This window comes from Lytechinus pictus, chromosome 2, assembly GCF_037042905.1.
Source record: "Lytechinus pictus isolate F3 Inbred chromosome 2, Lp3.0, whole genome shotgun sequence".
NCBI lineage: Eukaryota > Metazoa > Echinodermata > Echinoidea > Temnopleuroida > Toxopneustidae > Lytechinus > Lytechinus pictus.
Window position 1 is genome coordinate 23,671,196 of NC_087246.1, and position 72,089 is coordinate 23,743,284.

At 37.4% G+C, this 72,089-nt stretch overlaps 4 protein-coding genes across 4 annotated transcripts; 2 read left to right on the forward strand and 2 right to left on the reverse strand.

Annotated features, from left to right (window-relative positions):
* Positions 1-14,969: 14,969 nt before the first annotated feature.
* Positions 14,970-28,887, forward strand: LOC129282724 (uncharacterized). The gene is made up of 6 exons (XM_064113684.1): positions 14,970-15,202; positions 17,166-17,441; positions 17,990-18,058; positions 19,582-19,854; positions 20,721-20,777; positions 24,684-28,887. Exons 1-6 carry the CDS (start codon positions 15,025-15,027, stop codon positions 26,147-26,149), a joined length of 2,319 nt encoding a protein of 772 aa, XP_063969754.1. The 5' UTR covers positions 14,970-15,024; the 3' UTR covers positions 26,150-28,887.
* Positions 28,888-31,120: 2,233 nt separating this feature from the next.
* On the forward strand, positions 31,121-34,296 carry LOC135153284 (uncharacterized). Its single transcript, XM_064095803.1, has 2 exons — positions 31,121-32,094; positions 32,950-34,296. Exons 1-2 carry the CDS (start codon positions 32,016-32,018, stop codon positions 34,098-34,100), a joined length of 1,230 nt encoding a protein of 409 aa, XP_063951873.1. The 5' UTR covers positions 31,121-32,015; the 3' UTR covers positions 34,101-34,296.
* Positions 34,297-38,234: 3,938 nt separating this feature from the next.
* LOC129273502 (beta-1 adrenergic receptor-like) lies at positions 38,235-39,840 on the reverse strand. Its single transcript, XM_054910545.2, has one exon. The coding sequence runs from the start codon at positions 39,597-39,599 to the stop codon at positions 38,253-38,255; it is 1,347 nt and encodes a 448-aa protein (XP_054766520.2). The 5' UTR covers positions 39,600-39,840; the 3' UTR covers positions 38,235-38,252.
* Positions 39,841-64,667: 24,827 nt separating this feature from the next.
* On the reverse strand, positions 64,668-65,930 carry LOC129282681 (muscarinic acetylcholine receptor M3-like). The gene has a single exon (XM_054918556.2). It carries the CDS (start codon positions 65,913-65,915, stop codon positions 64,668-64,670), a length of 1,248 nt encoding a protein of 415 aa, XP_054774531.2. The 5' UTR covers positions 65,916-65,930.
* Positions 65,931-72,089: the final 6,159 nt, after the last annotated feature.

Below are 72,089 nucleotides of genomic sequence, written 5' to 3' on the forward strand. Positions count from 1 at the left end.
TATTATTAATATTATAATTGTTATCATTATCATTATTACTATTATTATCATCATTATGACTTATTAAGTAACCAAATATCATTCCCCAAAACATGGGGGGATGATTGTACATGCCATCCCCCCCCCCCACCTTGTGAGGTGGGGGGGATGCATCCCCCTCATCCCCCCCCCCCCCCCGTTGTCTACGCCCCTGTTCATCTAGAATACCTTGATATCGATACTATCGGTAAAAAGAGCAGACGAGACGTAGCCTTAGTCACAAAATAGCATAATTTTCTAAATGAAAAGTTATGACAAAATTGCAAATATTGTGATAAATTGGGAAATAAATCTTTTCAAAATAATAGCACAGGTGAATTATGTATCATACATACTTAGACCATGAAGATTGGAGCATTCAATTGCAGAGAAAATTAAATTATGAATAATTAATTTCATGACTAAAAAATCACTTGTGGACGTTGAGATGGGTACCCCCGGGATATCCAATTTTAATAGTTTACGAAAGTAAACCATATCAGTTTTCTTTGTAAAATGATGATAATTATACGGTCTTTTACAATTCCAAACGTCATCAAAATATAGTTTAACGAAACATTTTTAATCATTGAAACCGAAACATACGATATTTTACAAATTATATGCATAAATTAGAGATAGAATTTATCCAACTGTTAATAGGGGTCTGAAAACAACAAATACGAGTTCAGTTATGGATGGCCTGACGTGGTAGAATCTCTATCGATTACATCACTTTACTATTTCAATATGAATGGTTTTGTGGCGTTTTACCAACAGTATATAGTTTCTTTGTATTACAATCGTCATTGAATGCATTATACCACTTGTTTTGTGATGTAATTTCAACCTCTATGATTGATTACGTAAGATTATAATTTCAAAATTTCTAGGCACTTTTGCATGTCATAGTCTACCCACGTGATGCCACTACGTCATTAAGAAAGAAGTTATGACAGGTTCGGAGGTGTCATAAATATTTAGTAAGGTTGTTGTACCCGATCTTGGTAATAAGAGGGCTTCGTGAAACGGTTAGCGGACAAGTAGCTCACTATCTCCGATTTAGTCAAGAAGTTATAGACTTATGACGGTGTTGAGAAACGGGCCCCTGATTGCCGACAAGAAAAATGGAAAAACAAGAAAGTGGAAAGAGGGAGGGTCTTTAATTGGTCGAATCGGGATTCCAATACTTGGAGAGGGGCCGCGACCCGCGTAATCACCCCCCCCCCAACGTCCTAATAATGTGTTGTTATGGTTATCGGATTTGTATAGTATGTGCGTCTATCAAGACCTTACGTGACACTGGTTTGAATTTTTTTTTTGAGAGATGACAAAACGTGAGAAGCACGTTTAATAAGTGAAAAAAAAAAGAATCTTAAGAAAGTGGAACGAAGAGAAAAAGGAATATCGAGATGAAGAGATTTCTGTTTTAATTGAGCGTCATTTTCATGTCAAGCAAGCGACACTCATTTTCAACTGAGCTACAGCAATTGCTGATTCAAGATGAAGTGAGATGTATTCAGAGGGGAAAGAGACGGTGTGTGAGAGAATTAAAGGACAAGTCCACCCTAACACATTGTTGATTTGAATAAAAGAAGAAAAATCCAACAAGCATAACCCTGAAAATTTTATCAAAATCGGATGTAAAATAAGAAAGTTATGACATTTTAAAGTTTCGCTTAATTTCACAAAATAGTTATATGCACATCCTGGTCAGTATGCAAACGAGGAGACTGATGACGTCATCCACTCACTATCTCTTTTGTATTTTATTATATGAGGTATGAAACATTCTAATTTTCTCCTCATTGTCAAGTGAAACAACGATTAATTTCTTCCGAATATGTGGAATTAGCATTGTTTAATACTATATGGTTAAGTCAGGTTGGTCCTTATTGTCAAATCTGTAAAAAATGAAATATTGTATAATTCAAACAATAAAAAACAAAAGAAATAGTGGGTAAGGGACATCATCGACTGTCTCATTTGCATGTCACTGAGTTGTGCATATCACTGTTTTGTGGAAAATAAGCGAAATTTTGAAATGCCATCATTTTCTTATTCTACATCCGATTTTAAGAAATTTTCAGCATTATGCTAATTAGATTTTTCTCTATTTATTCAAATCAACGTTTTCTAGGGTGGACTTGACCTCTAAGAGTGAGGGTGAATGGTAGCAGGAGAGAGAGAGGAGTGGTAATGGTGAGCTTTTTCAAAGCAGAGACAGGTTGGGAAGGGGTAGAAAGGAATGTGTGTCGAAAGGGGTACTTTTTCGTAAGAATTGCATAGTCTGCAGGCACAAACCCTGATTAAAATTTTGAGTAAAGCATGTGGGTTTTCACACAATACTAGTACATATAATTATAATAATATATATCATTCATGAGGCGGAAATTTATCTAGTTGCCTATATTCAATGGCGCACTATAATTACTCCGGATGTAGCACCTGGGTTGAGTTCAGCAATGCACAATGCGGGTAAATTTCTTGCTGATATGATGGGAAACACGCCATATAAAATTTGCCGTTTCAGTTTATCTCTACCCAAGGCATCTTATGCTGCACATTCAGACCACCACTTATCTCGAGTGAAGGGTTTGCACAACAGTCTACGAATTTTGTCCCATTACCTTCTGCTTACCCCCCCCCCCTCTAAGAAATAATGATAAATGAATTAAAAAATAAATAGATAGATAAATAATCATAATAATAAATAATAGGAAAAAAATCGAACTTTCATTAGTTTGTTGGATTTACAAATTGATTTTTAAAAACAGCTTGTAAAATGTCAGTTTTATGGTTTGAATATCAACATCTTCTGCTCGCTTCGCGCTCGCATTACGTAGGAAGATCCCTAATTACTCATCATTTTCATGATTTACAAAACATAGAGTGTCCTGTTTGATTTGATTTGCCAGGTAGGCCTACCTATTATTTCCGTGTATTCCATAAAGTTCTCAAAATATCCCTATTTAGGTCTGATTGTTAAAACGTATCAGCTAGCGATGGACAATTGCATTTTGATCGGTGAGTAATGAATATCTCAATATATCAATTCTTTAACAAACTACTTAAAATCCCAACTTTCATGACAGTTTATCAAAAACCTCGGCTCGCGTTTGGCGCTCGCATTATTATATTAACTCATGCAATAAATAAGATTTTAATTTCACAATCAAATTGTCCCTTTTTTTCAGAATGGAATATGGACAAGTTTCATCTCGCGCTTATGGAGAGAAATAGGAAGATAGTCATCATTTATAGGATGACAAAATTTTCTCAGAATGTCCCGGTCCTAAGTACGTCAAAAAGTCAAGGTAATAATAATGAAAAACATCAGCTCTTTATTAAGTGCGATCCATAATTATCCACCTCACAATTTTCCTACAAAGTGCTTAAAATATAGACAATTGACCCTTTTTTAGATCGGAATATCAGATATTTTAAGCTCGCGCTTCTCGCTCGTTTTATTGACAAAAAAATGCATTTATAATGCCAATATTCTAGGTGTAAATTTGAAACACGCACACGCAGCTTATTCTTTATTTATATCATTATCCAGCTTCTGATAAGAATATCTAAAAATTATGCTCGTGCTTTGCGCTCCAAAATCTCCAAGTAATCACCATTTTCATTATTCACAAAACATGAATAGAGTGTCCCCGTTTTTAGGTCTAAATATCGAATTTTTCCGCTCGCTCTTCGTGCTCGCATCAATTGTTTATTTATATACCTATCCTGTTCACGATTAAAAAAGAGCTTAGAATTTCAATTCTTTAGGAAGAAATGTCAAAAATTTTCAGCTCGCGCTTCGCGCTCGCATTTTTTGATTTTTGAAATATGTAACGTCTTCATGGCTAATTGCAAATAGTCCTTAACAGGTTCCCTTTCGATCAGATCAAAACGTATACTGAAAATTTAGTTGCATACACGTCTTGTTCAGGATCAAAAACATTGCCCAGAATATTTAATTTTTAGAACAAAATAGGGCCTACATAAAATTGAAAAAAAAAATAGCTCGCTCTTCGCGCTCGCACGATTTAAATAAGGCTTATTAGATTAGCCTATATTACATATTGAAATGTCGATTTATGAGAATAAAGCAAAGAAGTGACTATTAGGACTACCCCTTCGAACAAATCAACTTCGAGCGGCCGATCGGGAAAAATATGGCTGGAAAAAAAATTCCGCCCCCCCCCCATTGGCGAAGGCTGGATCCGCCCCTGTGTTAGTAATGCATTGTTGTAACGTTTGACATTGCTGCCACATTACGGGTTGTAACAGGGCCTCTGTTAGCGCATTGTTAGCTCTAACGACGTTTCTGTGCGGTCAGTACTGATTGTCAACGAGAAACGAAAGATATCGGTGTTGGGAGTGATAAATCGCACAGTCCTGACAGATTGAAAAAAACAAATCCCCGCCAATTTGGCGCTTTCGGCAATCCTCTTTGCAGCGAGATTTAGAATGATAAAAGAAAGGCTCAGACAAATATGAAACTATTTTTTTTCTTTCGTTAAACCGAATCCTTAAAATTGTCAACGAGATCCAATAAAAATAGGATACATGCATGATAAGATGCCCTTCTTATCAAATATCTTGATTGTCAACGAGAAACAAATATCGATGATGGGAAGTGGTCAATCGTATATAGTTTGAAAAGACCACGCCCTTTTAGGCAACGGGGTCATTTCAAAAGAATCACATAACGGCTTAAAAAAAAGTCGGATCCTTTATTGCTAGATTTGACCTAATTCTTAGGTCATTATAATCGCAGTTTACTGTTGAAATCTTCTCGGAAACTAGTTAGTCTGCATGCACAGACTCACATTTGACACTTCAAGAACCAGCCACAGTACATAGTGAATCTAGTCTCACTAATTCATACCCCGCATTATGAACTATGCGAATTGCGAACCTAAGGGTCTGTGCCTGCAGACCAGAAAGAAGTCACCTGACATGAAGGAATCAGGGGCCGCGGAACGATTTTTAAAGTGGGGGGCTGACCATGCAAAAATCACAACCATTTGGTCATTTTTGTACACGATTTTGGAAAAAAGTGGGGGGGGGGGCTGAAGCCCCCCACCTCCGCTTCCGCGCCCCCTGGAATCATTCACCGAATCGCCCCTATACCCAAAATGACCAATTCGCTCGCTCTAAAGGGGCGATGACACATATCGCCTGTTTAAAGGCCAAAGTGATATACTCCAGGCTAAAATGATATAATTTGAACAGATAAACTAAAATTAAAAAAACACAAACACTGAAACTGGATCAAAATCGGACAAAGGATAACAAAGTTATGAGATTTTTTTGAATTTGATTTCGGTGAAACAGTTCTAATCATATCTTCATGAATATTCAATGAGTAAACTGACGGCGTCATATTCCCCTTATACTTTTGTATTTGATTAATATATGAAATTATGTTTATTCAAATTTTGTCCTCAAGGAATTGAGAAAATTGGTTTGACAACTGACTTAATGTAATAGATATTCATTGCTGAATATGTTTTATTATAATGGAGACATACTTTACCCTCCTTGTACATGTTGTATGAATATGTAAAATAATTATGATTTCATCTAAAAATATAGATGACAGCATTGGCCCGCTATAATGAATATTCATGACGACGTGCCTGTAACTGCATATTTTCACAAAAAGCTAAAATTTAAATTCAACTTTGTTATTCCAACGAAAAAATCAATTTGCATTTAACGTAATACATAAATTGACAGCTTAATTTCATTTTATAAATCATAATCATCATTTTTGCACTAACAAAATCACAAGTACGTCATTGGTATTTAGGAAGAACTTAGTTGAATGTTCGGCTTTCACACCCTGCCACAAAACGCCCTCGTAAACATTTGTTATCATCCTAGATAGGCCTATACCCGAACACAAAACATGTAATATTTTTATTTAAAGCATTCTGACATCTCTATGCACATTTTCCACCCATTTTCTCATATTCTCTTTGTCGCGATTTCCATGTTTACAATCCCCCTCTCCCCTCTTCCTACCTTTCTCTCACACTCCCCCCCCCCCCCTCTCTCTCTCTCTCATGCTCCCGGTCTCTTCTATTTTTCCTGTCCATTTTTGTCCACATTTCTTTCCTTCTATCTTTTTTTAAATCAAACTTTTAGCATGTTTAGCCTCCAAATGATTGTCCATTACCACGCATTATCCTATATACATATGTAACAAATGAAAAGTCAAAGAACTATTCAAATATAGTATAGTTATTTATTGTTTCCTCATGAATTTAACAAATCATTTACGCGATACCACACGAGGCGTTTTCAGTTTACAAGTAAGAATATCAGACCTGCCACCACTTTCCACTAAACATGCAAGGCGTTTTGCAGTTTATAAGTAAGAATATCAGAACTGCTACCACTTTCCCCTAAACATGCATGGCGTTTTCAGTTTACAAATATATCAGAACTGCTACCATTTTCCACTAAACATGCACGGCGTTTTCAGTTTACAAGTATGAATATCAGACCTGCCACCACTTTCCACTAAACATGCATGGCGTTTTCAGTTTTCAAGTAAGAGTATCAGACCTGCTACCACTTTTCACTAAACATGCATGGCGTTTTCAGTTTACAAGTATGAATATCAGAACTGCTACCACTTTCCACTAACATGCAAGGCGTTTTCAGTTTACAAGTATGAATATCAGACTTGCTACCACTTTCCACTAACATGCACGGCGTTTTCAGTTTACAAGTATGAATATCAGACTTGCTACCACTTTCCACTAAACATGCACGGCGTTTAAGTTTACAAGTATGAATATCAGAACTGCTACCACTTTCCACTGAACATGCATGGCGTTACCAGTTTACAAGTAAGAATATCAGGCCTGCTACCACTTTCCACTTTTTTTTTTTTGGGGGGGGGGGCGCATTGGATTTTTTACTGCCAGTTAGTAAGACAGATATTTCATAGACAGAGTTTCATTAGGTACATAATAAAAATCAAGACCTATACTTCATAAAACATTGATAACGTTGATGAGCCTATAGTAACCGCATGTCTACCATGTGCCCTACGTCAAATGTAATTAATAGAAGATTTATTAAAAAAAAACATGAACCCGTTCGGTAAAGCTATCCGTAAATTTGAATATAACGACAGTGATCCCAGGTCTCCTGGCAGTCAATTTAAGTGTGACTATAAGTATGCCATATAAACTTTGACAAATTATTTTCTTTTTTTTTCACTATAACGTTCACGCATTCAATCTTGACACATGACATAGACAATTGAATTGGTTCGTAAAAATTATTACAGAATTCGCGAAGCCAGCATATTGTAATTTTAGGAGCTTTATGATACAGCCAGTAAACTAATCCAGAATATATAGGTCCCGATGAATATAAAAATAAAGCAAAGTAACACAAGCGTTGAAGGGAATTCATCGTGTTTAAGTAGTGCGCTGGAAATCGACTGTTGGTAGATAAAATATTGGTATTCCTGAGGGATGAAGGCTAACCGCATTGAAACTTGGCTTTGTTGTACTCGAGCTGCTACTACTGGAGAGAAAGTCAACAGACATCAGCGTGTCAGATGGTGCTCGCTTCTGAACATGGTGACTGGCGCCGTTGGGGATGTCACGTGATGCGTGATGCTGAAAGGCGCCATATCCAGTTGGTGGCGCCGTCATCAGCGGACATGGAGGTAGGCAATGATAAGACATCGGTGGAGGGATGGTGGCCGATTTCTTCCAGGGAGGGGAGTTCCCGGGGGAAGTCCCATCATTGTCGTGGAGGTCATATGGCGATTTTCGTTTTCTTGTTGGTCGATCCTGGATGGACATCGACGATTGTCCGGTGAACTCATTTGTCCCCGTCTGGCATGCAGATTGTTGACCTGGGCGGTTGCGAAGTTTTGATCGGCGGGTCTGGAACCAAACCTAGAGAGTTTGTAGCGCATATCAACAAGATACAAAAGTAAAACTTTATTGAGCTGTAGGTATAGTCAGAATGTTATTACCCAAACTGCTTAAAATATCTTGTGTCATCTTAATAAGAAAGAATTATCATATTCCGCCCCCCCCCCCCCCTCAATAAAAAAACCCACCGGAGACCGGAATAAAGAAAGTACCAACGAACCTCGCATTAGTGTAATTGGTGAATCCATGAATATTAGGCTACAATTTTGTCCGTGCATTTCTTTCACAATCTTTGTTGGCTTAATTAGTCCATAAAACTGAAATTGACATTAAAAACATGTAAAAACTTACGTGAATATGGAGATTACTAAGTTGAAGTAAGTGTGCAAGTCGATCTCTTGTATAGATATCGGGCTGTACGTTTATGAGGAATTCCGCTTCGAGAATCTGAGTTTGTGCCTTCGTCAGTTCTGGGCAAATGGAAGACGGCAGCCTTGTTGCGAAGGTGATGTACTTGTTCATCCTTTTTTCTTGAAATAAAGTTGGGGGTATAATACTTTGGCGGAGAAATCAGAAGAAAAAAAAACAGACTCGAAAAATGACGATACAGACTTGATGTGATGAAGACCGTAGATCTGCAGAGAGAAAATTGGTTGGGATTGATTGATGCAGGCTCGTCGATGGAATGACAAGTTCGCTGGAAAGCATCGGAAAGAGGTCAGGGATCCCGCTGGTAAAACCGTGTAATATCGCATGCAGTCGCACTAAGGAAACCAACTCCAATCAGTCCGATGGTATGTCATTCGAATCAACGTAATAACTTTGATCGTTCTGGAATTGATTTAGTTGTTGTGGCTGCAACATTTTCATTGATTTCTTTTTCAGTAGGGAAATAGCTTTCAAACGGGGCCGATTTAACATTTTATAATGGGGGGGGGGGCTGTTCCATTTGGAGGGCAAATTCTTTTCGACGAGCTAACTAAAAAGGGAATGTAAATTAGTTTCATATTTTGATCATCACTTCCAAATGGGTATAAGAGGGGTACTGCATACGACAGTTTAATGTTTGTGCATTAGTTTTGGGGCCAGATGGAGGCGTTTATCCCCTGTGCCCCCCCCCCCCCCCTGGATCTCTGCTTTCTACTTCTTAATCAATGGATGAATGACCCCAGGATCTTTGAATACACTTAAATTGCAATACCTGCTGCTTAACATGATCTCGGTGTTTTTTAGAGGCATTCAAATCCTTAACCAATCAGCATTCTTTCGAAAATAAATCATGACGTAATAAACAGATAAAGACCGGTCGACATTGGAAGGAATAACAATTAAAGCATGGACCTAAGATTAAAGCGTCAAAGCCAGGATCTACTCGTCCAAGTTGAGTGCAAGCTCTGTTATATTTAGTCTACTCTAAAACGACATTGCCCTTGGCTATAAGGGTATACGTTAATTGGAGATGGGTTCTTGGCAGGGAAAGAAAAGATCGCTTGTGTGAGCTAGGGGAGGGGGTGTATTTGTCAATTAAATTTATCTTTCATTGATAATTTCCCCTTTTTTCCCCAAAAGAATTTTTGTGTTACCCATTCGTTGTTCCCCATCTATAGACACCATATATGAGGTAATTTCTTGCCACAGCAAAGAATCAAGAGCGTTTCCACTGTATGCTCAACAAAGTACCGTATTTTCCGAGTTCCACCCCCCCCCCCCCGGATCACCGCCCACGATCCGTACTGGCTGTTGTACAAAACTTACAACAAATACTTTTAACAATCCATAAAAGTGGCGCTCACGGAAAAGGGCAAATATGGAAATCGGGTCTTTAATCACGATTTTAAAAATGCATGTCTGGACAAAAAACATCAAGATCTGTCGCAATGCTATAGCGATTTAAATCGCAGTTTTTCTCGCGTTTTTTTTTCAGGATATTTGCAATTGTATGCTGAGCGCAGTATGTGTGAATCATCTTGCGATTTGAACATCGATTGTTGTTTTCTATCCTAAACAACATGACCCAATCTAGCACTTTGAATCAGGGCCAATCTTAAATCCCAATAATATAATCCTAAAGGCAGGAGCGGATCCAGCATTTTCCAACAATTAAAGACATTTTATCCAAAAAAATTGGCAAGCCCTCCCCCCCCCCCACCCAAAATAAAGAAAGGTCTTCACTTTCAAAAGGGGGAGGGCACACTTCTATCTTAACGGCATTTTTACATTACAAATTTTAATTGTGCCTCTCAAAGGGGGGGGGGGCACGGGCCGGCTTTGCACCCCCCCCCCCCTGGATCCGCCAGTGCATAAAGGAACGAAGTGAAAGATTAACCAAGGGTGGATCCAGAAATTTCATTTAACAAAGGAAAGGGGCAAATCATGCCTGTCAATTTCTTCAAAATTTCTATAGCAAAATAAATCGTTCTCACTCACAAAAGGGCGCCGTATACCTAAAATATAACGAGAAAAAACTTTGACAAAAAAGAAGATAACATACTTTGGCAGGGAGGGGTGGATACTTTTGCAAAATACTTCATTTTTTTTGGGTACTATATGCAGCCAAAATATTTTCTATATTATTCTATTTGTATGTATTTGTTCATGTAAATGAACATCATTTTCGAGCTTTCAGAGCTATATAATCTGAATGGTATATATGAATGTAACAATAATCTGTAATGTTGACATTGAAAAAACAATAACGAACTGTGAAATAAATCAATTTGCTTATCTGTATCACATTATCGAATATTATATCTATGCACGTGATAGATTTCTTCTTCTTACTAGTAAAATAATAATGGTCATACTTTCACATAGGGACAGTTATGGAGATTAATTGGTTATAATGAGTGCTGATAAGCCACTGAAACACATGATGAAGTGAATATTGTAATCAGCATTATTCATGTACAAGAGGTGCATCAACACACATACCCACACATGTACACAAGGTTCTTTCTAAAGTGTACATTCAAAATTATATAAACATGACAAATTAAAGAAAGCTCACTGAGGATTTCAATTTACAATTTTATTTAAAGGGGAATCCAGCCTTGGCCATAAAATTCTGAGTTGGGAAGGAGAAAAATAAATTAAACAGAATGGTGAAAGTTTGAAAGAAATCGGACAAGCAATAAGAAAGTTATAGCTGCTTTAAAATTGAGATCACTAATAGTATGTAGATTTCAAATTGGCAACTGGGAAAGTAAATTATGACAAGGGGCAAGGACAACTTTCCCATAGGCCATGTACTTTATTATCAGGGATTTGTGGTTTTCTCCTAAGTACCCATTCCCCTGGGGCAGTAATCTAAATATAACCCAGGTAGTATATTGTTTTATGTCCTCATGAAAGAAAAATATAATTTGAAATAAAACTTTTGGGGAAAAATTACATTTTAGCCATAATATGTATTGGAGTACATGGAAGAGTAGTCCTTGCCTTACATCACTATGACATCCCATACACTGCCAATTTGAAGTCTCCATGGGTATAGTGATTACCAATATTTACAACTTTTAAAAATTCATAACTTTCTTGTTGTTTGTCCAATATTGTTCAAACTTTCACCTATCAACTTGTCTGATTTTTCTTTTTCTTATAAAAACAAGTTTTTATTTGGGTTGGATTCCCCTTTAATGATATCCTGCTTTAATTTCACTGTCTAAACTCACTTTTGTACTATTATGCGTTCATTTAATCTTTTGTTAGTTATGATAATGATGATGATAGATTAATATTGATACTAATAATAATAATGATAACAATAATTAAGATGATAATAACGATAATAATAATTACACTAATAACAATGATTGATTGAATTTTCAATTTTATATCTCATGACAAACACAGCACAAAATTAATTATTCAACATGTTCAAACAATAAAAAGGGAAAAAGGCCTACGACATAAACACAAGAGTATAAAAATGTAAAATTTAGTCATTAGGAGAAACATGGGGAAAAACTTGAAAGCTACAAAGAGATTGGATCGTGGTCCCGGTACGTCCTAATGAAGATTGCTGAAAAAATATATACATAGTAAACAAACTTGCATACGTACAAAAACCCAACAAATTCTTATAACGTGACTTGCCCAATAAGAGAAATCCTAAACGACACATCTATGATCATAATAATGGTGATGATAAAACAATGACAATGGTAATAATCACAAAAATTGAGAAATAGTAAGAATAAAAATTTGAAATTTATCTCCCATTTGACTTCAGATGTTCAGATATTCAAAATTTATTGTCATGCTCAAAATAAACAGAAATTACATTGGCATAAAAATCATATTCCGGCTATTGGTATACAAAGAACAATATATAACATATAATAAATAATTACAAAAATAATGGCATTAAATAATATACAATGCAAAATTACAAAGTGACCTAATACTAACCAAAAACAATATAATAGTACGTTGCAAGGGCAGCTGCACTGAAACTTTACATGGTGCCGATGGGGGAAACGCCCCAAGCACGGTGCCGGTCCAACACATCCATGGGCCCCGGTTCGACATTGAACAATCACAACACATCACACTACAAAAACACAAAAAACCCACCCATACCATACTAATAAACACATTACAAAAACTCCACACCAAAAACACACCCCATACCACACATTACAAAAACACATCACACTACAACACAACTCACAACACATCATACCAATCCACATTACACATCACTCAAAGTCATCAACGACAATGATGTCGAAACGGCACCCATCCAGTGCTGAAAACCACCACCACGCCCGGCGGTCCCCCCCCCCCCCCCCCACAGGACCAAGCAGCATAGCCTCAGCACAGCCGCCCTGCAACGTATAAAGGTAAGACTTTTCAGGATTCATAATTTATTCAATATTCATTTACCATTTTGCACTTGCATCAGAGCATAAAAAGGGGAAAGTATAGGTCTTACATAATGATTATTATATTAACCATCACAATAAGATGCGTAGGTTCTGTAATTATGTCGGTAAGAATGAGAACAGTCCTGTTCCCAAGTACAAGAAACCAATAGAGAGTTTATAAGCTGATAATAAACGCCAAAAAACACTTCTTTTTTTACTATGTTTATTTATGGCATGCATAAACTAAGTAGATCGTCGTTTCTTTATGAAAAAAATACTTTGATAACCCACATCAATCATTAGTGCATTTAGATTTCAAAACACTCTATATTAGTGATTGGTAATTCCGTTTAATAACTAGTAATAACTGTTCAATAAAATGCAAGTATTCTCAACGAAAGTTTTCTTAACGTTTAAATCTGCCGAAGATATGTCTATTATGTTTTCAATTAATTCAACATTATTTCATACTGAAAGTGAAACGACCAACTTTTAATGTGCTAGTTCACCCTTGACTATCATCAATCACTTTGTTTGATTTATCTGAATAATTAATACTTTTGATTTGAATGGTATGATACCATTGTTGATATAGAGCTTATCATAAGATTTCTAAGAGGTCATTTCTTTTTTCAAAGACCAGTGATCGAAACTTGATTTGAATTATTGAGTCAAGAGTAGAGTGATATGTTGGAAGTTTCGACGGTAGTTAGCTTGGTATCTTACATTATTTGGAGCCCAACTTATGAATGGCCAATGTCCCCTGCTGACTACCCCATATTCTTTGTGTATTTTTTGTATATATTTGAAAATGCTTGTTTTACGACAATTAAAAATAAACAAAATGAATAAATGGCCATGATGACTGCTTTGGTTGGATAAGGACGCGTGATATCTATGTAAATGGACATACTAGCGGTGTATACTCGGGGGCCATTTTGTCACGATACAAAAGCCCGGAACAAAAGCGTACAACTATTTCCCCAAACAACAAAAATAAATGGAAAGTACAGTTGAATCATAACTATTCGACACTTACAGCAGCTGCGAACAAATAGCGTCATCTCGAGTCCTCAACTACTCATACCTGCATGGCCAGTGTCCTGACCCATAATGCTAGTGTAGTCTAGTAATATAGACCCACTTGAATGATAACATGCTAATTTACTACTCGATACATTTATTCCGCAATAATTATATTACCAAGTAGCAAAACAATTACTTTTCCTCTCAAAACATTTTAGTTTCTCTATACAAAATACAATTATAGGTCAATTTATTCTCTGTAGTATTAGTATATATCTGAAAACGTATATTTTAAGACTATGTATTTATAACACAGTCAATGAGAGACCACACGCAGTTCACTCCCCCTTTAAAACGTATCATAAAATGAGTGAATACAAGGTTAAAATGACAAAATATAGCGAATGCAAGACAGAGTTCAAATAGATAGAAACCATGCAAAAAGCAATAATCACTTTTATGGTTTTAATATTAGTTTGATCAACGGATGCACTCAGAACGAAAGAAAATAAAACAGACATTGCGGAATAATGAAATGAGGACAAGAACATCCGGCATCATTACACAAGGGCGGCCGTATGATATTTGATAAGTAGGAGTCCAAGACGATTTAAACTGCTACAGATGACAACATGTCAAATGAATTACAAACTCTTCTTCTATCTTAATTTTTATCTCTCTTTTTTTTTCTTACATGTTCCCCAACTACTTGCAAAAAAAAACACATCGGGGGATGTCACCCCTGCCTCCTCTTTGGCGCCTCCCCGTCATTACATTGTTGCATTATTAGCCCACAAATACAACATAAATGTACAGCGTTATTTGTCTCTTCTTGATACGATGAAATCTTTCAATCATATCTTGTCCATCAGCCAATCAAAATTGGTTGCTTGAATATGTAAATATTGAAAACTATACCATTGCTACGTGGTCGAGTCCCGTATGCCATATATATTTTTCGGATTAAGCATGTTAAGCCGTATCAACGTTTCACATGACCATCAATCTATCTTTTACTACTTCAAAGTCGAAACTACGGGACAATGCAGAGCACTTCATATCATCAAACAATTTGTTTTTGTATCAAGAATATTGACTGATAAAAAATAATGTATCATATTCATTTTATGAGCTTTTTGCTTCCTTAAGTGATTATCTAGCTGGTATAAAACCAATAAAGGCCTATTTTAGAAACTTATTTTGTCATGTTGTGGATCAATGACGAGAACCTCCGTCGTATCAGATTGTCATACCAAAACCTGAAGATGGAGATGCGTCTCAAGGTATTGCTGGTCGTCTTTTTCATATCGAGACCGGTCAGTGTGTCCAGTTGGGAAAACTCTCAGACCTGGAGATCCGAAGAGCCCAAGAGATATGCCAAAGGTTAGTTCATGGAATGGGTTACTATCACTTAGGTCAGTCTACTTGTCTTTTGGTCTACACTTCCTAAGCACACTCCTGTCAGAGTGAGAAGAGGGAACCAGTCCTGAGTGAATGAAATTTCAATCTTTCAAGAGTGATTTATTACATTTTTTTGGAGTGAAAGTGTAAGATGCACACTTTCACTCCAAAAAAGGAAAAAATCTTTCTTGAAAGATTAAAATCTCATCCCATCGGGACTGGTCCTTCATCTCCTCCGAGAAGAGGCTGATTAGGGACCAAATTAGCTCTTTTGCATTTAGAGAGCTTTTTATAGTTTAATTCTTAATTATTCTGATAGGAGGTTCAATGTCCACTCCATCTGCTTATTTTTGTTTATGGCTTAGTCAAAATAAATTTTAGTTCATAAACTGTTCATCGAGCAATATGGGGCATTGTAAGAAACATGCGATCAATTACAAGTTTATCTTTATCCCTAATTCAATCATAAGTTTTTAACATTTGAGATTTTGCAATTGATTTCTAATATCCTTCATGAAATAAGCCGTGTAAACTGATTTGCTACTGTTAAAATTTATCTATCTTTTTCGAAATTGCAGCAGAATATTTGCAATTGATTGCAAATATTTTCTTGCTACACCCCCTAAGTGGTGTAAAGATCAGTTGGATATTAGACGAAATGTGTATAGCCAAGCTGGAAGTAAATCGACAAATGGTAATTAGGCAGAATGGCAAAAGACATTCAAATGCTCATAAATTTCTTATTGCTTTTCCAATTTCACTCAAACTTTCTTTGAATTTATTCATCTTCATTTCTGCTTTCACACAAACTAGTCTCAATGGTTTTATTCTCATTCGAGGACATTGGTTCTGATACCATATAGTTTTTTTAACGGTGTGGTAGAACATGAATACCAAAATTTATTTGGATTAAGCTCAAACGTAGATGGACGTAGATGGACAGTGTTTCACACTGTTAGAAGTAATAATGACCCATAAGGCCATGTCACATCCTGCTGTCCGATGATAAGTATATTAGAAATGAAATGAAAATCAAAGAAATGGTTGCATAGGCCTTACATTAATTTTATTTGACTTTTTTTTCAAAATTCATCTTTTATAAAGACATATCTATATACATCTAAATTTCATGGCAAGTAAAAATTGAATTTCCGAAAATCGAACAGCATATGTCGCAATGGCGTACAGAGGGGGGGGGGGGGGGGGGGCTTGGGGCGCTTCTTCCCCCCCCCAAAAAAAAAAAAATCACGACCAAGAAACAAAGAGAAAATGAAAGAAAGAAGGGTGATATATGATACTGTTCTCTGAATATTATGTCAATATCTATCACAAAATTTTATTTTTTGAAATGAAAATGTCGAAATTTTGCTCGCTCACTTCTCTCACTCGCAACTTTTTGTAAATTTCACGTGATGCGCCAAATCTAGCCCCCTCAAAATTTTGGCTCATCACATCACTGTCCAAAAACCATCACTCTAAGAAAAAGTTGTATTAGTGACAACCTTTTCCAAATGTTATCTCCAACATTGCATAAAGCTGAATCAAAAAATGTAAGTGCTGGTAGAACGTTTTTAAAAGGGTACACTGTAAAAACAAATATTGGGTAAAACTTTAACTAGCACGAGGGTAATTATGTTTCCAACCAATTATGGGCAGTATTTTAACCAATGCGGGAAGCATAATTGTCCAGTAAGGTTAAAAATAAGCAGCAATTATTTTAGAATGGGCAAACTATTCATCACGCTGGATAAATAAAAAAGCCCAAAAGATATGCCCAATGTTGGTTGGACACATATTTACCCTCATGGAGCATTTTTACCCAATACTTTTTAGAGTGTAAATGCAACAGTCGGAAAAGGTTGTCACTCCTACAACCTTGTAAATGTTGATTTAACATTTCATTTTTTTTAGAGTAGATCATTGTCTTTGCTTTTCAACTTTTCAGATGGTGATTTCGTCGGATGCTTTTCCCAAAGCTGCCTGATCTCCGATTACAATTTGCAGAGCACAGTTCACATGACGCCAGATCTATGTACCAATAGTTGCAAAGCCAGAAGGTTCCCGTATGCAGCGGTGTTCAATTTTACGGAATGCTCTTGTGCATGCGAGCTAACCTGTTCATCACAAGACAGAGATTGGGACCACGGGAGATGCGGGTTGCCCTGCAAACAAGATCAGGATAGATTCTGTGGCGGTTTTATTGCTGCTGACGTCTACAAAGGTAAGAATGCATGATGGTGGTGGTGGCGATGATGATAATGATGATGGTGATGATAAAAATGATTATCATTATTATCATAACAATAACAACAACAGCAATTACAACAACAATAATAATAACAATCATCATCATTGTCATTATAATTTATTATATCAACAACAACAATAATATATATGATGATTATATTAATGATAACAATTATAATAATAATGATAATAATAATTATGACAACAATAATGATGATAATAATTTATAGCAAAAATACCCAAATTTACAAAGCGTTGAAAATAATCTGATTATGGAAAAAAAATTGTATCTATACGTTTGTTTCCTACGTTCTATTTATTCGTTTGGCTAAGGAAAATATTCTGGGGAATCATTTCTTCGTTTTATGCTCTTGAGTTTGTTAAACATATCATGATGATATTGCTTATCGCAGGTTCTAAATCGTAGCTTCATCATCTCTGCATAGATATCAAACAAACAACAACGTGGAACTAATAAGACCTATGTATCACTTTTCCTGATACATTTTTCATAACTTGCAGTGTACCTTCACAGTTCTCCGAATATAGAATGTAACCGCATTATTCCAACTGATCATGAACCCGAAAAAGGTATGTAGTGATATTTCTGGGGGTTATGTTTGTAGGGTAAAGTTATTCTCACCGATAAAAGGTTTTTCAGATACCTATTATAAGGTATCAGGACAAAAATTGGTCGCATATACTTTAATGATCATTGACCATTTTATGTTTGCTGAAGTCCAGACAATGTAATTAAACGTTGGGAATGGGAACGAATGAAATGGCAAGTTTATATCACATGACCTATTGGAAGGCTGCTCTCATGTAAATCTTTTTTTTTCAACAAATTTTACAAATCCATAACGTAGTTATTCTTTGACGAACTTTCGCCAAACCTTCAACAATGGGTGATTTTAACTCTAGTGTTGACCTATTGGTGTTGGTGTTAGGTCAATTTTAACACGAGCATAACACCAAACATAACATGAAGATGGTCCTGAAAATTCACTCACTAGTTGTTGAGATGTCAATAGTGTGATCTGGTTCAGTTTTACAAACTCAGAATAGTGTTTGGAGCTAGGGGAAGCAATCCAAATTCCAACACCAACACCAACGCCAACACCGGAGTTGAAATCACCCAATGTGTATATTGTGGATATTCTGCCATTTATTAAAGCAAGTTTTACAACATGGAAGCACTCCCTTAACTAAATGTCACTGACAATGTATTGATTGCAAACTGTGGGCTAAAAATTAAATGATATTAATATCAAACGGGGATTGATATATAGGTTCGTAGTCTTAACCTTTCTCATATGGGGATTTGAAATTTAGGAGAGTGATATTCAATTCATACAAAAACAAGTTTCGGAAGCTTTTTAGGTTCATGGGATTAGATAGGGAATTGCAATATAAAGAATTTAGCGGTATTTGAAAATGAAAATCTATATTTTATTGCTTAATCTCTGAAATAGAAGTACTACGAAAATTCATTTTCCCCCATTAACTTCTGCCCGGCAGCCACTTTGCAGCGCCAGATCCAAACAGGGTAGCAGCATCTCCCATCTCTAACGAAGCCGGGTCGTTTGCAGGGGCCGCGGAAGCGGGGGGGGGGGCTGGGGGGGGGGGGGCTTCAGCCCCCCACTTTTTTCCAAAACCGTGTACAAAATCGTAAAAATTACCATATGATTGTGATTTTTTGCATGGTCAGCCCCCCCCCACACTTTGAAAACCGTTCCGCGGCCCCTGCTTTTTGTCTGACGCGCATGGGGCTCGCACTCCCGACCTTCCGATAGTGAGACGGACTCTCTACAAACTGAGCAAACACACCGGTCACAACTTTGCATTTGTGGCGAAAATGGTTAAAACACAGATTATTTTAAACCAACAAGAATTATCATTGAGAGTGGGTAGATAGCAATTACCTCTTATACACTACCTTTTGGTAAAATAAATAATTGTGTATGTTTAAAAAAATGTGTCCCATATAAGCAATTATGGAGAAAATCTCTCTTTTTTTTTTTTATTCACAACAGGAATTTTAGCCCTCAGTAGGCCTACATTCGGGATAATTTCATGAGAGTTTGTGTTTACATTTATTTCTTTGTGATTAGATTTCGAATACAAGGGGTGTTACGCGCAGTCGTGCATGGAATTTGATTACACTTTCAATACGACAGATTTCGAGAATGATCCCTCATCTTGCAGCGGTGCATGTCGGGAAGGCGGATTTCCAGTTGCGTCACTCTACAACCGATCGTTATGCTCTTGTTCATGTACGCATGCATGCACCAACTTTGTCTTGCCCGAGGAGTACTGTGGATTGCCATGTCCAGGGGATTCATTTAAAGCTTGCGGTGGTTTTACAAGTGTTTCTGTATACAGAGGTAAATCATTGACCCTAGCCAAACTTACAAAAAAAATGGTATTCATATACGGTATGATCAACCTACACTCTTAAAATTGTTGGGGGAAAAACGCCCTGCTTTTAACCAACCCTGGGCAACATAATACTGTCCACACAACTATTCGTTAAAGTCTTCCCAAATTGGGTAATAAAAACTAAAAATTGGGTAATAAATTTGCTCAATTGGATATTAATTTCCCAGAATATAAATATTTTTAACAACATACATTACCCAACACAGTGGACAGTATGTTGCCCAACGTTTTAAGTGTGTAACCTGGGCTAACAGTAAACATGATCGGTAGTACTGAGCTGTTAGCAGGCATACACTGTAAAACTTCCACGGCCCCTGATGAAATATTGTTTTATCAAAGGAAAAATGATAACAGTCCCGCTGCCAAAATGACTACAGGCATAGAGGTGGAATTATGTTGAATTCGGTTTTCATTTTATTTTATTTTTGCAATTGTGGCAATTAGCAGATGATTAATCACTTTCTTATCATTTTTTAATCATTCGTGATTCCCGTGATTTTTTCATAGTTCATGAGCAGATGAATATTCTCGATTCCAACGATTTATTTGTTTATATTTAGTCTTTCCTTTTATTATTATCATTATTATCATTATGACAAGTATTTATTGTTGCTGTTGTAATTATAAGTATTATCAAACTTATGATTTGTCATATTTTGTTATTATCAATATATTTAATGTTTAGTGCTATCTTTTTCTATTATCTTTATAATTGTCATCATCATTATCATCTTTAACATGAGGACTATTATCATTAATTGTTATCATTATTATTAATACATTGTCCATGAATTCCACATTTCTTGAACAGTGAAGACTGTAAACACATCATATACTCCCTGTTCGAAACCAGACAGTTTACTCACCGGTAAGTACCAGCAATTATCTTTTTTCTGAAATAATGAATGTAATCATTTTCATCATGTTCTAGTTTATAATTCAATATAGCCAAAAGTTCAGTCAGTTACCGATGTGGCTTATCATGGTATAGATCACAATGGCCAATTTTTATATGACTGCTAGCCCTACAATACCACTACTGCTGCTGCTGCTGTTGCGGCCGCTGCTACCGCTACTATTGCTACTTCTTCTTCTTCTTCTTCTTCGTCTCGGGTCACTACATTAGTCCTGTCCAATTGAGTATACAAGATCTGGCTTTGGAGTGAGAGACTCCAGATCTTTGGCAATGCATGGCTATGGTATAGGAGGGGCAGACTAAAAGGTATTACATGGTCTGGTCCCGGGGGGGGGGTGTAATAAATTTAAAAAATATAATGGGCCGCAGTCGAAACCTCCATTTTCAGTCTAAATTTCCGTTCCAGAGCATTGCAAACTTAAAAAGACATTTCTATTTTTCCCCGTTCCGGAGGCCCTCAAATTTGGTTTCTCGTTACAGTGCCCGCTCAGACTCAGCGGAGCACAGTGGCAAATTGCGATCGACTGCGTTCAACGACAGCCAAAGCTCTGCGCAGCGATCCGGAGGCCGCTGATTGGTTCATCGCGCAGAAACGTCATGACCAATTTTATGCATATTCCTGCATGCAACGCTCCGAAACATAGAATTTACTATGATGCCGTTCAAGAGCATGGCATTTTCAGCAATTGTTGATACTAGAGCAGTTCTGGAGACACCCATTTTATGACCAAAGTTCAGTTCCAGAGCCCCCGATTTTCATTTTTTTGGTGCGGCACATAGGTATCATTTTATAATTCGAGTACTCCCGGGAGGGGGGAGTCAGGGGATCTGGGCTCCGTAAAGCCCCTTTCACAATTGACGTACGACCTGTTTACGACCGCCTGCAACAGATTTTTCTTGTTGTTGCACGATCGATCTCTTGGTGTCTTGCGAGCACTCGCAGTGGTTGTAGACGAACGCACGAATTTGAGGTGGTCGGAGGTGGTCGTGACTGGTCGTATCTGAATCTGAACATGTTCAAAATCCAAACGCGATCAAATACGATTGGTTTACTCGCATCAGGTCGTACCATCGGTCGGGCGATCATCGTGTGAGTGTTGTTCAACGTTGTACGACTTGGTGCGAGAGGTGACACAACTACGTATAGTCGCATTTAGTCGACTGGAGGTCGTACAACACTTGCACATGCGCTAGATACCTACAGAGACCAGTCTTGCGACTGGTTGCGATAATATAAGACTGTTGCAAGACCGATCGAAATTACGGCTTACAACATTCCACTACCGTTGCATTCGCATGTATGCGACCGTACAGCCCCTTTCACAATTGACATCCGACCAGTTTACGACCGCCTGCAACAGTTTTTTTCTGCTGTTGCACGATCGATCTCTTGGTGACTTGCGAGCACTCGCAGTCGTTGTAGACGGTCGCACGAACTCGAGGTGGTCGTGACTGGTCACATCTGAACTTTGAACATGTTCAAAATCCGAACGCGATCAAATACGACCGATTCACTCGCATCAGCTCGTATCCGGGGTCGTACCATCGGTCGGGCGATCATCGTGGGAGTGTTGTTCAACGTTGCACGACTTGGTGCGAGAGGTGGCACAACTAAGTAGTCGCATTTACTCTACTGGAGGTCGTACAACACTTGCACATGTGCTAGCGACCTACATGTACAGAGACCTGTCTTGCGACTGGGTGCGATAATATGATGTGCCATAAGACTGTTGCAAGACCGATCGCAACGGCTTACAACATTGCACTACCGTTGTGTGCGACCGTTCCCCTCGCAATCCCTCGTGCAACACTCGCATGTGATCGCACGAGCACAATAGGATCATAATCGACTTACTCGTGCAACGGGTTTTACTGGTTGTTTTTGTTGTACGGCAGCTGTTGCAACTGTGAAAGCCTATGTGCGATATTATGAGATGACTGGCGATTGATGCCTGTTGCAGCCTGTCGCACGACCAAAAGGTCGCAAGTGGTCGTACGTCAATTGTGAAAGAGGCTTAACACATACATAAGCGATCAATCGCTTAATGGACTGACAATCAAGGTCAATGTTACACGCGCATTTGGTTTAAAATATTGACCAGGAACCAATCTGAAGTATTTTTTCATATTTGCTATTCATCGCTAAGCTTTGTGTTACGGGGCCCAGGTCCTCCCAACAGTCGCAGACAGTGTCTTCATCTCTACTGTAGTCCCATATCTGCATATCTTCTTACACTCTAAAGGCAAAATAGCTAATCTGGTCCCTAATCACACTCCTATCAGACGAGGGACCACTCGTTTTGGAGTGGGATTAACATCTTTTGAGAGTGCATTATATCTCCTTCCGAGTGAACAGTGTATATTTTAGACATCTTCACTCCAGAAGTAGCTATAATCCACTCTCATAAGATTTAAATCCCACTTCAAAATTATTGGTCCCTCTCACTCTGTGAGAGGAGTGTCATTGGGGACCGGATAAGTTCTTTTGCAAATAGGCTGAAAGGGCTTGCACCGTCCTATTCCATTCTGTTGTCGGTTAAGACTTTTATAATTGGCCTTCGTCACCGTCTTGAACCAGGATGGGGGGAATGATTCACTCGGTCAGTAGCAGAGCTTGTGCGTCACAGATTCAAGGTGGTTTCATGGACCACAGAGGCCTGGTGATCCTTTGACTGTGTGCAGAGCCATCAAGAGATTCAGTCGAGTGAAAAGAACTATTTCTAGATTTGAATCTCCTTTGTCAGGTTCATGGTTGAAGGGTTAATATAGTGTGTTAACTTCTTGCTTGTTTTTTTTTTACTATCCGTGCTGATACTTCTCTTCTGATGTGTGGTGTGGGCAATACTGCATAGTAGGTAAAGATTGTCTATTCTTGTTGATCGCAGAGAGCGAGTGATTGATCTGCAAGCAGCATTCAGGACTGGGTCAATCTTTGCAGCATGGGGGTGACCTGCACTAGACGGGAGCTGTGTACTCAGCAGCGTATATAGCATAGAGCAAGAGCTGTGGTACGGATAGTTTTGGCATCTGTTCCTCATCGTGTGTTGGCAAGCTGCTTCATAATGATGTTCCTTGCTCCATGCAGATTTTTTTTGTTTTTCGTAGCAATATGTTCTTTGTAGGTAAAGAAACGGATCTAGAGTGACGTCGGGGTAGATTTGCTTCCTGGTGTGTTTAGATTATTTTCCATACCATCCGCCCTTCGGTTACCGGTCTGCGTGAAAGACGTTGAGTTGGCTTTCTCTGGATTCGGCCGGAGATGATTTGCAGCAAAGTAAGGATAGAGTCAAACTTGCCAGAGTATCATTGAGTGCTTTTTCCACCTCTTCAAAGGATTGCTTCTGCGAGGCAATGCAGAGGTCATCAGTATACAGGTAGCTCTAATTGGTTAGTCGTTCGTGCAGATGTTAAAACAGGAGTGCATGGGGAGAGGACGCTTCCCTTTTTTAGACCATTTTTTCTGCCTCCGCCATCTGCTGCGAGAAACACTGAGATTCACAAAGAACCGCCTTTCTGAGGGCGATTTCTGGATCAGCTACTTTAGCATGACTTCCTTCGTAATCTCAAAAACCTTCCTTTTGAGGATCCTATGATTAAATGTATCATGGGCTGCAAAGCGGTCAAGAAAAGCTGCTCCAGTTACCAGCCCTTCCTCATAACCATCTTCGATGCACTGTGTCAGATTCAGCAGTTGACCAGTACAAGACATTCCTGGCGAAAATGTTAAATGCAATTAATTAGCGATGATTATGGTACAAGCATTTCCGTAAATGGAAAAAAGATTAATGAAAGTATTTTTTCCCATATTTTCCTATCTTTCTGTCCATCTAACCATATTTTCTTTTATTTTTGTTATAGATAAAAGTGAGCGAAAGAGAAACGTAGCCATCTACACGATAGTCACTTCAATCATAGTGATTGCCTTCATCATGCTTATTCTTTATGTGTGGCGAAAGAGGACCATCAAATCGCCTGTATCGAAGGGTAAGAGTAGCAGGTACTCTAACTTGAAAGTACGATATTGGGTACATTACCCAAAGAAGGGTAATCGATGCGACATTCAGCACAACGCGGTCTCTAGGCAGGATCAAGTGTCAACATCTATCTACCGTGAATTGGAACCTACATCATCAGGACAAGTAGGCCAAGCGCCACCAAGCGTCGAGAGAAATGACTTCCCTGGTGAGATCCGTTCTGAACTGAAATGGACTGCGGAGGGTCCCAACCAAATAAATTACGAATCTGTTGATACCTACCAGTATCCTGATCATATAATAGACAGTGGAAGCAATACGGAGGATATTGATGGTCCACTGACAGGAAATGAGTATGACTACGTTGGCCTCAACTTTAAAGATATGCAAACGGAACACAGTCTGACTTCAGAAAATCAGGTTCGGAAAAATATGTTACCTATGGTTCCAACTTACGATACTTCTATGAACCATTTAGCATTAATACATAGTTCAGACCTCAAAGAGGAGAGTAATCATAGAGAAAGTGACAACATTCAGAACTCTGAACAGTATGGAGCAGTTGGAAATCCAGTAAATCTTTCAGAAACTCTTGAAGATGCTACATCAAACCTTTGTAATGACTTTCCTAAAACCTCCAGAGAGGTTTTTTATCAAGAACCTTGTCGTGTCGACGAAATTGTGAAAAATGATAGATCTGAAGCACCTGAAGAAATCATTGAGCTAAATCAAGACGAAGCCACGTCGAACAGTCAGTTTGATGTACGGTCATTTCAAAATGGCACCTCTGATCAAACTGGCAACCAGAGTACAAAGACAGAACACGATGGTCATGTTTCCGAATTTCCTTTGCATAGCGATATTCACATGTATGACATTCGAATTAAAACTTCCCTCAATCCAGATCAAACTGTAGCACCATGTGACAACCGCCAATCGTCAAAGCCACTACCCATTCAACAACTTTCTACCAACAAAAAACATTCGGTTGATGATGAAAGACAAGAATGTTCTGGAATAGCTGCAAAGGAATTCTGCCCAGAAGTTCATCACGTGCAAACTCCAATTGCAAGAGGTTCAAAAAAGAGTATATCTGGATCAGGTAAACCGCCCAAGCCCCCACCGCCTCCTAAACGAGATCGTAAAGCAACTGCAGACACCAAGGGTTCAATGCCCGACATATCGCCTGAATGCTTCTACTCTGAGGCACATTATGGCCTTACCTCAATTGCATCCCTCTTAAAACATGAAAGACAACACGATTCACTTGAAAGCAGTCCAGTCGTAAGCCAATCCGGCGAGGACGGATACCTTATCCCTAAATCTCCTGAGGCAGCAATCAAGTATTAATCTGCGCGTATACGTAAAAATACCGACGAGGAAAGAGACTGCCAAAATGACGGAAATGAATACGACTTCTGAACATGCAACTAATGTACAACACAGTCCTTGCATCGATCTCCACATGGCCTGCTACCGAAAAGTGCCCCGTTTCAGGCACCCGGGCGTCGTCGAAGTGTATGGAACAGGGGCCGTGGAACGGTTTTCAAAATGGGGGGGCTGACCATGCAAAAAAATCACAATCATAATTTACGTTTTTGTACACGGTTTTGGAAAAAAGTGTGGGGCCGGGGGGCTGAAGCCCCCCCCCCCCCCCATCCGCGGCCCCTGTGGAAAAGGGGTTGCTTTTTTTAGGATCATTCGCCAGCCATTTCCTCTTTGGGTAGCCTTTTTATCACTCGTCGCATTATTATTATAGGGTCGAAAGTTTGATCATAATATATGGATTGCGCCAATTATGGGTAAAGTTGAATTGTTTATTCATTAGGAAAAAACATGAATGAATTACAAGTTATTTTAATAAGGCTCTCTTGCATTGTGCATTGTCAAGTTACATGTTTTAGATTAGAAGAAAACCCTTGTATAATGTTATTTGCTTACGCCACTTACATGACTTAGGTATCAGAATGAGTGAATTTTCCTTTTCTCGCTGCTTATGCTGACCTTTTCATGCGTTACGCTATTTAATACGCAAATTTAGTTACGCAGCTGAAGTCATTTAAGGTGCATTTCTGAGATTGTTGGACATGGGTAGATAGTCGGCCATATGGAGCGAGAGAAGAACTGAAGCACGATGTTAATATCGATATTTCCAGGGCTAAGAAGAAGAAAAAAACGTGCTGTACTTTGTGGAATCATGCAGGAATTCGGTTATTTGTATACAGATAGAATAGCATAACATGTCAGTTTAAGAAAACTATTAGGGATGCCACGAAAGTAGTAGAATTTTTCGTTTTTAACTGATACTTTGATAATACCTTTTAAGTTGCTTTTCGGTCACCGCTCTTAACGAAAACCTTTTTCCAGGGATTTGTTCTCCTACAGTAAGATTGATGAGAATGGTTTTTAGCCAAATTGTACATGAATAATGTATACCTCATTAAACTCAATAGGAGAGATCGAAACCGTTTTATGATAAGAAATTTATCAAATAGAATGTCAATTTGTGAGTTATAAATGAAAAGAAAAATAACGTTGTTGTTTAGTCCTGTGCATTTACCATCTCGAGGCTTCATATCAGACATCATGATTAGCCATAATATCCGACCCAACATCATCCATAATGCACATACCTAACAGTTTGATTTAGCTGAAAATACGAACTGTAACACTTGTAAGTAACACGAGACTAGATTAATATCTGCATATTTATAGCCTATATAATTTGCAATATTAATTTGTCGTAATTATATCACAATTGATATTTTTTAGCATTATTATTATTGTATACTACGCTGACATTTTGAACATGTTGGATCACACCATTATATGTCATAAAAAGATAAAGCCATTGACATTGACAATAATGATTAATAAAGTGTAGATGAGACTATTAAAAAAAAACACACTGGTACTAGAGATAGTGATTCAAGTATCGATGGTCGTTTATATTATTTTCCTTGTAATTTGAATACGTAATAGGAATGAATAGGCGTGATAAAAAGGGAAATAAATGGATATGATTGATTTCTGTCATGCACTGGTCGATATTGTACAGAGAGACTTGATGCACCTCACACTAATACAAAAATGCGTTATTCCAATTCGATTTTTTTCAAGGAGGGGGGTAGGTTTTGGGGAAAAAAATCTAATTTTACACATAGTGCATCATGAATCTTCTTGATGTATCCCTGTTATCTTAAATATGCAGGTGGTTGTATGCCCAATTATTCAACCTCCATTTTTAAATTCCCATTTGACATTGGGTTGTTCTACGTAAGTGCGATTGCCAATGAATATGAGGCTAAAGTGAGAATGGTAGCAGATAATCACGAGACAGGGGCGCCGAAAGGGGGGGGGGGGCAGGAGGGGGAGATCACCGCTAAGGCCGGGCTTATTTTTGTAGTAATGAAAAGAGGGGAAAACAAGTGGGAAAAGGAACAAAAACGAGAAAGTAAACGAAAGAATGAAGAGTATTAATAAGAAAGATCTGGGTTGTGCAACTATACAGTGCGTTTAAAAAAAAGTTTACACTAAGAAAATATTAATAATCCTGTAAAATTACATATTTGTAATATCCTGAAGCCTTTTCCACCTTTAAACATTGGTACAGATCTCTTCAAGCAAAGGACGATGTAACTGTCGAAAAATCTTTCCGCTTGAGTGAGCACCGCTTACTTTTGAAAAGTTCGTGGAAAAGGATTTTCGCAGAAGTCGGAAAAAGTTATATGAATAAAATTCATGGAGAACACCTGGACTTTAGCTAGGAAGATTGATTTTAAGATATTTTTACCTCTTTAACTTGTTTCCTTGCCCAATACACTTCATAAAGTGTCATTGCACCCCCACCCCTCCCCACATGCCAAGGCTATCATGATTATAATCTGCTTTACACTGAGCATGAAATTGGCTAAGGCTTGATTTTCCTTCTGTTAATCATTGTCATGCTTGGGAAAAGTGTGGAGAAACAAGTATTACATGAAATATGAAATGTAAATCAATTCTAAATGACAAAATTTAGTGAAAAAAATGCTGGAGATGTCAGAAATAGACTTTTGTTTACATTCAGCTCTGTCTTCAGATGCAGCTGACACAAAAAAGGAAAAGGTTGTGCTTACCGAGGGTAAAAATGTAAATTCGGGTGTCAAAGTTGTAACAAAATGTTTAAATGTATTTGTTTTATTTAAATTAGCTAAAAGTGCAAAAGAAATTATGAGAAACGTACCACACAGTCAGTTTGGTTTCGCCTTTTTTCCTTGACACAGCGTGAAAATGAGCATTTCTGCGCAAACCGATTTCTGCGAGCTTTGCAAAAATGGGCAGTGCTCACTCAAGTGTAACATTCTGTCAAAATCTTTACTTTCGTTTGATAGATGAGACCCAAACCCAAGAATATACGTGAAAAGATTATCCCCATGTTGTATATTTTCAATTCCGAAGACTTCTTCAAAGTGTAAACTTTTTATTGATACGCACTATATATTACCCGTGTTAATGAGGAAATATGGGGTCATCTTCCTTTTCCCTATCAGAATACCACAATGCCGCCCCCGCTATCAGACAATCTAATTCGTACTCGCGATTCATCCTTCATCTCTATCATTGTGAATATTTGAAGAAGACCGAAAGCTTGGATGATTAATTTGCCGAATTTAAATTATCTATTTATTTCAGACTAATATAACACCAACTCTAGGCAATATATTCATATAGATATATTAGGTTTGTCTCGTCAATGCAGATCGTAAGTGTTGAGGTATTAAAATTTACAAACAACCAAGCCCAACACACCCTAGTAAATTGCATGATGTTTGACAAGTGTCAACTTTTCTTTGAATTTCCTGGGTGTATGTAAACATATATATATATGTGTGTGTGTGTGTGTATATATATATAAAAGAACAAAAGGAATTTTACTCTCTCATGATCTAAATTATGATGTATAGCAAACGAAAAGAACGAACCTCAGGTTCAATGGTAGAACTGACAATGATATGGGATTATCTTTCCATATACAAGCCTTTGATAAGAAACAAACATCGGGCTTCCATTGGCGCTCTATTATAATAGTGAATAATTTGTAATACATGCATAAATTTACGATTGTTTTTAAACAATAAAATGCTAATGTAATTCAAAAGGGAGAATGCATGTAAGTTATTCTATTGTTCGCTTATATTCCATTAATTCTTCCTTGAGTTAAACAAAGTAAACCAATTAGGGGCGTCGGAGCGAAGTTGAAAGTGGGGTCACAGGGGAAAAAGACACCTTTTCTTTCGAAAAGGGCATCTTTAAACAAAATGACTTCTTCAGTGCTGTTATGAGTCAATAATTTTGAGGGGGCTAGATATGTCGTATAACGCAAAATTTTGACATTTTTAAAACAAAAATCCAATTTGTGATTTTGACATAATATTAAGAAAATTATATATTTCACATTCTCTCTTTCCTTTTCCCTTCTTTCTTGGTCGTGAATTTTTTTTCGGGGGGAAGGGCCCCAAGCCCCCCATTCTGTACGTCACTGCTTATCTACCCCACTCACATGACTCGTGAAACTTAAGGCACGTTGGATTAGTCTTACAATTTTTTTACTTTATAAATAGTAACATCTAAAATGATATTATTGTTTTCTTGTTTCAAAGGGGCGCTCATTAACACATAAAACGGGTCCTTCTCACGGGTGAAAGGGGCACAGAACACGTTTGTGAGGGGCACTTTTCTTGGATAAAAAGGGGTACCGATACGAGAAAGGGCACCTATAAGAAAGCAAAGGGGCACTTTCTAACGGCATAAAACGGGTCCTTCCCATGTATGAAAGGGGCACAGAACATGTCTTCGTGAGGGGCACTTTTCTTGGGTAAAAAGGGGCACTGATCCGAGAAATGACACTTGCTAACACATAAAATGGTAAAAGGTGAAAGGGGCATAGTACACGCTCGATTTGGGGGCATTTTTCTTACGTAAAAAAGGGCACTTTTCAGGGCTTCAAAAAGCGGGGGACCACTGTGCCCCCCCCCCCCGGCCCCCGTGATGGCTGCCCCTGAAACCGATGTAGAACATGCTTCTTACTTTGTGCAAAAGGGTTTCACATTATTAGCAAGTTGAAATCTCCAATGTCACAAAATCAATCATATTTCGAGAGTGAAACATCTTAGACGAGATTAATTTCTGGATCAGTGGTGATTATCGATCAGAAACCCAATTAGAGACAGATAATAGCGGTATGGCAATACTTATCAACCCTCCAAACTCACATGGACACTCGCTAAGCATTAATTTATTAAAAAAGACTCTCTGATCAACTTAAACAGACGAGAGCCTACCTTAATCCAATATCACTATATTGTAACCACATCGACTATAGGATCTCCTCAATAGTGTCTTGCTTTTTTCTGTATATTTCCTTTTTAAAACGAGTTAAAATGCATCATTTTATTGTCATCTGCATACTATTTAGTATGAATCGCTTCGCAGTATCGGGAAATGGTCACGAGACAGAAGGTATGTTCATATTTTGAAAATCCTTTAATTAAGCATTTGAGTTTCTGTCATAATCATGACATTATGAAATAGGCCTTATTTATATTTTAAAAGTAAACTCCAAATTTTCATTTTTTAAGTTGGAGTAAAGATAATGACTTATATCGATTTCAATCGATTGATCATTAACTTATCTAAAATGTATATAATTTACATAACATGATTAGAAAAATTGTGATTTCCCCCCAATTTTAAATATATTTATAATTCTTGTCAACTACTTTCTAATTTCAACTATCCTGATTCAGAAGTCTTACGACTATTTAGATATAAACCAAGGTAATGAAATATGTATGTTACCTGTAACCACCTAAAGATTCTTGCCTACTGTCTTCACTCTTCTTATTGTTTTTGGCCTATCGGAGAGAGTAATGTGGGACCTGTCCTGAGCCTTCCCCCCCCCCCCACGACCCCAACCAAAAGAAAAATGCTACCGATATTAGTTGAATAATATCTCCTTTTTTTACAATAATATCAGTGAACAAGTTTTCCACTACTTGTCATATTTAAAAAAGAATTGCTTTAAGTTCATTTTGTGCCTTTATTTCTTTCTTGACCAAGTTAGCATTATGAATTATTTTGTTGCATTATTTTCACATTGAATGCCCTTAATTTCGTTTTGGTCAGCCTATTCTGTTTAGTTTTACTTTGTTCCTTTTTTTAAATCATATTTCATATGGTAACGTCATTGAACACCACAATAGAACCATGTAAAAACGGTGGATGTACAACCCAAGCAAATTTGGATACGGAATGTAAGTATCAACCATCGATATATATGTAATTAACCTATTGAAGACGTTTACACGCTGCATCGGCTCGCGGTGCAATCCCGAGAGCCGGTGGAGACTCGGCTCGCGGATTATCCTGCGTCGCGTTTACACGCTGCCCCAGCTCGAGGTGCAGAATCGGCTCGCGGGGCAAAAAACACAAATAAGTGGATTAAATTTACATCATGAAATGCGCGCTAATCGCCGGTGCAGACTCGGCTTCGTATTTACACGGAGAAAAAAATGCCGTGGCTGCACCGCAAGCCGGTGCATGTTAATCGCGTTTACACGCATTAAAAGGCGAGTCTGCACCTGTTCTCGGGTCTGCACCGCGAGCCGATGCAGCGTGTAAACACGGTATATATTCTTGTAGTATGCATAAAATGTAATTGATGATAAAATGATGATAAAGAAGGTGGTGGTTATGATTTTGATGATGACAATAATTATGATGATGATCGTGGTGATGATTTCGATGATATCAATTGTATCTACACAGTACACACTGTTGAGGCCCTTACAAAATTGTAATGAATGTTTTGAGCAGCTATTGTTTAGCTTATTCTCCACCAAATTTTAGTATTATTTACAAGTTTATCAATTCAACGTTGGTTTCAGAAAATCCTAATTTCGGTTTGACCATCTATGTTCTCATACTACATTTTCCCGTCATTTTATATCAGTATAATATAAGGCCTGATTCCCTGATTGTACCATTTTAGAATTACTCTTTCCTGACAAAATAATTCATGGATGTACACCCACCAGACCAATTCCATTGGTTTGTTTTTTAACTTGTAGCTTTCTTCTCCTCTCTTTTCTTTGCATAATATGAACCAGATGACAGGGGTATGCTATCGACTATCCTAATTTCCATCTTCAGCACAGTTTTTGTCTGTTTTATTGTCTTCACTGTGGCTATTTTTCTTTATCGATGGCTACACAAGACAGAGTACATGGTATCTAGAAGAAATAAAGAAGAGGAGAATGTTGGAGAAAATCCCCCTACCAACATGACCAAGACGGAAGATTTCCCAACAGGTCGTCGGGTGGAACCCTCGAGACAACAGTCAACCAGAATATCAATTAAACCAACGTTTTTTAGGTCTTCAGCGTTCAAAAATATCACAAGGAATTCTGAAGGGAGTTCAAAGGCATCCAAAGACTTCACAGGGGAGACTTGTGACAATTCAGCGCCAATCAACGAGATGGAAGGCAAGATTTACGAGGCTTCGACAGTGTTTGGAGACATTGCTATTAAGACCCAAGACGGTCCAGGGGCGTCCAGAAACATAACTAGGAAGGTCAACGACGATTCAACGGCTTTTAGAGACATGAATAAAACGACTCACAACAGTTCAACATCGTTCAGGAGAATAAAAAAGAAAGCCCGCCAAAGTGTAGCAGCTTTTGGAGACATCAAAAGACGTGGCAATGGGAGTTCAGCAGCGTTCGGCAACATCACTCGTAGGACCCGAGACAGTTTAGCAGCTTTTGGAGATATCAGGAAGAAGACGCGACACAGTTTAGCAGCCTTTGGAGATATCAAGAGCATGGATAAGAAGGTCCGTGATAGGCTATCAGCACCTGAAACCACCAGAACGAAAAAGGCCAGTGGCAGTGTGGCACCAAACAGAGACAACACAATTAATGACCTCGACGGTCTAGAAACAGAAGATTACTACTACGACGCAAATTATGTCGACACCTCAATCACATCGGCCATTCAGAATGCAAAAGAAGACACAACAGCTGATAATAAGACAAACCCTAATGAAGTAGACCATGATTACATTTACCCAATTGAAAAACCAACCCAATTTCAACGCAGATTCATGGCAAGCCGAATAACGAAAGATGGGTATCTGGTACCTGAATTGCCATTACCCGAACTTCCCTCAACCACGACAGATAAATATCATTCTGCTCGTTTCTCCAGGCAACCTGGATGCCTTAAAGAGGACGAAAACATTTACTATGAGGTTGACTAAACTCAGTTGTGCCTACGATTTTAAGTATACCGTGAACAGTGGCGTACCTAGGATTTCTCACAGGGGGGGCAAAACCGTCTGCCAAAAAAATTGACAAGCAAAATTTCGTACCAGAAAAAAATTTGACAAGCAAAAAACAAAAAAAGGTCTTCATTCACAAATGAAGGATTTCGTACCAGATAAAAATTTGACAAGCAAAAAAAAAAAAAAAGGTCTTCAAGCTCGTCAGGGGGGCAATAAAGGTATTCAAGCTCGTCAGGGGGGGGGGCAAAAAAGGGCCTTTCAAGCTCGTCAGGGGGCAGGGATACGTCCTTTGTGCATGGGTTGTGGCTCGTCAGGGGGGGGCAGACTGCCCCATCTGCCCCCCCCCCCGTAGGTACGCTAGTGCCGTGTACCCTAGAACTGTGCATAGACCATTGATATGCGTATATGTTTCAGTCAAAGTTGCCATGGTTGCAGTTGTTATTTCTGTATAATGAGGAGCAGTGTGCAGTGGACTATTTATACATACATGTCTGTCTCCTGTAATCGAAATAGAATACTAGTACTCAGTTTGACTTAACTTTCGTCTAGACATACAGGCACGCCATTCATAAGGACATTAATTATTATTAAACCAACAAGGTTATTAAAATTGTGTTCACAGCACGCACGTAGTTTCAGTTTTGGATAGACAAAATTAATGCACACGGGTGAACATAAATACACATTAAAAAAAATCGGTCTCAAATGTGATTTTATTTGTTTAAGTTTGTGAGCATACAACCGAGCATATCAATAGGCCTATTGGAAGAAAAGTATTCACGTGTGCGCTTGTTGCTCACCAAATCAGAAGTCTTCAAACCATATACATGTAGACCTACATGTAGGTCTAATGTATGTGAACAACAAGATAGTTATATGACTAAATAAATAAAGAAGACCAGAAATTGCAACTTTACAAAATGAGATAACACCATGTTTACCAGGATTTGTGCTTCATCACAAATGATTATCTTTGTTAATAAATTATGTAGAAGATATGGTTTTCAGGTGTGGAATGTAAAACAAACATCACCTCTTCGTTTCAGGCATTAGGACGTTGTTGCAGCACAAATTGTCGCGGGGCGACAATTTGTGCTGCACGTGCCGTTCTCAATCTTTAAGCATATTGTGGCAATTTGTGTCGGCAAAAAGAAACCCAGAACCACAAGTTGTCGCCCATTACAAAAATGTGCGTCCTGATGTGTGTCGTTGTTTGTGGTAAGGTTGTGTGTGTTGTGTTAGAAGTGAGTGTTGTATTGGTATAAGGGTGTGTGTGTGTGTGAGAGATGGTGTGTTTATGTGTGTATAATGGTTATTATGTTTTATCATTATTAGTTTTGGGGGGTTATATCCACTTGGTCTAGCAGTAGCAGTTGGTCAAACACTCTGATCGTCTTATACCATACGGGCTAAACCCATTTGCTCTAGTAACAGTTTGGTCTAACTTTCACTTGGTCTAATGTATATGACTTGGTCGAATATATTGGTCGGTATAATTGCCGAATCGTCGAATAGCCAAATGGTCTAATCGCCTTTTCGTCTTAATCCCAAATAAATATTTCCAGTCTTTCACTGGTATTGACCAAGTGGTGTTAGACCAATTAGATATTAGACCAAGTAGAAATTAGACCAAATGGAAATTAGACGGAATGGTAAATAGACAAAATGACAATTAGACCAAAAGGTAAATTGGTTGTAGACGAAATGGAATTAGACCATGTATAGGATGAGGCTAAACGGCCCTAAGTCAAATCGGTTTTAGACCAACTGGTAATTTACCTTTCAGCAGCAGAACCCGTGGGAAATTCGGTTTTCATCAACGTGATCTAACAACAGTTGGACTAATTCTTCGTTTGTCTAATAACATATAGGTCTTAACCCATTTGGTCTCCTAATAATTTGGTCTAATTTGGAATTGGTCTAGTATATACTTGGTCTAATTCTCATTTGGCCCATTCGTCTAAACGGTCTAAAAGCCAAATGGTCTAATTGCATTTGCAACTCTACATGACCTATTTTGACTTTAGTTCAGCACCCCTGACGGATCAAGAATATTGTTTTGCTAAACCAATCATTGAATATATTAGGACGGTATGACATATCATCATGATCATCAGTTGCATAATTGTTTTATGAGCAAAAATTTATGAGGGGCAGACATGTTTCATGCGGCATGTTTTTTATAAATGCTGAGCGTGAGCGAAACGAGCAATAAAAGTAACCTTCCTAATTGAAAAAAAAATCAAATTTTGTGATATATTTTGACATAATCATAATAATATTCGGAAAATAATGTCATATTTCATACTTTTCCTTTTCTCTTATTTCTTGATCATGAATCAATCTTTTTTTTTTCAATTTTTTTGTTCGGGCATGGCTCCTAGGGCCCCACCCATCTGTACGACAGTGACGATCGTGTTTATTATCAAATCTTTCTACATCAGATCTTTTTCCACGCGCTCATTCACAAAAAAAGTTTTATTAGTAATTGTTCATCGATTTCGCATGACTGGGTGGTTATAAAAAAAAAGATTTCTATGTGAAACAACCATTGTGGCAGTAAATGGATGTGCAGGTCAGTACGTGCAATCGCCATTTAATGTTTATTTTTTTTTATTACAAATGTTGTTAGAACTGAAACAGTTGTACCTCATGCATGGAATTCTCTACTGTTATCTCCATGATGTATTATTTCCATGATACAGAATAACACATATATATATCACATATCATTCACATTAATTATACAGTGCATGTTTATCATTATTCGTTAAGACTTTGTTTATCTTGATTAATTGGTAAGCCTAAAATATGGGATGTGACAAGGAAACTGAAGGCGACATTTAATTAGTTTTTAGTCAGGTGCGTATCCAATCTTTCGTAATGATCCCGTTTATAGTTAAGAATGTTCTTGTACTTGGAAAAGCAAAGAGAAAGGGGGTTATCACTCCAAACTTGGTTACAATTTCTTTCCAACCAATTAACAAGGAACTAAAGAAGTCTCAATTCCGGAAGAAAAATATTTCCATCCTAAATTTGGAAAGAGATGCGCAACGCAAGAAGCCGCGCTAATTGTTCCCTTCTCCTGGATCTGAGCCTGATTGTTCTTATCCTGACCCGATATTGGAAAAGTGGACTTTGCTTTCATTATGTTCAAACCAAAATCATTTAAGTGATAATACTAGTCAGTAAATAAACGTGATCGTGTTGGTACAGTGACAAACATCTTTCTCCATTTTGGTTTATCAAAGTGTATTAAAATGAATATTAAAAACATTTGAAATCCTTATTTTTTCGTATTTTTATTCAAATTTAAGGGCGTTACCGTGAATAGGTTCTCTTGAATCTTACTATAATAAACCAAAATTTAATTCAAATGACTAAATATTAATTATTTTGCCTGCTACAGTACGATTATTTCCATTTCATAAAGGATATACATGGTCAAAAATTCAACGAGACACCTCCAATGTCTAATAACTGACAACCTTCGTGAAAAAAGGGGGATTGCAAACACTCTTCAAGTTGTGACTAATGAATATCGAAGTCAACATGTCTGATTTTAGCATTACTTACATGATGTTTAATGTATCTAGAGAGTTAGATTAGCATCTGCATCATCAAAAGAAAATTTTGAAGGCATTTTTTTTTCCAGAAAATTCAACCGACGCACTCATTTTTCTTTTTCAATTTCAATACATATACTATAGAACAAAATGAGAAATTTTGGTTTTTCCGGCTAAAACAGTAAACTATGTGCCTGATGCGTGAAGAGTGTGAAAACATTTTTAAAAAAGGGAAAACACATATGAGCCTAATTTGTCCCCAAACAAGCAAAACGAAGGTAAAATTCAATTTTTTTGTGCGATAAAAAATTTCTAATCAGGGACATGATTCATAAGATGTAACTTGTCTACGGTGCAAAATTATAGCTGGGTGCCCCTTTTTTTCTCCACCTCGTTAAATCAAAAGTGGTTCTGCCAACCAGCTGAAACAGATTCATGTAGATTTCCAAAAATACATCTTGAAAATATAATTCTGAGTTAGAATGAAATGTCATTCGTATTGAAAGTCTCTCAGAATCAGAAAAAACTGCAAACCTCCTGGGACGATCTTTAGCTAAGCTTACTAGAAATTTGACACTGAATTGTTCTCATATTTTTTCGACGGGCAAATAAGCCTTCGTAAAGCTTTTCTGAAGTCTTTGTTGAATCCGTACAAGAAAGGATTAAGTGTAGAGTTCATGTAGGCCAACCAGTATGCCATGTCGTAGAGCCATAAGGGGACACAATTGCAGTAGGAGTTGACAGGAAAAAGAATCACGAAGAAAATCCAGCAGAGGATGAATGACACGACGATGACGCCAAGAGTTCGCGCTGTCCTCTGATGGAGACGATGCTTCACAAGATTATGGCGATGGGCCCTCTTCGCTGTAAGGCGTTTACTGTAACTTTCATTGGCGCCGCTGAGTGATTTTCCTGTCACACGTGTCTCCTGTTGTAAAGGAGAGGGTAATGACTGCGTTGGTGTTACGTGAAGACTATCGCTTGATAAGCGACTTACTGAATGAAGTTCATCTAATCCAAGAGTATCGGTGCTTGTTCTACTAGAATAAGTTGTCTTCAAATCAGTATCTATGACGTTCTTGAGAGTAAATGAAGATGTTGAATCAACCAATATAGATACGGTCGATATCGACAATTGCTTGTTTTCCGCCAAAGTGGAGTCGGGTTTGAAGGTTTCTTTACAGCAACAAAATATTCTAGCATAGGCAGTATCTGGTAATCCCATCCTCGTGACTTCAGTCAGGTTGCGCAGATGTTTCTTGAGGGCGTACATCATCTTTGCGTAAAGGCATACCATCAATAACATCGGGCACAAGAATACTATAGTATTTGATAGGAGGACATAGATAAAACCCGGTAGGTACAGGCAAGCTGATTCTATCGCGTAACTACCAGATACGACTCCAATCACAATGACAGCAGGTGTCCAGCATAACATCGCTACGACCCAGATGGCACAAACGATCAGAAGCGCCCTCTTTCTGCGTTGCCTCTTAAGATGCTTCAGAGGCTGGGAGATAGCCCAGTAACGGTCCAGGGATATAATGCTGATGCTAAAGATGGAGGCTGATACGCAAGAGAAATCAAATATGATCCATATTTCACAAACGACCGGTCCAAGAGGCCATCTTCCTAAGATGGTGTAAAGACTGAACATTGGGATGACGAATATCCCGACCACTAGATCGGCGCATGCAAGGCTGATTATGTAATAGTTGCTGTACCGACGTAACTTTGCATCTACGCAAACGAGGATAATTAACATCACATTTGCAAGAACCGTGGTCAATGACATCATCGATGCAAGGAAAATGAATACACAGTTCTGGAAGGTGAACTCGAAATCTTCGGTGCTTTCCGATATAGTCGAATTCCATGGCGTATTCTTTGTTGTGACATTGCTTGACATTTTCTAAGGCCTTCCAGTCACCATCCACCTATTAGTAGAGGCGGTTGTCGAGCTATTGTTACCTGTCAGTGGTTCAAAAGTCAGTTCTGTCAATTCCTAGTCTTTTACCTTGCGTACCGTCAGAGGTATATCACTTCCGGTCTCTCCGGAGTCCTTGCGCGGGTATATATTGTTTGAAAAGTGCTGAATTTCTGTAACAATTTTATACTCTAAATCTGATGAAGTTCTCGTTCTTGTTACTTGCGATCTGCAGTTTAGAAAAAGAGAAATGACAAAAAACATCCTAGTTTTAATAGATCATCATATCTTAGGTTCCCTTATACTGTTATACCATTGTATACCACTGTAGCACTGCCCCTGCCTTTAAGAGAATATTGGGTAAATGCTTAATAATTAACAGTTTTTAGAGTGTACCATTCGTGGCAAAATAAACTGACAAGCAGTACGGTACAAGTTTAACCTCCCATCTTGATATGAAATATCCTTCGACATTGTAAAATTGAAATATTTGCGCAGTCAAGTCATGAATATGCTTTCAATCTTCAATCGATAAAGGACTGAATTAAAGTGTTAATCTTCCTCGTGTACGAATAAACTAAATAAAATCAAATTTTAACGAGTTTTTTTTCCGATTTGGTAGGTAAACAGAACGCAGTCGTTGGTATGCAGGTGAAAAAGGACTAATTTTGTTACTCCTTTATTCATTTTGAAAAGGAGAAGGGTTGTGTGTTACAGAGGTCATCACTTTCACCTTGGTTGACTGCAGCAAAATATGGCGGATACATTTTGTTGCTGGACGAAATTTAAGCCAGGAGTAGGATATAAGATGGAGTCAGAACTACTTAACCGTGACGCCGCCATATAATGCAAGATTGTCCCATATACTATGCTGGATAAAGCGTATATGAGTGTAACAAAATTAATGTATAAATGCCATGTCGTTAAAATTAAACACTAAAGATACTCGTATGAGTTGAAAACGAAATTAACAGAAATAAAGAAAAAATTATATGTCGATAAGTTGAAAAGATACTCGTATGAGGAGAAAACGAAATTAGCAGAAATAAATAAAAAGTTATATGTTGGAAACGATATTCTATTTACCATGCATCAAATTGATATGGACACACAGTACTCTGTATAGCAACGTCCTTCTTCTGAACCACTATCAGATGACCTTATTGAATGATTCATGTTCACTACAGATGATATTTATTATTCTTTTAGTAATTCATGATTCGCGTTTCTCTTCAGGGTTATTGCTTTGAGAATAATGCCAATCAACGACCCTGTACAAAATAATGAAAGCTTTAGAATAATTCAACTGAAAATGGATATCGGATTTTACAAAATCTTTCGTCTTATGCTTGTTAGATTTTTTCTCCATTTACTCAAATCAACTTAGTGTTCATGGGTTAACTTGGCCCTAACTAATCTGAGGGATATCATGTATTTCATAGAATGGATGATTTGACTTCAATGGTGTATACATTAATTGCCTACATATCCTAAGGGTCATTGCCCCAAGTTTTAGAAACCCTAACGAGTGAAATGCCAGAAATTAGCTCAATGTTTTGAATCAGTTGGAACACAAAAGTATTCATTGGTTTGGTAGTCAATAAGGAATTTACAATTGAAAAAAGGAACCTGCTATAACGTTAGGTCAGATATCCTAGAAAATCTAATCAAGTTGCCCTTCATGCGAGATACGGGTTTTCTTGGCGTTATTAAAACCAATGACATTATTTAATTCTTTTTTAGTGTGTCGGTGCTATGAAAAAGTGCGCTCGGGACTTAATATCTACTGAGGCTTCACTAAAAACACAGTAAAACCACGCATGTGCTGGGGAATGGGGGAACGCTCCCGCACCCCATGTTAGTAATTTTCATGACATGGCATCCACAGAACATAGCTATTCAGTTATTAGCAGTTTTTGCTTGCAAGCTTGATTTACTTTCATTTTTCTGAGATCCGTTGTCATGGTTGTCTGGAAATGGGACCAGCTGCTGCTTGGAGGTATATTTTGTGATAAGGCGTCGTCAGATTAACATCCAAGATATTTTCATAATTTTACATTTCCTCTCGAATGTCGTCCTAATTTGAAAACAAAATTCATTTTTTGGCTGGTTGTGCTTGATTCCGAACAGGTATGACAGGAAAAGGACAAATATTCGGAGAAAGAGGTTGTGATCGTAATAACATTTAATGATTAAATTCTAATTAATGCAAAACACTAGAATGTTTTTTGCTTTCCTTTTCTTTCGACAAATACCACAGATAAAATTAGATGAAAGTGTCGTATGACTCTTATTCAATATGATACAGTAACCCAGGGGCAGCGCTACAGGGTGCGACCCCCCCCCCCCCCCGGGTTTTCAAGTAGCATAAAAATGAAAAGAGCAAATAGGGAGACCATGGAAGAAAGACGAAAAAGGCGGTATTTCGACTATATGAAGCTTCCAAGACAATATTCTGACAACATCCCTTCATTGACTCTTTTTTTTTATAAGCATAATATTTCTGAGCGATGTTTGCTTTGTGTGAGCTGGAGGGGAGAGATCCTCAACACTGCAGCGAGAATGGTAACCTTGAGCAAGAAACACGAACACATAACCCCTATTCTCCGATCACTTCATTGGCTTCCGGTTCACTCTCGCATAACGTTCAAAATTCTACTCATGTATACAAAATTACCCATAATATGTCACCCAAATATCTCCAAGACCTTATTTCCCTTCGTTCTTCCTTTTCTGCCAGATCCCTACGTTCATCATATTCCAATAATTTAATTCATGGCCCTCGCACTAAGACCCGATATGGTGATCGTGCATTTTCTGTAATTGCTCCCACCCTCTGGAACAAACTCCCAACTCATATCCAAAATGCTCCCTCCGTGGAAATTTTCAAATCGTCACTAAAAACTCACCTTTTCTCATAACTTGTTTTCTTTTTCTTTTTTTCTTTTTTAATGGATTGACTGTATATTATTATAATCTGCCAACCTGTGCGCTTTGAAACACCAGTATATAAAGCGCCCTACAAATGTTATTATTATTATTATTGTGTTTGATGAAAATTATGACATTGGCTTCAGATTATGCCTATATAACATGTCATACTAAAATAAACTTGGATACGTCTGACAATATAATCAAACGGCACGGTCAATATAGACAGGGGCTTAACCAGGATTTTTCGAAAGGGGGGTTTTAACCAAAACTTAAGGAGATTTCGTCCATGAAAAAAAATTTACAAGCAAAAAAAAGGTCTTCACTTTCAAAGGGGGGAGACACTTCTGTTTTAACGGCATTTTTACATTACAAATATTAATTGTGCCTCTCAAAGGGGGGGCACGGGATGGATGTGCCCCCCCCCTGGATCTGCCAGTGAATATAGGCTGTTGTAGTCCTCTATCAAATCATCAGTGGATTATGAATTTGCATGGTCAGACTGTCTACCTTCCTTTCCATTTTTATTACAAAAAGGTCAGATAAAATGGAATCAAACGCAGGAAGATTTCCAAGTATGATATGGGAATTCATGAGTGAATGGAATATTGGAGAAATCATCGGAGAATAATTACAGTCCACTGTAATCACTGATTTTCATTTTCGAAATCGCAATGTGAAATTATTATAAATGTGATGTCATAATTCCGCTTTGAAAGGCGCCTTTATGTATATCTTTATACCCGTTCAGTTACTCCATTTAATCCAATGCACTCAACTTTGCATGTGGTTACGCTTTTGTTCTCTTTTGTCGGTTTAATACTTATTGTTTTTATTTTTAAGTTGTTTGATCAACCTAAAACCATACCGCCAATCACTGGTGGATCCAGGGGGGGGGGGCACAGCCAGCCCCTGCACCCCCACCCCCTTGAGAGACAATCAAAATGTGTAATGTAAATATACCCTTTTTACACAAGTGTGCCCCCCCCCCCCCTTGACATGCAGTGAGGACCTTTTTCTTTTTTTGCTTGTCAATTTTCATCGGATAAACGTATCCCCAACCCTCTTTGGAAAAACCTGGATCCGCTCCTGACGCCAATCAAATATTTCTCTTTTTTCTGGTTTTCTTTGCAAGGTTAGATGGAGTTTACCCTTTACTGTGTACTGATAAATCATATTTTGATTATAATTATTGTTTACTGTTCTGTCAAATTTATATGTGAAACTTAATACCTTGTACAAACATTTGTAATGGTAATTAAGCCTTTTGCTGCCAAGAATGGTTTGATGCTCTAATAAAGACCATTGTTATCATCATTATTATTATTATTATCAACTCATCTCAAAACATCAAAAATAATTGTGGTTTTTGATTATCTAAAATCAGGGGCAATGACCATGTGTCATGGTAGAGTTCATCAATTTTCTTTAGTCCCATTCGGCTTTCATCAAAGGGGGGGGGGGAGATTTTCATCGTTTCCCCGTAGCTGCCGCCCAAATCTGATTTTTTTTTGTTCTTCTTTTTCTTCTTCTTTTTAATTAACATTCTTAGAAACAAGATAAGGTATTTCATATGACCTAAATAAAAATTACCCTGCTAGCGCGAAGGGCGAGCTCATTTATTTAGGATATCTTATATATTAAGACCTGAAAATTGAACATTTTTATCAGCTTTTGTAATCATGAACTAGATGTGTATCTAATTAAACCGTCAATGTGAGCGCGAAGAATTCGCAGTCCGCAGGTCAAATGTCAAAAGTCACAGCTCATGAAATATGCGAGTTGGTTTCCGCGCAATAACTCGAAACATATTTAATGGATTTAAAAAAAAATTTGGTGTGTAAGTAGATGACACCAAAATACAGGCTTAGCTCGAATTAGGAGTCCGTAAGTCAAAAGTCACAGCTCATTAAATATGCGAGTTGGTTTCCGCGCAATAACTAAAAAAATGTTTAATGGATTTAAAAAAATTTGGGTGTAGGTAGATGACACCAAAATACAGGCTATAAGTTCGAATTCGGAGTCCGCAGGTCAAAGGTCAAAGGTGGCAGCTCATTAAATATGCGAGTTGCTTTCCGCGAAATAACTCGAAACATATTTTATGGATTAAAAAAATTAGGGAGTAAGTAGATGACACCAAAATACAGGCTAAATTCGAATTCAGAGTCCGCAGGTCAAAGCTCATATAGATAAGCGAGTTGGTTTCCGCGCAATTACTCAAAAAATATTTAATGGATTTTAATTTTTTTGGTGTGTAGGTAGATGACACCAAAATACAGGCTAAGTTCGAATTCGGAGTCCGCAGGTCAAAGCTCATTATATATGCGAGTTGGTTCAAAGGTCTAGATTTGTCCATTATAGATATGCATCATGGTTTCTGCACGAAATTAAGTTCAATCATATTGATTGAATTTTGATCGCGTTAAGCGGGGGCATCTGTGTCATTTGGACGCGTCAAATTTCTAGTTGTATGAATAATGTAACGAAGCATTTCATGCAAGCGCGAGCAGAAACTTTTAATTTACTGTTGATGGATTTCCCTCAAAATCTTCACCAATATTTTGTAATATTTTTCTGCTATTTTTACAATGAAACTTTTGTCAGGGTGAACTTCCCCTAAGGTACGTCTAGGCAGGTGCAGAAAAGGTAATCTAGACAGTAACAATCTCATGGTGGTCAATTACTGGGATACAGGAATAATTGATTATCATGGTAATTAGTGCTTATTTCAGCGCCACTGCATATTTTCAGAGGATTGATTTCATTAGGGAGGTAGCGGTTAACTGCCTCAAGTTTGATTTTATACGTACATGTATGAAAGAAACACAAAAATAGCTCTAAAGTGTTAGTGTCAAGCTCTCAAATCGTACTTCCATAACTCCTTCCTATTCTTGAATTGGACATTTAGAAATGACATTGTTTTATTTGACTATTTTCAATCTATTTCTACCTGCAAAGGTTAAACAGCGTAAGAGTGAGGCCTGTGCCTGTTTCTTTTCATACGAAGCAAAGCATGCCCTATGTACAACCTATTAATGCCTTAATTTGATGATGATTTCATAACTCACTCTGTAACTTCTAAAATGAGTGGTCTATGCATGGTAAACGATTGTTTTAAAAAAAAACCTTGCTTTGAGAAGAGCAACCTAAGGTGGTCCGAGGTACTCATCTGTGCGAATTGATTTTACACTTAGACTGATATCTAAGAGATTCACAATCAATATACTGGTGTTTTTTAGTTGACATACTTGTAATCAAATGGCAATGCCTATTCTGCTTAGGACACAAATCAGAAGGCCTGTAGAATCTTGGCCAGCATGGCAGCAGGACTGCAGGAGGGAGTGAGGCGAATACCACCACTATCACCAAGACCACTCACCAAGACCTCTCATCCTGCCAAGACCGCAACTGACAAGCTACACGTTAACAAAAATAGGTTCAACTTTTCACATGCACCTATTATTACAACGTTTGGTTCCCCCTACATATAACGATTTACAAAACGCTCATTGGAACCATTAGTAAAAATGACTAGCTTTGCCAAATAACCTGATTTCCAAAATTAAATTAAAAAAATCACGCTTAGACCACTTTCTTACAATTACTTTTCCCAAACAGTCATGACAAGCGTAACACGTTCATAATATTTGAATTATGCAATTATTTTGTTAATTCACAGACCCCTCAACAGGTCTGATTCCTATGTAGATTATTCCCAGACCAATCTCTATACGACATTATTAAGGAGCAATTTCACAAGTAAAAATAGAGTTTTATTGTCATTACACACAAGCATGAAAAGGTACTTTTTCATTGCCGAGCAGGTTCACCTTTGCGAGCATTTTGATAAGGATGAAGTATGACAGAACTATACGCGAGGTTCAAACTTGCACCCCAACCACCCGCTGCGGGCCTGCGCAGGCGCGGTGGCGAGTGAGAGGTGCATTTATGCTTGAATACTCGCTCTGCACCTTTTCCTGCAAAGTTGCACCTTTCTTGCACCCTTATTCCTTACTGTGTAATTCAGCTGGAGAAGGAGAGGACTCAATAGAGATCAAGTTTCGCTCTTCAGAGAGCAAAACTTGTTTCTTAGTAGGATCACACATTCCTTGGAAATTTTTTTTTTTTTAAAATACAGCTCACCCATTTGGAGCATTAGAACTGTAGGTATCTGCAATTCTACTCTATACATGTATTCTACATTCAAACATAAGAGTGTTGCTTTCATATAGTCACAAATAATGATGGCAGATTTAATAAAATGACCTATTTTTGGTATATCAAAAGCCTGTATACCTATTCATACAATTTAATTTCTTAGTAGTATTGCGAATTCTAAGAGATAAAAAAAAACGCAATACATCCATGGGAGTTTTGCTTCCATATAGTCACAAATAATGATGGAAGATTTCATTAAATTGCCTACTTTGGTATATCAAGTCTGTACCTACTCATACAATTCTGTTTCTTTGTAGTATTGCAAATTCTAAGAGATAAAAAAAAACGCAATACATCCATGGGAGTTTTGCTTCCATATAGTCACAAATAATGATGGAAGATTTCATAAAATAGCCTACTTTTGGTTTATCAAAAGCCCGTACCTACTCTATACATCTCCAACTTTACTTAACTGACTAAAACCGTATAAAAAAATTATTCACTTGCAACAAGATTTCAAGCAGGAACGAGATATCGATCTCGATTATGTTTGCGATTTTGATTCTGGGTCATGTAAAAAGAAATAATTATCCAGTGCATATATATATATAGTAACAGCATGCCCATGTTTGAATATGAATTTCATGAAATGTCCACCTTGATACCACCAAGCTCAAACTTCAAGGAATAGATAATTGTGTCTGATAACTTAAAATCAGCCATTAAGTCAAAATATGGATCTTTACTCTGAATTTTCCGGAATACTGTACAAGAAGGAAACCATACTCTGATGATCATTGAACACTTTAATATTCCCCTTTGTCTTTACTCTGATTTCTTGTACCTAGAATTTTCCTATAACCAAGAAAAAAACAAATTTAATGCACATTGCACAAAGTGACTTATAAATAATTTTGCACATAAAATATCAAAGGCCATTGAGAGGGGCGTATAGGCCATTCAATGGTACATGAATATGGCCGTTTATTCGTTTTAAGCTCGGTTTTTTTTCCAAGAATATATATATATATTTATATATATATATATATATATATATGTATGTATGTATATATATATATAATGTGATGAGGTCAACTCAAAAGATGACGCAGGAAACCATTCTTAGCTTTATCTTGAATTCGTCTTTATTAAGACTTCGTCAGGAGCGGTCTGAAAAAATACAAGGGGATACAACATCCAAGCTTGGCTTATAATCACAAATTAATGCACATCAATGAATTATCATCAAGTCGAATATATTCCATAATTTCATTAGATAAATGAATGCATAAATAAATGAATTAATTTAATCAGGCTCGGACAAAGAAAGTAGAGGGGCACCTTTTGTCTGCCAAACAATAGGTGCCCCTCCACTTTCATTGTATGAGCCTGACGTACCGCCGCACAGTGGGCCGGGGCGAAACAAAAGTGCGCCAAAAGTAATTTTGGGCAATTTCAGATTTTTAATTTTTGTCATGCCCAGCTGAAAGACAACACTTTGAAGAATACTTCAGCAAAATATTTCATTCGGGAATTTGCATGAAGGTTGTTAATTTCCTACCTCAAATCGTAAAATGTGACATTTTGCGAAATGCCGCGTGTATGACAACTTAGTTGAAAAACAAGCAATTTCACGGGAGGTTTTTCATGTAGGAATCTGAAATGGCACCCACATAATCCTGATATATTCTTTTTTTCGTGTGAAATGGTTCAAATTAGATAAAAGACACATTTCAGGAGGTTTATAGAACATTTATTCCTCGAAATAGGCTGATAATCCATGTTTTTAGCATTTACATGAGAAACGTTTAGATTTCCGTGGATTTCCGTTTAAATTCTATCATCATCATTTTGCCAGATGTCTAAGCTTTAAGTCGATACCAAATTTAGCTGCCCGTTTTTGCCCGTTTTCATGTTAGAGCCGATTTTACTTGGCACAACACCCCCAAAACCTGTTAAAAAACGGTCATTTTTATACCGCGCAGTCATCGCAGCGCACCGTGTGGGGTGTACATTGCCGTTCATTTTTGCACGGCGAGGACGATTCCCCCTTCCATTCCATGAAAAAGACATGAATTCCGGGCATAATGCAAACAAAATAAAGGTTGATAACGCATGTAAGGGCTACCCGCCCCTCTCCCAGAGATAAAATTTACTTGTAGAATAATTTCAGCCAAAAGCCCTCCTCACAGTAAAACATTCGTGGTCCTATATAATCTGCGTTTTACCCAAGTCTACACCGCTTGATAAAGCACGGTTAATATTTTTCAGATTTTTAAGTATTTTTTTAATCTAATGATCACTTTGATGCCATATAATTATTTTCAGGATCTCATACACACTTGTTAGGCCTGTGAGAAGCATAAACCAACATTCACTCTGGTCAATCTTAAAGTAGCACATAACACACAATTTATATACCACACATTGTTTAGCGTAATTTGTCTTTTCACAAATAGGTTTTAAGCAGCCAATCAAAATTTGGTATCAAGGTGACGTCATATCGGCTTTAGATTATGTTCAGTCGATTCTACGCCCAAAATTACCCAAAAGCAACATGTTAAAGTAAAAATCTAACACGGAATATAATTTTGGCGCACTTTCAACTCATTCTGGCCCACTGTGCGCCGCCTCTGACATGGGGTATGGTTTTCTTCAAGTTCAATCCTCTCCTTTAATATTATAATGATACCAGTGATAATCGAAAGGTCAAGTCCACTAAAAAAAGTGGAGTTGCACCAGAAGTAAATGGTATGAAATTCAACAGAATATAGGAAGTTACTACATTTCCAATTTATGTGTATATCTTCAAAATACAGCAATTCATTTTCAGTGAGCACAAGACAAAGCCACTGATGTCACATACATAATCTTTCTGTTCATCTACCAGTAAACAAGACTGAAATTAGCATGAATTATGTATATGTTCCATTTTGTTGGGTTGGGGCCATGAAAAACAACGTGCAACGTGTTTATGTAAAAAGAAATCTACATCTCAATCAGTGTGGAGAATTTGAATCAGGCAAAATAGATATATATATTTCAAATTTTATCTTCGGGGGCTACTTTTCACAACTCAATGCCTAAATCTGCAATATTGCATAAGCTTTAACACTGCAATGAATTCAGATTTTCCAGGGCTCCTGTTTCCTCGTACATTCACAAAGATGAACCATAAAATAAAAACATGAAATGTTGTCAATGCTGTCCAAATTTGAAAAAGATTGATGTATATTTTTCAAAATACTTCGTAGGACTTTGCCAAATATTTACTGGAAGAAGCTAGCAACAATCTGCGCCCTTGTAGCAGGACCATTCACACCCTCTGGAAGATCAGGGATCTCGTCTTCATCATTGTCCACTAGTTGGAATGGGACTTTAGACTTATCAAGGTCTTTGCTCAGGTTGTGTAGAACTGCGCATGCCATAATAATATCCTTGGCGTTCAGAGGGCTCATTTCGAGGCCATGGCCGAAAAGGTAGCGAAACTTGTTTTTCCACTGCCCGTTAAACATGCTCAACGAGAACTCTGGTGGAACTGTGGGCACTAAAGGAGAAAGAAATTTAAATGGGGAAATGTTTAAAATATACCGTAAATCAAAGGGAATGAATGGCATTGTTTCATGAGAGAGGGGGGTTGACAACTTATATCAACCCCCCTTCTCTCTGGGATACACGCTGTACTTATTTAAAAAGGATTATGTTAAAGATTTATTGAACTTTTCCCAATGTAAAATCAGTGTTGTTCTTAATGACATATTTAAACTCGAGTAAAAAAAAAGATTCAGCAATTCTCACGCTATACTTTGTCATTTGGAAAAATTTTACACTAATATAAAATTATGACAAATGTTAAGGCCATGAGGCAAGTACATAGATACTATGCCATTTTTTGCCCCCATACTGCCTCCTCTTGTTCCCCATTCCATCAAATATGAAGATTTATATTATAAGGCCATGAATTCATGAAAATGAAGTCTGGCACTTGTATTCCTGTACAGAAAGTCACTCAATTATCTTAAGTATTATTTCCGAAATATGAAAAGCAAGGAGAAAATTAAAGGCTTTTATAAATGTTTTCACTCACCGATTGAAGGCTCTTTCAGCCTGATTTGCAGGGTTTATGAAAGGGGTCATGATTCAGGGTTGAAGAGCATAACAAGAATCACCAAGCAGTATGCCATGGAGGTTTCCTCTGATGAACTCATGTCCGACAATGCTGTTTTATAAATAAGAAAGAAGATTGAATTGATCTGCACTTTGGTGATTAAATAAGGAATGCAATAAATCAAGGCCACATTTCCTTCTGAATGGATCAACGACATCTCTTATTAGGTATGTATTGTGTAATAGTGGAGGTGTATTTCAATCCAAATGATTCATATTCAGCTTTCAATTGTTTATATAAACATTATTCATCAACTTGCATAAGCAAGAAGATATTACACCACCATTTATTTTCATGCAACTGTCTGCAACTATTATTGGTGATGAAACATATTGTTCTTTGAAAGGTACCTTTATGCTCAAGTGCTATGTAGATGGGGAGTCCGGTGTCCTTCTTTTTTGTCTTTGGATTGCTCAAAAAATATGAATTCAATAGTGGTAATTTTTTTCAGTTTTGATCTCTATAATATTGCCTATGACTTTGCACTAAAAATTGATGAGACTTTGCTTGTTAACTTATCAAATGGCCGTTTAAAATCGATGGTCCGGACACACAGACAGTCCATACACACAACAACTAGGTATACATATATTCTGTTTTGTTTTTAGTATAATTATCAACTGTATATCATAAAAAGAAATACATAATATATAAGGTACATAATGTTGTTCTGCACAAATTCTCACCTTCAAAATACTCTTTTTAAGTGTGATTTTGTCCTATACTAACCTGGAGTATGCGACTGTCCTGTGTGCTCCCCGGCGGCGAGCTACACAATTCGTGAGCCCTGAACTTGTGGTCGCATATCAACTGCACATTAATGAAATGTCAGCCTTTGCGGTTAATAATATACACAATGTTCATCAGGACCAATTGGCGCTCCCGGCAGGTATACGTGGGTACCATCCACTGCACCGATAACGCAGGGAGAAGCGTGCGATCTTATAGAAGTTCATTTGTTGGTCTCTCACTTCATCATCGGTGCAGGGATACTTGATTATCTATATGAGGAAGAACGAAATATTAAGGAGTTTTCGTCTTGTTTGAAAAGATAAATATTGGAATAATATAAATTATATCAAGATGATGCCTTTTTTATGCATTTGATTACATGGCTACTCTTTTATTAGATTCACATTATGTCTTATTGCACTGCAAAAACTCCGGAATCCATACATGTCCACACCAGAGAAGTATAAGCCAGTTCGTAGTTCCTTTCTGCGCATGATCAAAAGATTCTGCGCATGATCAGAGGAAGGTCATTTGTACTAAAATGACATGGTGGTTTAAAATATGAGATAAGCACCAACTTTGATGTCTTGATTATTCATATATTCTTTTAAATTGTGTTTTTCATTTACATCCAAAAACGACAACAATGCGTCCACGAACGACTGGTATTTCATTTGCCAAGTGCATTGTGCAACATGCTATGATATGCATTCAAAGTAGGAATGCAACAAATACCTTCATAAAGTGTTCATTGGTGTGCTATTCTAGTCACCTGGTCTATTCAATTTCTTCATCCTGCTATGTAAGGCATGCTTACGTAATATCTTGCTTTGAAATAATGAAAGAAATGAAAGGTCATTTGACCAAAATTGTCCCTGAAGTAACTACGAACTGGTCTATTGAAATAAACCAGTTGGGAATCAAACCGATGCTGTTTTAATACTAATTGGTGTTGTATAGTTGTATAAACACATATCTGGTGTTAGACCAAAGCCAAACTGGTGTTGTTTAACACTTCTCTGGTGTTATAAAGATTACGGGCTGGTGTTAAATCAACACCAGAGTTTTTGCAGTGTGTTTAGATATTTTATTTGTTTAGGAAAATAATAATATAAAGAAGATGACAAATTATATTTATTATTCATTTAGCAAACATACTTTCTACTAGTTCTAGTTAGAAACTGGAGTTGAGAAAGGTAATAGAATAATGTGTTTCTGTAAGCACTGGGCCACTGGCATACAGACGGAAGGATGGAGTGTAAAGGTAAAAGGCCATCCACATCCCCCCCCCCCCCCCCACGTCCGGAGACTGAAAATATAAATAATAAATAAACAAACTACTGAGAAAGTGAGAGGGAAAGTTGTAAAATATCATTCATGTTTGGTGTTTCTTTTTTTCTACATTCTGTCACCAAACTAGATTTTCATTTCCAAAAATAGCTTGTTTCTAGATTGCTCATGAACTGCTTGCCTACAACTGTGTTAACATGTCTTCTGTATTCATTGTGCTGATCATCTTATTTTCTTACAACCATGGAGTCCAAGTATTTGAATGTTTTGTGACTGAATGTGTGTTAACTGTGAAAGAGGATTTTTTTTTTAGGTGTATGGACGTACGAGCAAATGTTAGTCCTATGAGGGGGCGGGGTGCTCCAGACTAAAAATAATATGAATTGAAAAGATTAATTACTAATCTGGCAAACTAAACATTAAAAAAATCATTTCATTTTAATGTTTAGACTTTAGTATCATTTTGGTGAAACAGTTCTAAAATTGCACGTTTAATGAATATGCAATGAGCAAGATGATGTCATATCCAAACATATTCTAATTTTGTCCTCCACTAAATAAAAAACAAACACTACTGAATTAATGTGCAAGATAATCACTTATGCAACGTATACATGCACATGCGTTAAAAGAAAAGGAAAGTGGAGTCATGACAACATTGGCCCACCTATTGCATTTTTATGGCACAGTGCGTAACTGTTTTCATACATAGAACTAAAAAAATACAATAACTGCATATTTTAAACAGTTGATTTCTAATGCGATTTACAACATTTTGCTCTATTTAATAATGTACCTATTGTCAGCTTGTTAAGTAACATTTCTGTATGCAAAGAACCAAACCAATGTGTAGGAATATGAAAAATATAAACTTACATTTGAATGATGTTTTATTTTACATCATTATCAATATAATACATTTAGAGGATGTTATTTAACGCTTTAACTTAGTTTTAGAAGAGGTATGAATAGGCCTACAATTCACCCTCGAAACATCAAACTCACAGTATGGAGTTGTCAGGCAAAAACTAATAAATTCACTTTGGAAAATATATTCAAGTCATGTGCATGTAGGACTGCAAAATAAATCAAATCCATGAGATTTAATATTTAGACATGATATACCTGTACCTTGCATAATCGAGGTCATTACCTTCCCGCCCCCTTTCTCTTCTTGTCAGTGTTTTCTTCTTTCTCATTTTCCTTAACTTTGCCACAACAAAATGTTCCTATCATATTTTCTGTAAATTTATATTTTAGATAATTTTACAGTTTGTTTCTCTTTCTTTATCGTTTTCTTTACGTTTTCTCTTCCCTTATTTTTTTTACTTCATTTTTCTTTGTTTTGCTATTTCTTCTTTCGTCTCTCTATTATTATATTATTATTACTTTTTGGGGGCATTTTGTTTCTCAATTTCTCACGATACCTCATACCATATAGTCTATGAACAAAGGAGTGTTGACATAATAGTGTCTTAGAGATATATTAGGCTACTATATCTATTATGGTTGACAATTAGTTCTAAGTTAAAGAGATCGACGAATCAATCGCCGTTAAATCCATTTGGCAAAAATTTAATTCGTAGACCTACGCACTATAACCGGTACCGGTAATACTAATTTAGTAGTACTATACTAGCTACACATCGACGGTGCAGAAGCTGTGGAACCTGTCTCTGACTCTGAATGTGATTTTGTAAGTTGTAAAGCCGGATTTCTGCTTAAAAATAACAAACCATTTATTTTCAAACTGTTACTTAGTTTTATGATCTATGGTATTAGTGGGGTACTGTGTTAATTTATTGTATTGTCGGCTGAAAGAGAGCCTCGTTTCTTCAGTTCAGGGTAGCTAGATCGGCCAAATAACGTGAACGAGAAAGACAGCGCAAAATTACCCCTCGTCCGCCGCCGGCAAAGGTACTTAGAAACGAGCGCCTCGTAGGGACGTAGAAAAATGCAGGGCATGCATATGGCCAGCCGACAGTTTTAACCGAACCATGACAATTAAAACAGCAACAATGAATCTTACCTCATTCTTAATGCTACACATAACCTCTGCAACACGATGGACTATGCATGCTTACTCCATGTATGGTGGCACTACTGTCTAGCATGGAACCTGTCGCGAAGAATCTTCTTACTCGACTCCTAGAAAGTATCTTAGAATAGGGCAAATACGCGCGGTACACACTTGCACTGACGTGACGCATGCAGGGCGCGGCGCGGCCGCCGGCGCGCAGCGCGGGGAATCGCGCGCCTCGTTCCTGATCGATATCCTGTGTGAGTTTGGCTGTAAGCTAGCGCTCAGCATGCATTGGCTCCAATCGGCCAATTACACGACAACAGTCACGCCATACATTTTAAACATTTTCATCATCATTTATAGTCTAGTCCAACGGGTTTATTTCTGTCCCGCTTACGCCGGGGGCGCTGCTCCTCCTGAGTCTTGGATTATTGCCCGGGGATTATTGCTAGCCATTTTCATGAATAAATGAAACAGCTGTGCTGTTGACGTCAAATATTGCCGAAGAAATTGTCATTTGCCGCAGATGATTTATGCAGCCGAGTTTTATAAAACACAAACTTGACGCTGTTTTTAGATTTGCCGCAAAAACGATTTGACGCTGAAAATGGGCCGCTGCGGCTAATATTTTATGAAACGGGCCCCTGATTGTTACTGTATTGGATTTAACCACTGCAGAACTCAGAATAGACCTTTACCTATGAAAAATATCAAAACGACTTCAAAATAATCAAAGCGTAGCTGATGATAAAGACACCTCGTGTAATTAGACCTATACTGTTCAACAGTAAAATTACTAGGCCTAGACCACAGAGATGTATTATTAGTATCTCTATGGCCTATAGACACTCCAATATGAGCTCGGTCGATACCCTACGATGTAATAGGCATGGGGAATGCCCCCCGAAGTAGCGTACTTCAATCGACCATGAGACAAAATAACAACGAACACACACGCACTTACGCACACACATATCACATTTTTCCTCCCTTTGTATGAAAGTATCAAAGATCTTTTTAAAATTTTCAACTTAACCTTCACATTTCTTTTGAAAATGAAGAGAGCAAATAAAATTTATAGATCGCTTTGTTCCCTCGCTAACATATGTTTATGGTCGTTTTACACATTCTTGTCACCACCTCCCCACCAAAAAAATGATAATGTCGAGTATACAGCCATTTATCTGCATGATGATCACTAAGTATTTGTCTCGATCAAGACCGTTGAATTTCTCAACTAAGTTATCTACGGTAGATGTGAACTAAGTGAACAAAAAATTTTGTATTACATCCTAAACACCAACCATCATCTTTCTTACTCAAGATCAAACTTTATTTTCAGTAGTGCAGGGTCGGCGATCCTGGAGGGGCAGCGTGGTAGACCGGTACGTGCCCCCCCCCCCCCCCCCACACGCTTTTTGAAGCATGAAAACCATAAAAAATGTGCCCCCTTACCACAAGGTTCTTAGATCTACGCTTTAAAATTTTAAGTTGATTCTCTTTTATTTGTATATCCTTTTTTTCTACCCTTGAAAGGTAATGAATAAAATACAAAGAAGACATGACTAAGTGAATACTATTCAAATAAAGTTTTGTGACCGAAATAGATAACTTGGGAGAGGGGGAAAAGTTGGCCCCTCTCAACTTTTTTCCATGATAACATGGCCCTATATACATGTTCTCTTCGAGAGAGAAAAAAAATGTGTCTTTCGTGAGTGTGGTGAAGGAATTTTCCGACGATCACTTTCTCATACAAAATCATTTCCATGGGAAGAATTTCCCATACCTTTTTAACACGCTACCAATTTCAGAGTTATCATTAGCGCCAGAATCGACCACAAAGCAAGTTCTAAGACTTAAATTTCCCAATTTTTCCTTCCAAATTGCGGAGTGTAATATAATTAAAATATACAAATTTCATTATCAGAAATCCCCTTCATAAGGATTTTACTCCACTTACATTACCACAGAAGACACAGATACATTAGGCATGAAGGTAATCTGATTGTGATGCTAACTGATTGACCTAAATTTCCTTTTAACTTAATTTAAGTGTTGGCTTTGCCCCTCCCCCAACGGAAATACGTTCCACTGCCCCTGATCCCACATGCTAAAAGTCTCATGACACTGTACGCTTAAGCATTCTTTTATTAAAAGTATAGGGTAGATTAAATAGGCATGTTAAATTCACCTTCCGAACTGACATGTCCATCTGAGGCTTTGGATCATTACAACACCTGCCTGAGCTCTCTGATTGACAGGCATGCCCCTCTTCAAGTAAAAACTGTCACTGTCAGACCAAAATCACCTTGGTTCACTGATGACATCATAGAAGCCAAGAGACGAAGGCGGCGGGCTGAACGCCGCATGATTAAGTCTGGACTTGGTGCTGACAGGGAACTGTATCGCCGAGAATGTGAGTCTTACTACGAGTGCATTTTCAATGCTCAGTCTACATACTTCAGAAATCTTATTGCAGAGTCGGACACGAAGCAGTTATTCAACATCGTCAGATCACTTTCATCAACAGATCATTCTTCAGTTCTCCCAGATCATTCATCTGCAGAGAACCTCTCCAACCGGTTTGCTGAGTTCTTCAGGGAGAAGGTCTCGAAACTAGTATCATCCTTCAATCCTGCTATCCCAGGTCCAACAACTTCACCTTCTACAGAACACAACTTCTCACAATTCCGTCTCATCAGTGATCTAGATATCCAGAAACTCATCAAGTCATTGCCATCTAAACACTGCAATCTAGATCCGATTCCTACATGGCTTCTGAAGAACTCTCTCGAGGAACTTATCCCTGTCATCACAAAGTTTATTAATCTCTCTTTGTCATCCGGCATTGTTCCTGAAGCTCTGAAAACATCACTTCTACTTCCTCTCCTCAAAAAGTCGAGTCTTGATCCAAATAATCTCGGCAACTACAGGCCCATCGCGAATCTGCCCTTCATTGGTAAGGTCTTGGAGAGGGTTGTGACTTCGCAGTTAAAGGATCACCTTGAAGGATTTGGCATGCTTCCAGTCAATCAGTCAGCTTATCTGAATCACCATTCTACAGAGACTGCCCTGGTGAAAGTTTTCAATGATCTTCTCCTGGCTGTTGATAGGGGCGAGGAGGCAGTGCTCGTTCTGCTTGATTACACTGCTGCATTCGACACCATCGACCACGAACTGTTACTGTATCGCCTGCAAAATGACTTTGGTATAACTGGGACTGTCCTTGATTGGCTCCGTTCTTACCTCCACAATCGAAGTCAACAAGTTACCATCAACGGCACCCTATCGGCGAGATTCCCCTTGGTCTGCGGCGTTCCGCAGGGTTCAGTGGTTGGCCCGCTCCTCTTCATCTTGTACACAAGTCCTCTGTCAAGATTCATTGACTCTCACCGGGACATTCGACATGCCATGTATGCTGATGATACACAAATTTACATCACTTTGAAACCCACTGGTAAACATGAAGCTGCACAGAAGCTCAATAGTTGCTTAGAGGACATCAAAGCCTGGTCACATGATAACAAACTCTGTCTTAACGAAAGCAAGTCTGAAATGATCCACATCTCCTCCAAATTTAGAAACACAGAGTCCTTCCCAATGCTCTCAACCACAAGTAGCACTAGCGATAATATTTTGATGTGTAATGAGTTGGTAAGGGATCTTGGGGTGACAATTGACAAGAATCTCACATTTCAACAGCATGTTAAGAATATTTGTAAGTCTGCCTCCTTTGGTATTTTTAAGATTGGAAAAATGAGGAGGCTACTCGACCAACCCACAACTGCTAAACTTACCCATGCTTTTGTATCTTCCCACATTGATTACTGCAATTCTGCTCTTTCTGGTATCCCACTGTCACATTTACGCCCACTTCAAAGAATTCAAAATAGTGCTGCAAGGCTTGTTACTCTTTCAAGAAAATCTGAACATGTTACACCTATTCTGAAATCACTTCATTGGCTTCCAATACGCCAACGCATCATTTTCAAAGTTCTTCTCATGACGTATAAAATAATCAATGGCCTAGCTCCTGAATACCTCTCTAATCTCATTTCTCTCCGCTCTTCTAGCTCACTCAGACCACTTCGTTCTTCAACAACCTTGCAGCTTACTTTAGGACCACGTACAAATACCAGTTATGGGGATCGAGCCTTTTCCGTTTTCGCTCCAATCCAGTGGAATAAATTACCATCTTACATCCATAATGCCAACTCCCTTGATCAATTTAAGACCTTGCTAAAGACCCACCTTTTTAATGTATAGGTATCAGTTGTGGGTTGGTCTATATTGAGGTGCACATCTTAGTTGCATTTGTTTGTTTAAAATTTTGCTTTGAATATGTCAAGGTTTTTTTTTTTTTTTTTTTTTTTTTTTTTTTTTTTTTTTTTTTTTTTTTTTTTTTTTTCCCGGTAATTTAGTTGATAGGCAGAAAACTGAGCGCTTAGAAACACCTGTATTAAGCGCCCTACAAATGTTATAATTATTATTATTATTAGATTTGCTACTTTTCTTTTGGTGCCATTTTTCTTTGTTTTAAGATAGTGCCCGTTATTAAGAGAACGTATCCTCTGTTCCTGCCCCCACCACTTTCGACCCTGCCTTATACTGAGCACCAAACATTTATCTATCCCGAGAATAACCTAGTACATTCCTCTTCAGAAGATGTGAATAATAACTTGACCCCAAACAATGTATTTCTTACTTAGCACCCCAAATTGACTGGACATCAAACATAATTCGGAGAAAATGGATCATGTCTCTTCACCAACAGTGTCTTCCGTACTGAAGACCAAACACTATCTTTATTATTGAACACCAAACACTGTCTTTCTTACTGAACAACAAACGCTGTCTTCCTTATTGAACACTATATTGTCTTCCTATAACTGAACACCAAACATTTATCTATTCCGAGAGAATCTGGTGTACTTCTTTATCAACCTAACACTAACTGAACACCAAGCATTATCTCTCTTACTAAACACCCAACATTGCCTTTTGCACTAAACACCGAACTTTAGTTTTATCTATTCCGACGGAAATTTGTATATTTCTTCACCAATCTAACACTAATCTACAGCAGATGGAAACTAACTGGACACCGAACATTGTTTTTATTACTGATCACCAAACGCTTTCTTCCTTACTGAGCAACAAACATTGAATTTATTATTAAAACTAAAATTGTCTTCCTAGCTGGACACCAAACATTTATATATTCCGAGAGAACCTGGTATATTTCTTAACCAATCTAACACTCATCTAAAGTAGATGTATACTAACTGGACACCAGGCATTGTCTTCCTTTCTGAACACCAAGCATTATATCTCTTACTAAACATATGATACAACATTGCCTTCCGTTGTACACCAAACATTAATTTCATATATTCCGAGGGAAATAATTTCTTAACCAATCAACACTCATCTAAAGTAGATGTATACTAACTGGACACCAGGCATTGTCTCCCTTTCTTAACACCAAGCATTATAATCATCTCTTACTAAACATAACGATACAACATTGCCTTCCGTTGTACACCAAACACTAATTTTATATATTCCGAGGGAAATAAGCATATTTCTTAACCAACCTAACGCTCAGTAGATGTTAACTATGATAGTAACTGGACACCATTTTTTTTTCTACTGAACAACAAACATTGTCTTTCTTACTAAACACCAATCATTGTCGTTCTTACTGAGCAACAAACGTTGTCTTCCTCACTGAACACCAAACATTTATTTATCTGGCCAACACTTATCTAGAGTAGATGTTGACTTACTAAACAATGTCTTCCTTACAAAAACACAAAACACGTATATTTCTAATCATACAACCAACACTGTCTTCTTGCTCGATACCCAACATTTATTACTGTATCTAAATGCACGAATTGTTATTTCATTTAAAACAAAATGGGCTTTAGTATATTTTATTTTTTTAATGGTTTCATATATAACTATTAATGTATTTATATGTTTATACACCTATTTACTTATTTATTTATTCAACTATCTATTTATCTATCTGTTTGTCTATTTATTCAGATATCAATATAAAAACACGGAAAATGTATAAATGTAAAAATATTATAGAAATAAGAGCTATTATCACCAAGCAATAAGATCTATGATTTCAAGTCCTATTTACTCACTTGTCTAGTCTCTATACACTATTTTTAGAGATGAATATGGGTATTGAGAATATATATACATACATGAGTGGAGAAATAGGCTATTACCTACTATATTAACTATACTGTTAGAAGAAAAGTATCGTTGGAAAAAATACTGCTTTGACCTAGTCTCTATATTCATCAAGTAACCTCTACGAATCGTCGCCATGACAACGACAATGCATCCCGCTAGCGCTATTATCTTAAAAAGGGTATAAACCTTTTCGGTTCCTATACCCGCCATTCCAAAGGTCTGATAGGTCAGATTTCCATAATTATTGAGAATTTTTTTGTCAGTGCATGTATGGATTCCCGATCACTATATTACACCGAGCAAGGGATATCAAATTAAAATCATTTGCATTTATTGGCATAACTCGAAAAAAATTTGTCAATATCAACAGTACTATTTGTATCCGTATTTTAATCCTATCGTAACATTAGCCGGGTGTACACTGGCCAGATCGACGGTTTTCGAATGTTGACATAAAGGATCTAGATTATTATACTTAGTGTGAATCTATCCATAATCATCTATTTTGAAAAAAAAATCATGCTGAACCACCTAACTGCACGTAAGTGTGAGTCGTATCTGCATTTCAATGCAAAATATAACGCCTCGATGTAATCCTTGCAAAGTACCGGATAAGCTTTGGTGTTGCTGTTTCATTTCTTTCATGACAAAGTTTTGACGTTCTTTGATGCATTTCCTATTTTTCTTTCGGCACGTTCGGAGAGATATTATTCATGAGCAAGGAGTACTCTCAGTTATTTTAGTTATCATTATAATACAAATTTTCTCTCCACATATCACTCTACCTTTTAAAATAATTCGTTCCTTAAAGAAGATACTCTTAGCCCAAACGCTGGGAATGCACAAAACAGGTAATAGGCGAGTGAGAGAGATGATGGTGACACACACTCACCACCTATTCGGTAAATTGCCAATTCGTCTACTACCAACTCGTCCACTCACCACATGGTCGACTTTTATTTAGTCTAATGCAATTTTGTCCATCAACAAAAATTTCGTCTAACAACCATTTGGTCCAATAACCATTCGGTCCAATCATCACTTCGTCTAATCACCATTTTCATCTATGACCATTTCGTCTCATAACCAGTTGGTCTAATATCCAATTCATTTTCATTCATTTTGCACAATTAACACTTCGTCCAATTAGACCAAGGGACCGTTTCATAAAGAGTTACAACTGTTGCAACTTTGCCATTATGGCAACTACCATGGAAAACCTCCATTCTGATTGGCTGCTGAGGCCTAGCTGTTACCATACCAAGTTACAACAGTTGCAAGTCCTTTATGAAACGGGTCCCAAATGGTATATGGACTAAATGGCTATCGGACCAACTGGTTATTAGACGAAATGTTGAGTGGACGAATTGGCAATTAGACCATGTGGATAGTGGACGAACTGATGGTAGACCAAATGATAGTAGACGAGTTGGCAATTGGACGAATGGGCATTAGCCGAATTGGAAATTAACCTTTTATTCTATGTACTGCGTTATGCATGCAATATGAAATGAAACAAAAATAAATTTATTTTTTTGTAGATTTTTCAGTGTGTATAGGAAAGTTCTTGATTGAATAGCAATGGGTTACAACTTTGGCCATATCTATACAGGGAACATACATCCAGGTTCTAAATTATAATTAGAAGAAGCATAGTGAGTGGATAATATCAGCTACTTATTTGCATATTCCCTGCATTCGATGTCTTCAAACAAACCAGCTAAAATGACTGAATCAAAGAATCGGATGGGTGCAAGTGTTCTCATATTTGACTATTTTCTGGTTCCATCTGACTAGAACACAGTCATTTATGACTAGAATTTAGGAGAAAATATGACTTGACATAAGGCAATGGTTCCCACTTCTTTCCTTTATAAATATGGATTTATTTATTCATTTTACCATTCCACGATCTAACGTATTATATAGCAAGGTAAATTCATGTTGTTTTTTTTTGGATTACATTGAAATGAAATATAGGCCTAACTCCATTATAAACATGAAATAGTCACAAATTTAAAGAAAAACTTGTGCAACATATAGTACTTGAAAGTCTCGCAAAGTGAATGGATCGAGAGGGGGTTGTAAGGAGTGAATATCATTATCAATCAAAGATAATCTACAAAAACAGCAAAAAAAAAGATGTTATACATTTCAAAATTATAATTGAAAACTCAATTCAATAACACATTTATATCAATTTAACTATCCCTATCGAGATTATCACTGATGAAACCTTAAACAAATAATTAAAGGAGAACAAAAATCTTAATTTATACTCACACAATCAATCAAAATCTTTCTTACTAGAAGAAGGATGTCCTCGGAGCTGTATAGATAAGATCGCTTTGCGAGGATTAATGCCTATAAATGAGATGTTCAGTAATGATCATCATCCTTTATATTTTTCACTCGGGTAGTTCCATTTCGAGATAGGGGTGAGGAAGCGGTTTTATTTCAGTGGTATCGATACCAAACTAAATTTTGTTATAGTCATGCTCTTCGTCAATGCATGGAGGTAAACTGCCCTACATATATTATACACCGAAAAACACCATGTTCAAATTACACCATTGGTGTTCATTGCGGATAATGGATTTTACACCGGACCAGTGTAAGTTTCATTGCAATCCCAACTGGTTTCATCAGATATCTTTAAATGAATTCCGATGCCTACTTGAAAGCCATTTTGTATTTGAGATGCTCAAACTTGATAGTGTTTGTAATTTTAACACTGAAGGCTTGGCTCGATCATCTCACAAAACCGAATCTTGTGATTCTTTACATCTTACCTTTTCAGTGTATATAGGAAAAGAAAGCAAGTGACGAAAGTAACATTCCCTCATGACAATAATTTCAAAATGACAATGTAGATGATGTGCACTGACGTCAAGGGCATTATGATAAAGGGGTAATATGGGGGAGACTCTTCCGATTGACTTCTATTCATTGCCATTCTTTGATTAATCACAAATATTTGTTTAACGGAGCTCTGGTTGCTTCCTTAGAGAGAGGGAACGTTTCAAACAGGTGAAAAGCTTCGTGCAATTGAAGGGTTATTTTGTTACCAAAAAAAAGACCTATGTGTATAGGCCTATACTGTAATCTCGAATCTACGATGAAAAAACATTTTAACACTGTTAGAACAATCTAAAAAAGAAAATGATGATAGAAATACATATTCACTTTTCACAATGAACCATATTTAGGTAAAAATTATTCTTCTCTATATTTTCTTCATCTTCTTCTTCTCCTCCTTTTTTTCTTCTTCTTCTTTTTGTTATTATTCTTTTTCCTTCTTCGCATTAAGGCCTATTATCAACATTTTTCTTCTTTGCATTTGCATGATTTATACAAGTATGGGGGCTGCTCGTACGTGACGTAACGCACAACTGAAATATTACAAATTCATGTCTCTGTATTTTGTTTAGTTTTGTTGTTGTTGTTGTTGATGGGTAGTCACCAATTGTTCATCAATATTACCTTCCATACTTCTGCTGCTATCAAAACTTACATGAAGTCCCATTTGCGTTTACTTCGAAGAAAACATCAGTCTTTTGAAAGCTTTTCTGAAATCCTTGTTGAAGCCGTATAAGAAAGGGTTTAGAGTTGAGTTTAGATAGGCCAGCCAATAAGACATGTCATAAAGTCTAAGGGGGATACAGTTACAGTATGAATTGATGGGGAAGAGTGTCACGAATGATATCCAGCAACCGATAAATGCTACAACAATGATACCAAGAGTGCGAGCTCTCCGCTGATGAAGACGAAGCTTCTCTAGATTCCGGAGGTGGACGCGCTTGGCTCTGAAGCATTCACTTGAATGAGAGATAATCTTACTATGAGAATCTGCTAATTGTGCTTCCTGGGGGCTCTGAAATTGTGATATCTCTTTAGTGTTTCCATTGGTTACTTGACGACACGTTTCTCCATCTTCCGTAATGTGAAGGTCGTTCATTTTGATGGCATCTTCAATTGATTTAGATGTTACTTTCAATGAAATTGTTGAGATTGTTAAATTTGTTTCGCCTACAGGGATGGACTCAGGAACGACTGTCTCCTGAAAGCAACAACATGGCATATTTTTGTAGCACGGTTGGGAAGGTCTAATTTGTGGATCCTGAGAGCTTTGGAACTTAAGCAGATTTTGCTTTAAAGCGTAGAGCATCTTGAAGTAAAGGTATACCATTGATCCCATGGGAATGAAGTAGATGATGGTATTCGAAAGCAACACGTAAATAAAACCTGGTAAATAGAGGCAGGCAGAGCCTATTGCGAAGCTACCTACGACGAATCTATGTACCAACACCGCAGGAACCCAGGACAGAACAGCCATTGTCCAGATGAAGCCGACAAACAGCAGCGCCCTCTGTTTCCGTTGTCTTTGAAAGTACTTCACAGGCTGTGTGATGGCCCAGTACCGGTTTAGCGAGATCATGCAGATGGTAAAGACTGATGCGGAAACACAAGTGAAGTCAACGACGATCCAGAGCTCACAAACAAATGGGCCTAATGGCCATCTTCCAAGAATGGTATAAACACTAAACATTGGAATTACAAAGATCCCGACTAAAAGATCAGCACACGCAAGACTGATGATGTAGTAGTTGCTATTCCGACGTAATCTCATATCAACGCACACAAGAATGATAAGGGTGACATTTGCAAGAACTGTGGTGAGTGACATCAGAGACGCAAGGGAAATGAAGAAGCAGTTTTGCCAAGTAAACTGAAAAGAAAAGGAATTATCCGACGTAGTCCCGTTAAAATACAAATCCATTGATTCGTTAGAACTAGACATGACTCAAAGGTATCCTTTCTCGAAACACTGAGATTTATAACCAGAACGATGCGACACGCAAAGATTTCCCATCCTATTCTAAACGTGTCTTTTGATTCACTGCGTCGAGTATAAATTGCTTCAGCTTATTCCCCAAATCAAGAATGATCGATTAGGTTATACACCCACCAACACTTACTATTAACTGTTCGCGGAGCGAAGTTCCTATCTGCTAGATAGGTTGGTCATGTGTATAGTAATTTGTTTGTAGAAGGGAAGGTGCAACGTGCTCTCGTGAATAGAATCACGATGAAGGTGAGACTTTCATGATAAAAACGTGACCAGCTCCAATCCTGATAAATCACTCCAATAATTTCACAGAGCAACGTGAAATACGAGGTAAATCTCTTTATAAAACGAGCCGGTTTTATATGGAATTTTGTCATTTATTTTTACATCATAATTCTACAATTTCCGGTCATTTTTTTTTGCACAATGGTGGCAGGATTTGGGGAGACGAAATACTATTGGTATGATTGATGAGTTGACTTCCAAAAGGCGTTAAATCTACATCTGTTACCTTGTAGTCATGTTGTATCTTCTGAGTATTCGAACTTTCGGAATGACAAATCTTCTGAAGAACGAACATCACCCTAGCTGGAAATGTGTTAAAGATTTTTTTTTCAAAGACTAGTAAGAATATTGACTTATACTACTGTCTTAATCTGCGCTTTGATTGATTTTTCTCCTTTGGGGGTAATTATCTCCAAATGATGAATTTAGTTTTCAAAAGCGTTCACCTTGATATTTACATATTCGCGAAACATTCCAAACATCGCATTTCTGGAGGAGTCTGTACCTTTAAAGGTTTTAACAGACGGGCAGACATGGTACCCCAAACCATCATCACTCTGTATGATATTGTATCGTCATCATAATCACCCCCAACAACATAATTTGTTTGCACATATGAATTTGAATTAATGTCTTCACTTTTTGCCCTTTCCATCTCTTGCAAAATATGCTTAGCAGTGTTTTTTTAACAAGAAACATACAGAAAACATCAAATCTCGATTTCCATAGGTTTACAACAGTTCGTTACAAAGAACTGTTCGTATATAGATAGGCGCAAATCATGTTAATCAGAAAATAAGTATAATTTTACTTATTCTTTCAAGAGGAAGGGATTAAGAAATTAAAGTAGCGAGCGGTTGTATACTGGTTCTCTAAGTCGTGCGTAAATCTATATTTCATGTCATATAAAAATGGTATGTAGCGTTTCTTAGAAATAAACTCTTCATTTGCCTTTTAGAACGAAGTAAATTTATCATGCCTATATGTAGACCCGATTAAGTTTATGAATGAATAGAATGAAAGGGGTTTCCAGATTGATGGCTAAGATACTGACAGTCGCCCGAAATGACAATTTTGGTCCGTACTATGAACGACCCAAGCAACTATACAGAAGCCTCATAAGTTGGTAAAGAAAGGCGCAATTTTAAAAGCTCCAGCATCATGCAGAGGTTGGAAGGGTCGCGATTTATCATTTTAGTGTTTGCGCCTGCATGCTGGGAGCCACTGCTTTTCCTTCACTATCCTGACTGAGAACCCCTTGCTCTACCGCACTCCTCATTTCCATCTCTCTCCCTCTCCCTCCTCTTCCCTTTCATCCTTTATCTGTTTATCTACCACTGGCGTACTGACGACCAAGAACCAAAAAAAAAGGGAGAAACGGGAAAGAAAAAGAAAGAGAAGGGTAAAATATGATACTGTTTTCTGAATATCATATCAAAATCTATCCCTAAGAATATCCATGGACTGTTTGAGTTTAACTCACATTTTCATGCTTATAATACCCGATCCTCTCAGAAATTCCACTATTTTGAAGCAAAAAACCAACTTAGTTTGAATTCTATTCGTCACAGTGGCCCCCGTATTTGGAATGTCATTAATTCTGATATTGCGTCTATCGGTAAATATTATCAACATTTAAGGTAAAGTACATGTCCACCTTGCTAGCAGGATGTACTGTAAATTGAACTTTTATACAACCTGTTAATTGAACTGTACGTGTGTTTTGTATGTCTCTCTGTCTTGCCATTAATATTCTAGTTTTTAATGTATATTTTAATTTCCTATGTTTTATTATTACCTTTCGTAGTAGCTCGTGTACATGATTGCGCATGTGCGCGTGTGTTTTTGTGTATTGCCGTACATTAATTTTGTAAGCTATTTCATTCTACTCTTCCCTCTTCATCTTCTCTAGGCTCTCCTCTCCTGTCTCCACTTTCATATTTTCGATATACCTCCTAGCTCTGCCGTTTTTCTTCTATTTCTTAAAATTTTTCTCCTATTCTCTTCGCTTACATGATTTATTATCTTTGCACTGTTATGTTTCACAGGACGATCTATGTCTTACAAACTGTGCTTTTTAATAGATCACCTCAGTTCTGCATTTTAATCATTGTTAATTCATTGTTACTTCATTGATGACATGTATAATGTTTTGTAGAATTGAAATAAACTGACATGTATAATGTTTTATAAAACTGTCTATCTATATATCTATCTTTACCTATATCATCTATCTATCTCTCACCCCTTCCCCTATAGCCACCCCCCTCTCTCTCTCTCCCTCCCCCTCTCTCTCTCTCTCTCTCTCTCTCTTTCTATCCCCCCCCCCCTCTGTATCTCTCTCTCTCTTCATCCTCGGTAGCTGCCTCCTTTCTTTAAACGTCTAAAATAAATTGATATCTTCCTCGTAATCCTCTCTGGTTTGTTCCCAACCATACATGTATAACTGAACAACCTGTGCATGCATGCAAGCCATAATTATCTCCATTTTCCGTACCAATCAATCAATCTTCCTTTGCAATTTGATGGTCTTAAGTAATATTAATAAGCAAATATGCTATAAAAAAGGATGGGTTTCGTCGTTTCGTCAAAGCAAAAAGTACACTTTATCTATCTATAATTCATTGTATCTCGAATTTATTGTTCCATCTCTAATCAAATTCATTCAGTATTGATTCATTCGTTTTTGTTGAACGCAAACACGGACCAATTGTTCAAATATAAAACAGAATTGAATGCTTCAGCAAAGAGCTGATTTGAATATAAACATGAATATTGATCAAACTGCTGAAAAGTTCATAATAGCTGGAAAGCATGCTTGTCAAGCACATCCCTTCTTATCTTTACGAAGCCTTTAGGATAATGCATCAGTGAATGTCATTACGTTGAATATTGAACAATGATAGGAGTAGGTGTTTACAAATGATTTCTCATAAGGTAATAAAAAAAGCAGAAAATAAGGGAGAAAGGGGTAAAAAAAAAAAAACGACATGTCAAAGTGTACTGGATCGATAATCCCACCATGGCCTAGCGTCCTTTGCACTAGCGTACCTACGGGGGGCAGGGAGGGCAGTCTGCCCCCCTGACGAGCCACAACCAATGCAAAGGACGTATCCCTGCCCCCCCTGACGAGCTTGAAATACCTTTTTTGCCCCCCCTGACGAGCTTGAAGACCTTTATTGCCCCCCCCCCCCCCCTCCTGACGAGCTTGAAGACCTTTTTTTTTTTTTTTTTTTTTGCTTGTCAAATTTTTTGGCGGACGGTTTTGCCCCCCTGTGGAAAATCCTAGGTACGCCATTGGTCCTTTGGCAAGGCGTCAATCCACAATTTGCCACTCTCTTGGGTACCCGGTAGGATGCGAAAAGCCTAAGTAGTATGCCTAGCAATATTGGAACTCTTATTGGAATGCTCCCCAGGGAGTGGAGAAGGTGCATACATTGTATGCGAGCATGCCAGGATCCGATATAATAATATATCTGCAAAGCGCTTAGAGACGTCGTTCCGATGTATTTTAAAAGCGCTATATAAAAGCGGATTATTATTATCTTTTAGTTAGACCTCCACCCCACAAAAAATCGTCATACTTTTTCTCATTGAATAAAAAAATTCAGAATAGTTTTCTTCTCTTTAAGTATACGTATATTTTTTTCTTATCTGTCACATTTTTTACAGAGCGAAGTTCCCCTCCCTCATCCTCTAATCAAACTATCCTTTCATTGCGCTGCTACTGTCGATATATGGCTGGCATAAATTATTTAATGAATATACGTTCGTGCACAAAAATATTAATAATAGAATAGAATAAATGAAAATAGATAAATAAATAATTGAATGAATAAATAAATAACATATAATAATATTGATAATAATCACTGCAAACACACCAGTTTGGAATCAAACCGATGCTGTTTTAATACTATTTGGTGTTGTATAAACACCTATCTGGTGTTAGAACAAAACCAAACTGGTGTTGTTTAACACTTCTATTATATGGTGTGGACATAGATTCCACACTGGAGTTTTGCAGTGGATAATAATAAAAATAATAACTATTCTATTTCTCAAGTTTAGTTGAAGATTTCACATATACGCTTCTCAGAATAATCTTGCCTTTTTTAATCGAAGTAACTCTCACTTAAATCTAGACCTCCCGGTAGAGTTCCCTCAAGCACCGTGATGAGAAAAAAAACAAGCACGTACTGAAATCACAGTCATGCTCAGAAAAATCTTGCCTTGAAAGTAACTCTCACTTAAATCTAGATTTCCCGGTAGAGTTCCCTCAAGCACCGTGATGAGGGGGGAAGCACTGAAACATTGATGATCGTACAATACTTACATGAATTAAGCCAATACATTACCAGTAATCAGGAGTCTTGAAGTCAAGGACAGGCATGGATTGAAGTTCCAAAGAATGACATGAAAGAAGATTCCAATCTCTGCTCTCCCATATCTATGCTGACAATAGATGGTACGACGACCTGACGTTATTGAAATTTTGAGGTGTCGGAGATTCGGCCCATAATGACTCTTTTCTATCATGTCTATCTGTACTTGATTTCACCACAAGTGTGAATTACCAACCACCAGTGGATAGAATCGAAGGGATTTTTTTGAAATTTTGATGTTATGATTGAATTAAAATGTGGAGTTCAAGCAGAGATTTCGAATGAAATTTCGCATACGTCCATGAAAAAAAGGGAAAGTGTAAAAGAAAATGACGGGAGAGGGCACTTGCGAACAATAAAAGTGTATAATGACATATGCTGAGTGATTTCAAATATGATTTTTACTCTTGATGAATTTGTTTGTCGTGCTTTGCCCCATGAAATAATTTAATCTTTGCTGACACGCAACTTAATCAAAGGACAAGTCCACCCCAACAAAAAGATGATTTGAATAGAAAAATGAAAATAAAAGAATAACACTGATAATTTCACCAAAATCGGATCTGAAAGAAGAAAGTTATGACATTAAAGTTTTTCTAAATTTCACAAAACAGTTATATGCACATCCTGGTCAGTATGTAATTGAGGGGACCGATGACATCACCCACTCAATATTTCTTTTGTATTTATTATATGAAATATTTGAATTTTCACCTAATTGTCATGCGGAAAAAGTCCCTGATCAAGTGGAATTCGGTTGTTTTAACAGTTTGTGGTTCAAATAAGATGGTCAAAATTGTCAAATCCGTAAAAAATGAAATTGTATAATTCAAACAAAAAATTTAACATCATCGACTCTTTCATTTGCATATCACTGAGTTGAGCATAGAACTGTTTCGTGAAAAATAACCGACACTTTAAAATGTCATAGCTTTCTTATTTTCCATCCGATTTTGATGAAGTTTTGAGCATTATTCTTGTTTGATTTTTCTCTATTATTCAAATCATTTTTTTCTGGGGTGGACTTAACCTTTAAGGTCGTGTCAACATTGGTAAGGTCAGAGTTCCATGTTTTTCTTAACCGCGGTTTACTATATAAAATGTCACCCCCTTCCCCTCCCTTGTTTTCTAATCAATTGACTTTTGTCTATAATTATGACCATGCCATTTGAGTTACGAGTATCAACTAAAATAATGTATACAAATAAAATTATCCACGAAATACAAAAAAAATCTTTATACAAAGTTTCTGTATTTTGTATAAAGGACAAATCAGACTTTATTTTATATTTCTTTCTATTTTTCCGTCACACACATCACTTCTATACTTCTATATAAAAGATTATCGAACTCCTGCAAATCTGCATACATTTTAGACATTAAACATTGCACACATTAAAACTCATTGACACACCATACAAATTAAACTTTTCAA

Excerpts from the sequence above, each read along its gene's own strand:
- LOC129282724 (XM_064113684.1), top strand. The coding sequence starts at position 15,025 with ATGTTGTGGATCAATGACGAGAACCTCCGTCGTATCAGATTGTCATAC. Across the intron at positions 18,059-19,581 it reads TGATCATGAACCCGAAAAAG|ATTTCGAATACAAGGGGTGT; the intron begins GTATGTAGTGAT and ends CTTTGTGATTAG. Across the intron at positions 19,855-20,720 it reads AAGTGTTTCTGTATACAGAG|TGAAGACTGTAAACACATCA; the intron begins GTAAATCATTGA and ends TTTCTTGAACAG.
- LOC135153284 (XM_064095803.1), top strand. The coding sequence starts at position 32,016 with ATGGTAACGTCATTGAACACCACAATAGAACCATGTAAAAACGGTGGA. Across the intron at positions 32,095-32,949 it reads AGCAAATTTGGATACGGAAT|ATGACAGGGGTATGCTATCG; the intron begins GTAAGTATCAAC and ends AATATGAACCAG.
- LOC129273502 (XM_054910545.2), bottom strand. The coding sequence starts at position 39,599 with ATGTCAAGCAATGTCACAACAAAGAATACGCCATGGAATTCGACTATA.
- LOC129282681 (XM_054918556.2), bottom strand. The coding sequence starts at position 65,915 with ATGGATTTGTATTTTAACGGGACTACGTCGGATAATTCCTTTTCTTTT.